General features: G+C 43.8%; 2 protein-coding genes across 2 annotated transcripts; one reads left to right on the plus strand and one right to left on the minus strand.

The window, feature by feature from the left end:
* Positions 1-8,147: 8,147 nt before the first annotated feature.
* On the plus strand, positions 8,148-28,396 carry vwc2l (von Willebrand factor C domain containing 2 like; the record flags this gene model as incomplete). The annotated part of the gene is made up of 4 exons (XM_080838507.1): positions 8,148-8,531; positions 15,310-15,396; positions 21,320-21,449; positions 28,254-28,396. The coding sequence occupies 4 exons, from the start codon at positions 8,148-8,150 to the stop codon at positions 28,394-28,396; spliced, it is 744 nt and encodes a 247-aa protein (XP_080694633.1).
* Positions 28,397-33,979: 5,583 nt separating this feature from the next.
* bard1 (BRCA1 associated RING domain 1) lies at positions 33,980-49,822 on the minus strand. The gene is made up of 11 exons (XM_080838496.1): positions 49,683-49,822; positions 49,323-49,379; positions 48,961-49,109; positions 47,369-48,405; positions 46,778-46,858; positions 45,841-46,013; positions 43,017-43,143; positions 42,122-42,254; positions 39,974-40,066; positions 36,923-37,020; positions 33,980-34,681 (listed from the first exon to the last, which is right to left on the minus strand). Exons 1-11 carry the CDS (start codon positions 49,754-49,756, stop codon positions 34,328-34,330), a joined length of 2,376 nt encoding a protein of 791 aa, XP_080694622.1. The 5' UTR covers positions 49,757-49,822; the 3' UTR covers positions 33,980-34,327.
* Positions 49,823-72,089: the final 22,267 nt, after the last annotated feature.

The raw sequence follows: 72,089 nt of genomic DNA on the forward strand, positions 1-72,089 counted from the left end.
AAGGGGGAAAAAACAACCCTTTGGCACAGAACTAAGAGATCAAGCTAAGAGCTGTATTATACAATATTACAATGTTAGCCTACTTCATGTCTTCCTGCATTTCTCAACTATCCTATGTTAATATCGAATACAAGGCTAATGGATTTTGGTTGTGTCACAGCAGCTTATAGTTTGCAAAGGGCCTTAATGTACCACAAGACATCCCACAGCTAAAACCTGCAGCTACAGAATCACCCTAGCAGCATTCTAAATGATTAATGTCCTTTTGTTCCGACTTCATGCCCTCCATCCTCCAAGTCTTGTATCGTATAAAACAGGAGGGATGTGTGGGGTTTCACAAGACATTTCTTCGGACAATTGGGTCAGGAGCAGACCTTAGGAGGTAGAAGGCCATCATGACACCTCCCCCCCAGCATCATGGGTCACTGGAGGAACGTATGTCTCACGGCTGTGCTGCATAAGATATCATTCAGACCTCACACTAGCGCACTCAGTGTTAGCACTGTTTCATGCTAGCATCCTCATCGACCTTTAAAGTGAAGCACTGCATTGCTCCTCCTGGAAGAAAGACTAATCCTGAACTGTGCTGGCCTACAATGCAACCTTTCCTTTTCCTTCAAAGAATGCGAAAACATCTCATCTTCACACTTTAATCGTAACACAAATACAAATATGGTGCACATCAAATAAATACAAATATTTTATTAAGACATACATAAGAAATACCTTTTCTTCTTTTCTTAAAAGGAATGATTTATGTATGGGGAGAAAGAGATGCACGTCCACATTCCCTTCTGATTGTTGCCATGATTGTTATTGCATGCATCTTGGCAATCTGTCACCGTGAGAAATTGCCAGACAAACACGAGCATGGCTGACAGGCTGATCAGCATAACCACATGTTCTGGTGTTGTGATTCATGTAATGAGAAATGTGACCCGTGCGTTGCTATGTTGTGGCCGCTGCGTGTGAACCCCGTTGGAGGGTGGAGGAATTGAGGCCAATTAGAGTGGCACTGGCCAGGGGGAGACTCTGACAGTCTGTGATTGAGAGAGCGAGAGAAAAACACGCTGCTCGTTATGGGGCGGGACTGTCATCAAGCGGAGCCTGTGCGAGGCTGACGCTGACGGGGTCTGACAGGTGTGATGAGACCTTGAGGGTGTTCTTCAGTATCTATAGAACAGGAATCAACTTGGATTCGTCATAAGCTTGCAGTCCCATTGCAAAGCACCTGCAGGGTCATTTGACAACGTCACACTATTAGCCAATCCTAATCGATCGAGGGACATAGTGGAGACTTTAGGTCTTTTGGTCACAATGCTAGCAAGACATTCAAGTCAGCAGAGAAAAAAGGAGAGCTAGGGTGAGTCCAACTAGATACTCTCTGTGTGTGTGTGTATGTGTGTGTATGTGTGTGTGTGTCTGTGTGTCTGTGTGTGTGTGTGTGTGTGTGTGTGTGGCTGTGTGTGTGTGTGTGTGTGTGTGTGTGTGTACGTGTGTGTGTGTCTGTGTGTGTGTGTGTGTGTGTGTGTGTGTGTGTGTGTCTGTGTGTGTGTGTGTTTGTGTGTGTGTGTGTCTGTGTGTGTGTGTGTGTGTGTGTGTGTGGCTGTGTGTGTGTGTGTGTGTGTGTGTGCGTGTGTGTGTGTCTGTGTGTGTGTGTGTGTGAGTTTGTGTCTTGAGTGTGTAAGTGCATTTGTCTTCCTGTGAGATGTTCTCAGCTAAAGCGTATACAAACTGGTTTGCAGGCAAGAGGTGGTGAAACCATTTCTTTCACCTTCCCTGTGTCCTAATGTGTCTTCAGGGACAGGAAGCCCAATACTGAGAATTCTCATTTGTGAGCGCAGCTCTCTCAGATGGCTTTTATTGATTCACTTTCCTACGTGAGAGGCATTAGTACAAGAAGCTGTTACCATTTTAAGTAAATTTCCACCTTGATATCAGCACTGTGTAGGCACACAGCCATAAAGGATCATTTACACCTGTTGATTTGTACTGCTCCCAGTTTATGAGGTCACAAATCCTGTTCCTACTGCTTTATCAATAACTATAGAAAAAATTGAAGATTTCACCGAGGCAGAAAACGAGCTTAAGGTAATAAAAGCTTAAGGTAATTAAACAGGCCCTAAGCAAATTAAAGCAGCAATATTTTCAATTTCCAATGACAAGGCCATACAGATTAAAGGTGTGTATTACAGTGGTCATGATCTAAGGTCCCCTCCATACCCATACAACACTTCCCTTTGTGAAGGTGATGCTGTATAATACATTTACATTTAATTTATATAATCACATTGTGTACAGACAAAGCCAACAAGCCAACAAGTCATTGTTACTTTGTTATCATTATAGGAAATACACCTAGATGAGACAAATATACTGTATTCATATCAAATCATCTCATGGAAATGTTTCATATAGATGATAACAGGTATCTGATGGCATGCCCATAAACAAATGTGTAAAGGAGTATCTCAGGAGTATCACAGGAGTATCACATGAGTATCACAGGAGTATCACAGGAGTATCACATGAGTATCACAGGAATATCACAGGAGAATCACAGGAGTATCACAGGAATATCACATGAGTATCACATGAGTATCACAGGAGTATCACAGGAGTATCACAGGAGTATCTCAGGAGTATCACATGAGTATCTCAGGAGTATCACAGGAGTATCACATGAGTATCACAGGAGTATCACAGGAGTATCACAGGAGTATCACATGAGTATCACAGGAGTATCACAGGAGTATCACAGGAGTATCACATGAGTATCACATGAGTATCACAGGAGTATCACAGGAGTATCACAGGAGTATCACAGGAGTATCACAGGAGTATCACAGGAGAATCACATAATCTGTTTCTTACTCCTTGGTTGCACCTCATTCGTCCTCGTCGTCTCATCTTGCATGAAAATACATGAAGGCAGTGGCCCCTATGGGCTGGGAACTGTACAACCATCTAGTGTCTGATTATCTCCCTGATTTTTTGGTTTTATCAGTAGTTGTTATACACTTATGTAATTTGTCATTATGTGAACACAACATGGTTCTTAACACAGAAATGCTTTCAGATATTCCGTCTCACAAACACCATTGAGGTAGGCGGGATGTTGCATTATTAATCCAGTTTCTCTGTGAAATGAAAATACACTTTTTGCCACACCGCAAAGCTAGAATTGTTTGCCGTCCAGAGGTTAAGTGCTTTCTCTCCTATCCAATGACTCGATATACAGTCGATGGTTCTATCTATCTACAGTAGGCCAGAGCCGGATTTCACAAAAGAATCGTAAGCCTAGATAGTTTGGAGAATCGGGCTTACGAATCATCTTCTTCGGAGCGTACCCCGAAAGTATCATAACTTAAGTAGTAGGCCTACGTCAAAAATGCTCATGCTCAGATTTGCGTGTGCTCCAGAGTAGTTGTTGACGGCTAACAGCTCCTTAACAGGGACTTCTCACTGGGGTCACCAGCAGGACATACAGAGAAATTACAACGAACAATACATTTGCGAATGTTACTGCAACGGTACATTTTCGTCCATAATATATTTCAATTTAATCAATGACTTTTTATCTTTATTTTAATTGAGGTATTTTAAGCTACAAGAAATCTGATTAAACTATGGACACATAATTGGCAAAGTAATTAAATGAGACATTGATTCCATTGGTCAATGCATATCTTTTTGCCTCTTTTTTTAAAGGGGCAGGGGCATACTGTAGCATAAGGGGCATGGGTAGGGCCTAGGCCTAGTTCATTAGTTGGTGGAAGTGTAACAATTAATGGAGTAGGCTAATGAACATATAGCCAACACTACTTGTGCTGTGTCAAACACAGCTACAGGCCTATTGTTAGGTTCCGTAGGGGGGAAAAGAGACCCAATAGCAGACCGAAATTACTGGCAAAAACTTGTGTTTATTTGTCCACAACAGGTTACCAAAAAGGGTTCAAAAATCAAAACACAAAAGATCCAAAAATGCAAATTCATAAAAATCCAAAAATACCGAGCAGGCAGGGCAGAGGGAACAAACACAAAAAGCAAAAGACTTATCTTCCAACAGGCAGAACGGTTACACTCCAGATAACAGGTAACAGGCAGAGTCTTTCTGACAGACATAGGCGACGATCCGACATGAAACAATGGGGAGACTGAACTTAAATACAGGAGAGGAGACATGTAATTGGTGGGGAGCAAACAAGTGGCAGGAGAAACTAATCAAGACAATGAATACTGAACTGATTAACGGACAGGTGTGGTAATTGGTGACAGGGGAATCCAGGAAGTGACAGAGGGCAGGTGGGGGCGGAGTCTTAGGACAAAACAGACAACACATGGCATAACAAAAACACAAAAAGCACATGTAAGAACAAACACAGGGAAACACAAGGCAAACAACACACACAAGAAACACGAGACAAAACAGGCAAACATAAAATAGACCGAGCAGGATCCTGACACCTATATTGATCTAGAAAACGTATCTTCTCACTATCTTTCCCAACCTCTTCCTCAATCAAATTCCTTCTTCAAGGACACCCCAAAGCTTTCTTGCTCAGGCAGCATGCCTTTCACTGTAGAAAATTGCAAGTGGCAGTTGAACAGGCTTATGTTGGATGTCTTAGGTATGCCTAATATGCCTAATATGTTGATGTCATGCAACAAACAAATATGAATGCAGTGTAATATTATAATGTTTTAATAATTATCATTGTGTGTGTGTGTGTGGGTGTGTGTATGTGTGTGTGTGTGTGTGTGTGTGAAGGTTTAGTTTAGTTTTTGTTAGAATAGTTAGATGTGCAGTTTATCTGCCTCTAAGTTAGTTAGCATGTAAGTCCTATTAGGTTCAAAAGGCAGCTGTGGCATCACCCGACATTCCCAAATTGATGTTATCTTAGCAGCACTGTTTACATGGACAGCGTTGGTTAAGTAGCTAGGGTACTACTCTAGAGCAGAACAAGTGCGTTAAGGTTTCATAGCCTTGGTTATACCTTAACTGTACCTTAAAGTGTAAGTGCACTCTAAAAATGTTTTTGAGCTGTAAACTAAATAATACGACTGAATGGCATTTTATGAGTTTAAAATGGCCAAATATGCCATTCACTGTGTATTTACGACTATTTGGTACGTATCCACGTCAATAAATAGTGGCCCACCTCCCTTAAGAGGCTGAATCCATGGATGTTTCTCAAAGTCAAGGAGGGATCCTTGACAGCTGCGTTTCAAGGATGCTATGTCATCGAATCCTGCTAAAGGAATGTTCTGCTATCTAGGATCCTTCAAATTCTACCAAGGACTGAGGCCTTTGTTAAGACAATTAAGAAAGGAATTTGAAGGCGGGACCTTTTCAATGATGCACACTAGCTAGACTGTTTCAACTGTTTGTTCTACGAATGCAAGAAAGGAGTCTTGCCTACCCTCTGAAGCACCCCTTGTTTCTGGCATCGATTATTGTCATTCACGTAGGTATGAGCATGCGTGAGATGAGTTTGATGGACATGACTCAGATTGGAGCGCAGGTGATCATCATTTAAAAAGAACATCAACAAAAAATAGTAAAGACTAAAAGTCAACATTTAATAGTTCCCAGATAAAGACTGCTGTATATTATCCTACTCATAGATTCATTATAGGCTCAAGGAATTTTTTTCTTTAATGAAGCACAAAATGCAGCACAACACATTGCAGTCAGACACTTAAACCACATTTGTAAGCTTGAAAACGTTTGTTATAACTGGAAACTGTTTCTGGAAAGAGTGGTCCAGACAAACGTTCTGGGAAAAACAGCGTTAGGAAGACCCTGGACCACTCTTAGGTAAAAAAAAATATTGGCCGTTAATTCTGAATCCTTTGTGAATAAAAATCTATGAGAAACATCTATCTGACAGTTGTTTTATTTGGGAACTTTTTCTTTATTTTGACATAATATTTATTGTTGATGTTCTGATAATGCTCATCTGCGTTCCAGAATGAATCATGCCCATCATACACATCTCACGCATGCTCAAACCTACGTGAATGGCAATATCACAACATGGATTGAGCCTCTAAAGCTGAACTATAGGAAGGTTTCTCTTCGGGGAACTCTTAAGAGATGGTTTTAAAAACACGTGTAGAAAAGTAGACAACTTTAGTAAGGTATACCGTATATCGTAAAACGTTAAGAGACACCGTTATCGGGAAACCCACCCATTAGTACGAATAGGATTGATTGCTCCCCTGAACAGCCATTGTGCACAGCATAGCGCTGTCCAAGGTTCTGAACTTGGGGAGTTCGGATGTGGATGTGTGTGCACATAAGAAACGCTGCTGTGTTTCCTGCAGGATCGTCTGATGTCGCAACCAGGGATTCCTATTTCTCCAGTACACTCGTGTTCTTGTATGTTGGATGGTGATTTTTCTTTATCTAGATAGGAGCATGAGAGAATTTGAAAGGTACCATATTTTCAGCACAAGCTAAACTTATGGTTGTGCAACGGAATCGGGATGCTTTGGTATCATGTCGAACACATACCAGTCGGCTTAAAGTTGGCAGCTTGGAAAATCGTGTTTTTATCGGTCGTGGATGGATGTATGCTACGGAATCGAAAGGCGTTTGCCCATACACCTGCAGTATTTGGAAGTTGACTGAAATGCCACTCAACACGGCGAATGACTTGTGAACAGTCCAGACAAAAGAGGAAGTACAGTCACTGAAAGCTAATGTCTTGTCCTTTCTCAGCTATATGAAAGATCTGTGACGATTTATCTTTGTATGCTATCTAAAGGATCAAAATGACTCATGTAAATATGTACATGGGGGACATCTCGTATGTGCTGCCTTCTAAACATCGAGGGAGAAAAAGGCTTGCTGTTTAGTTTTTCTTTGCACAAAACTAGGAAAGGATCGTTTCTGAATCGAGTGAAAAAAGCCTTAATCGGGAAATGGTGGCATAAAGAGTTTTTAATCGTTATTGTGCGAGGTGGGTTTGCTTGAAATCGACTCAACAAAGTGGAACCAGATATTTCAACGCGGTAAGTCCGAAGTCACTTTAATCTCACATTTTCTTGTAATATAATAAGACACGTAGGGTATTCCACAGTTCAAATTAATTGCGATTGTTTATATACTCAAGTGGACAAACCCCTTGTAGTAGGAAGAAACGTTTAGTGTATCACCTTCATAGTGTCTGGGACAGAGGGTGACTGACATATGCACACTTATTATACGGCGTCAATGCTGCACAAACGCCTCTCAAATAGCTCCCTCGGATAGTGGGGTGAAGGAAATGTTGGGTTTTTTTTTTGCCAGTAAATCGTTCTGATGGTACATTTCTGAACCTTCCCGAGAGGCAATGCATTTGGATTAAAGCCCATTGCGCAGTTCTTAATGAGTCGGAAAAGATGTCATAAGCCGAAGGCTGTCCGTGTTTGTTGGGTTAGAAGCACAGAGAGCTGCGGATTTGTTCACGGAGCCCCTGGTCTACCGTTCGTTCTAAAAAAGAAAATGAAACACAAACTATGAAACGAGCTACCTGTTGGTCCCGTTATTCGTGTTGGTTGAACTTGTGCTCATCCACAAGAAGAACAAATACAGTCTTTTAGTAATCTTAATTAACCATAAAACCTTGCCCCATAAACGGATAGCCTATAATTGTCTTTACCTATTACTATAATTGGTGGGTTAGTCTCGAAGCGAAGGTAGACTGCTGCATAATCAAGAGGGCAATTCCACCTTTGCTTGAGGATATCAGGGAAATCTGACTGTGCAGTGCTTATTTTCGTCATGAAAAATAAAGGCAATACCTGAAGTTAGAGTCAGAGGCTTAAACCCCAATGTGTACATTTTCCTAGAGTAAGTGTAGCTGTAGCCTATATTGTTTCCATGCATTTTCACTAACCCTTAACTAAACTGACCGTATTAGGCGTACACTGTTTTATCTTTAGATAGTCCTTATATGGATGTCAGTCATCCCAGATCTCAAAGAGACTCGTCCACAAATGTTATTTTTAAGATATCGAACACCAATGGTTGCATTACTCTGGCCTGTTGATTGTACTATCACCCTTATTCGAAGGATTTCCGCTGCCCGCGCCCGAAGGGGCACAGTAAAAGTCCTTAACACTTATCTTTGAATGTGACAGGACTGCCGCGGCGAAGGATGGGCCCTCTTTTTCCCACGACTTGCGTCGTCCTCCTCGCCCTAAACGCCGCCGCCATCCCAGCCTCCATCAGTCCCGAGGACTACGCCGCGGACGAGGCCGAGCAAACGATCAACAACGAGATCTTTGATGACTACAGAGGGAAAGGCTGCGTGGATGACAGTGGCTTTGTGTACAAACTCGGGGAGCGTTTCTTCCCAGGACACTCGAACTGTCCGTGCATGTGTACAGAGGATGGGCCAGTTTGCGATCAACCCGAATGTCCCAAGATACACCCAAAGTGCACTAAGGTGATGCACAACGGATGTTGCCCCGAGTGCAAGGAGGTCAAAAACTTTTGTGAATACCGTGGGAAGACTTACAAAATCCTTGAGGAGTTTAAGGTAGGATTCGATCATTTTAGTACTATTCGGTGTTTCCTAAAGCTTTTTCCAGTCCTAATTGCAGGAAGTTCACGCAGTTGAACTTGAATTACTTCTACACATCACGTCAATGTATTCTATAGAACACTATGTTTATGATATGAAAAACCCTGCTGTCTAGTAGCAGAGTAGGCCTGTATAATGCTGACGGATATAAATGAATATAAAGCTTAAAGGTCTGTAGTGCCGCAGATGTACTCTATGAGATCATTTTCATCAGCTACAATCTCCTCCCACCTTTAAGACAACTGGCCTTGTCATCACCATTCATCCAAGCAATGTGTCTGGTTTAGAAGAAATCTGTAGATGTAAAATAAAAAAAAAATACTGGAACATACTTACATATACGGATGGCTCTCACTGTTGTTTCATACTACACATTTTCAGGTTTACGTTTGATCAATCTCTTGGGCACAAGCCTCACAGAACTAGTTGTGTTTTGCTTGTGTACAGTGCATAAGGCACCTACAGTCATGTTCTCAGCATGAGTAATGTTGTTTACATGGCACAGTTCGGTTGCCAACGGAGACTGATGGAGCAACCATCTGATCAACAACTCATGCAGTACCAGCCATGCACCTGCTTATCACATGAGACCATCACAACATTACCCAATGTGTTAAACTGCCAGTAGTATCACTGGTTAAGGTGTGAATTTGGAGTGGAGCGTGATAAATAATGAATCACCAATAATGTAACTCTTTTTTTATCAAAGATGGTTTAGTTACAAGATCTGTATGAACTTTTCTTGTGAAGATTGAACAGAACCAAGTGACTATTTCACAAAAACCTGATCAAATATGGAAGTGTTTTTATAGCCAGATGCTTCACAAATATGACCAGGTTGTGGCGATATGCAGCGTCTCAGTTTAGTTAGCTCAGTGGTTAAAGAACTGCATAGATGCAATACAATGCAAAGAAATGCATGTCAATGCATGTCAAATGCAGAATTAAACTAGAAAATGCATTTCCTGAAGGAAATACCAGTGCATGAAATGCAAAAGTTAAGAAAGGAAGAAGAAAAGAAAGAAGAGTGAAAGAAGGAAATAAGAAAGGAAAGAAGAGTGGAAGATGGAAAGAAGAAAAGAAAGAAGAGTGAAGAAAGGAGAGAAGGGTGGAAGAAGGAAAGAAGAAAGGAAAGAAGAAAAGAGAGAAGAGTGAAGAAAGGAAAGAAGAGAGGAAGAAGGAAAGCAGAAAAGAAAGAAGAGTGAAATAATTAAAGAAGAAAGGAAAGAAGAGTGGAAGAAGGAAAGAAGAAAAGAAAGAAGAGTGAAAGAAGGAAAGAAGAGTGAAAGAAGGAAAGAAGAGTGGAAGAAGGAAAGAAGAAAGGAAAGAAGAGTGAAGAAAGGAAAGAAAAGTGGAAGAAGGAAAGAAGAGTGGAAGAATGAAAGAGTGAACAAGAGTGGCTCTGGATAAAGAGATACAGAGAGAGTGAAAATATTGAAAAAAGGAGATAAAAATGGAGTGAAGAAGAGAGATTGAGTGTGAGAGAAAGTAGACTGAGAGGGATAGAGAGAAAGATGGAGAGATGGAGAGAAAAAAAGTAGAGAATGGAAGGTGTCTTAATGTTCCTAGTTACAGTTGAATTGAGAGGGACAGAGTGAAGAGGCTCCTTGGATTTGGTGCAGGTGTCAGTGAAGCACAGGTGCAAGCCAGTTTAAAGACCCTATTATTATGTCATAATGGCCCAATGTAAGTCAATGGGAGAAATTTATATTCGTTTTTCTTTAATATCTTAAAAAGTACAAGTTTAGAAAAGTGAAAAATACATAGCATAAGTGTCCTTTACAAGACCAACTTGACAAAGTTTGAACGAAGTTTCTAAGTTAAGCGGTTTGAGCTGAATTAATCGCAGAAGTCGGTACAAAGAATAATAAGAAGTATAAGAAGCCTAGGAATAACAATACAGGGCATTTCATGCACTGTAACAAGAGAACTGTCTGTTAAGATTTAGAAAAGGCATCAGAGTCAGCATATTTTTCATGCATTGCATGGTGTTAGGGTTTAGATGCCAAAGGCAAGGTTGTTGTATACAACACTTGTACATGAGACATTGATATCCTTTCATGCATTGAAACATATGCCTGTATGTTTCATATGTCTGTTTAAAAAATGTCTGTGATGTGACACAAAGTCTTTGCAGAAAGTTTGCAGAAATGCTGTGGTTTTGGCACAATTATTCAGAACCTTTTGGAATAAGGTTTTAGGATACAGGAACATATGAACAGATATCCCAGCCTACACATTTCATTCATTATGATATGAATGGGATATGAACAGGTTACTAGTTATTAATTGGAATGTCCTGTTTGTTCTAGGCTGAGCCACCTTAATATCCATATAATGCTGAATAGATATACAGTGCTGTACGTGATAGGACCAAGTATAATTGGTTAGGTAGGCCAACATGTAGTACTTTGCATAGAAAGTCCCATCACAATGTCCCTGACCAGTCAAGCGCACCATATAAGCAGCTGATGAAATGCACTAAATCCACCAGAGAAATAGACTGCTTTATAGCAGCCTTGCAACTGGTAGCTGTAGTAACTCAACTTATTTCACCCATAGCCAGCCTAATGGCAAATTAACAACTAAATAATATTAATTAACCATCTTAATTACATTATTTGCCAGCAGTTTATCACATAGTAACAGCATTCATTTTGTATTAGATTTGGTGACAAAGCCACCGCTGTAAGAATAAAATAAAAAACGAGAAAAGAGGCAAGAAATAAAATATCTCAAAGACCACGTGGAAGGGCCACATCCCCACTTTAGCCATAACATTTAGCTGTGCAATTTGAAAGGACAATTTATACAACTGTAAGGTTTCTCAAGATGTTAGAGTGAGAGAGAGTTATCGTTGGGCTCGTAAATTCCTCTCAGTTACTTTTAGGGATGTGGAGTTCTAGTGCTGCACTTTATCCACCATCAATCAACATCAAGCAGAATTTGATTAGAGTCAACCTAGAGGAGACATTCCACCTGACAAAGCAATCCATTTGATTTCTCTGTGCATCAGCTTGCATTTTCATTTCGGTTTAGATTTGGGTTATTCATATTGATTTCATGAGGAAGGCAAGCCAATCAATCATGCGCCAGAGAAAGAACAAAAAGACTACAGCTGTTTCAGAGGAGGCTGTCGGCTTCAGACAGATAACGTTGTATTGTGTGCGTACATCCTTGACATTTAATTGCATCTAGCCAACAAGAGGTGCCACAGATTACAGAAGAGGCCTGACAATGAGCATCAATCAGCAGAATGTCTGCAATCACCCTATGGGAATGACAGGCCATGTTTTTAATCAGTTCATCTGATTTTTGAAATGGGTTATAACTCTTTAACAGTGGCTATCAACAGACACTCATATTCAAGCAGTATATAGTGTTTGTTAGAGACCATGATTGGGTTTCAGTGCAACACCTGTCTTGGTCTTAGATGGCAGTGCATGTGCAGTACAGTGTAGTCAGTGGATACGTCCACTTACACTTACCCAGACACTAACACTAACACTTACAGTAACCCTTACAGTAACACTAACACTAACACTAACACTTACACTAACATTCACACTTACAGCAACACTAAAATTAACACTTACACTTACACTTACACTAAAACTAAAATGTGTACAGTTTTAGTTGCCCCAGACCAACCTTAAGGACGTATCTACTAGGATAATTAAGGATGTTCTGGGGAAAAAACCTGAAACATGAAGATATAGCTGAAGGTATAACTTATGAATGACATAGTGTTAAGAACGCTTTGGGAAACCCACCCCAGTTCAATGATTTCAGGATTTGACATTTCAGTCTTTGAGTTGAAATGTTTGACCTCATTGAATTTCTGGTCATTCGTGCATTTTTGAATTTAAGTATTATTAGATCAGCCTTAATGCTGGATGTGACATTTTATTTAAAGGTCTGTCTATTTGATGTTCGCATTCTAATTGAATGGCAGATGCCTGTCACCTCATAATGTGAAGATACCTCAGAAATTTGTACTGTCCTGAGGATATAAACAAAGACCTCTCATCATCCAAAAGTCAAATGTTATCCATCTAATTTCATATGCATATTATAAACGTGGAGCCTCTGTGAATCTTTTGAATAATAATATGTAGGTATGATAGTATCCATTGCTCATCGTTTTAATCCCATTTTGGTTATGGCATGCAGAATGAAGTGCATCAGGATTCAGGAAAGAAAGATGGATTATCTCAAGCTTGTGTGAGTGCTGCTCTGTTGTAGTTTTGGTGGTCCATGTTCATCCATGCATCTTCTGGATTATTCTGACATTATTATGGATTATTCTGGAATAACTGGATTATTCTTTTTCACCTTAATATATACAATCACACCAAGACAGAACCACAGCTCTTGCGTTCCTGCCAGTTGCCATGTGGTGTGCATCGTGGACTAAAGGTCTCTGAGGCTTATTTCGGCTATGCTGCCAAAGACTCCGTTATACTATTATGGGCTCTGTAATCATGTATGCTATTTATCCATCCGGGCGGTGCAGCCGACACCTCAGCAGGTAGCAATTCATTAGTCGTGAATGTTATGATTATTCTGATTGGACATAGGATGAAATCCAGAAATCCACAGAGCCAGTTCAGAATCGCTGAGTCGAAGTGGCAATGCTTATGGTTGGTTGTGCCTGGCTTAGTTAACCCCCATTTGACCATTTAAAAAATTTATGGTTAGAATTTATGATATATTAAATATCAATACAGCAAGCCTATGTAATATTCACTACGCAACAGACAGGCATTGCATTTTGAGAGTATGATTTTTCGTTACATCTTCGGTGAACTGAATGGATGAGAAGCGTGCAATTAAAAACCAACCAACCTCAAATCTAAAGTTAAAGAATGAAGTTATGCCAACTGAGTGCTAATGTACATCATTCAGTGAAATCCACGGTGGTGTTCACAGCAGTCATAATGGCTGACTCAGTGGTGTGCAGATGGGATTTTTGAACTGGGGGGGACACTAACATTTTAAACGTTATTTACTGATAATCGTCGCCTTACGTAGGGAGAGTGGTGGGGACGGATCAGGGTCACTATGAATCTGGGGGGGGACATGTCCCTCCCCTCCCCAGTGCTATCTGCGCCCTGGGCTGACCACATAAAGTCAGGTTAATCAGATGTTCAAGACCGAAAATTTCCACCAGAAGTGTAAACACCTTGTCAATCATTAGCAGTGGCAAAAGCTGGTAAAATACAAGCAAGGCGTAGCAATTGCATGTTGGTCAATATTACACAGGACCATGATGAGACAGCTATAAACAACCAAAGTTGGTTTCACACATTGAAGTGGACAGAAACGCTGTGAACTCAGTATGAGTGTGTGTGTGCCCTGAATCCTGTACAGAAAAATACCACATTCATTTTTTTCATATGACATGTTATTAATTTATTCCTGCTAAGTAAGTCATCACCACAGTGGCCTGCAAACAATCGGACCAGTAATCATTCCAGTAATAACTAGATGTCACAATGTGATGCTGTCAAAATTCATAATAAGAAAAATCCAATCAGGAAACTTGATTTGGAGACTTGTGTTGTTAATTACTAACAGAAACTCTCATGTGGCTTGATGGTTATATTCAATGGCTTATGATTATGCTGGAACTGGATTTCCTAATGAACACAATGCCCCGATGAATTAAAGACCAGAATATTTCTTTACACTGACAGTGTGTGTGTTGGATATGACAGGTGACAAACTGTGTGCACTTGGGCTTGAAGGAAGCTGTATGTACTGTATGTAGCCTTTGTAAGGTTGGTCAGCAGTGTTGACCATTGCCGTCATGATGATAGATCAATCATGCCTGCCACTCTCACATCCTACTGCAAACCTAAATGATGGCCCTGTAAGGACCGTTAGCTTGAAAGGGCAGTCACACAATTTCCAGCACAGCGAGATGCAATTAAAAATGGTGTTTATCCATTTTTGACCACTTTCCCCCTGCATTAATGAAAGACACATTTATTATTGAGGCATTAGTCATCAGTTGTGTGTAGTGAATGCTGGATTTGAGCTGTTTGATGTTTTTTTTTTTTTTTACCTTTTTGAGGCAGAAAGAGTGAGAAATGGTGACCAGCTGTGTACATGGAAATCAAAGGGCATCAAGGCTCTTGATAGCAAGTCCAATTAAGAGAAGCCGACAGGGTAACCTTTTGTGTGGGCTGTGCTGGCATTTCCTCAGCTGTCACTGTGGCAGTTCCTGCCGAGGTCTACGTTTCCTTGGCTCTGCAGGCAAGGGAGGAGCCCCACAGAGATCAGAATCTTCGCATCCTATGAGACGGTATACAGCTGCATTGCTTAGCTCACAAAGGCATCAGGGCATTTCATTATATTTGTAAATAACTAGACGTGTGTGTGGACCAAGTGTCTTTGAAATAATAAGTTAACAATGGCACAGATACAGCCAGCACCCCAAAGAGAGGGGTTGGTGGTTGGTTGGTTGGTTTGGTTGGTTTCCTTTTACTTATTTGGAATAAGTCTAACAACCACCTCATAAAGATGCCGTAGTAGTAGGTTTTGTTCAGTTCCCAGGACCTCTGCTTTGATGTCTGTGGTAATGAGTGAAGAAAAGTAAGCTCTCTGTTGTTAACCCCAAACTAGCCTCTCCACTCTAGACAAAACAATCAGTCTCAGGGGGACATTGTTGTGTTCTGACAGCTCTGAGAGCTTTGCCACTCACCCTTGGTAGGTGTTTCACCTACAGGGTTCCCCACCTGCTGAGGAAGGGACCGCTGCTGCCACCACGCCTCCAGCCTCTGGGCAGATGCAATCAAGGAGTCGGAGCTATAGGGTGAGTTCAGAACCCAGGTGGACAGGCTAAGGCTTAGGTGCAAGCTCCATGCAGTCCCATCCGCAGGAGCATCGCTAGTGGGGGGGAGGGGGGAGGGCAAGGCGGTAAAGCAGTAGAGGGATCTCAGAAATATGCACAATCTGTCAATTATTTAGGGGCTATAAGGATTATTCACAGGGAACATTATCTCACAGGAGCCAGAATTCCGTAGCATGTGCCTTCCTGTCTGACTCTTCTGTTATCACCAAAGTGTGAAAAGGACAGGCACGAGAAGACAGGAAGAGAGAATGCAGAAGATAGAATCTTCTAAGACAGATTTAGTAATGACTTGAATATTACAGTTGAACTGTATTGGCAGTTCTATAACTATATAACTATGTGAAGAACAGCTCTTTAGATATTACCAACTGTGGATGGTGGATCACATGCTGTTTGCCCAGCTGTTTGTTGTAACCAAGCCGTTTCCTGTCAACAGGACGCATGACAATAGATAATCTCAAATGAAGTGGAAATGAGTCATGCAATTCATGGCCTCATGAATATTCATGATGATTTATTTGTAGATTTTATTGATGTAGATTATTTAATGAACAAGGCAGGTCAGTTGTACCAGGAAATGTATACAGTCATTTGTTCGACAACGTTTTGTGAACCACAGAATCACTTCTCAGTCTTACCCAAGATATAAGACACTCCCCCCAAAAGACTTATGCTACTTGCAAAGTATTGATAGATGTAGTATTGAACAATTTAAATGATGAATGTAAACTATTTTTGTTTCATACAATTATGAGGTATTGTATCCCCAAAGCAGTTCTGTCCTAGGATAGAAAAAAGAGCAAAGGTGATTATGAATGAAAGACTATGTAGGTCGTAATTCTCCACTATACTCTCTCACACACTATCAAACTCTCTCACACACACTATCAAACCTTTCTCGCTCAGAGACAAACTAAGCTGATTTTCAGCTAGAATGGAAGAAAAACACATTAATATTCTCTCCGGCGTTTTTTTTCACAGTCCCTTCTTCCTGGATCCTGGCAGTTTGAAATAATTGAAAAGAAAAAAAATAGTCCTTGTGTGTTCTTCAAGTTCCCCGTAAACTCTTCTCCAAAGCCATGCAGTCTGATCTCATTCTATCTGTCTGCCTCTGCGTATCTGTAAGACATTGTGAGGCATTGTGAAATAAACATGCCTTCATTTCCCTTAACCTGAACAACACAGCTGACCTGCAAAACAAAAACAAACAAATAAACGGATGAAGCATTCTTTTTTCCACAAAAAATCTAATAGTTTAGAAAAAAAAAGTTCCCCAACGCTAGGTTAGGACATTCAACATCTGAACTGTCCCTACATACTCTGTGAGTAAGCCAATATGAAATAGAAAAATGTTAGGACATTCAACATCTGAACTGTCCCTGCATACTCTGTGAGTAAGCCAATATGAAATAGAAAAATGTTAGGACATTCAACATCTGAACTGTCCCTACATACTCTGTGAGTAAGCCAATATGAAATAGAAAAATGTTAGGACATTCAACATCTGAACTGTCCCTGCATACTCTGTGAGTAAGCCAATATGAAATAGAAAAATGTTAGGACATTCAACATCTGAACTGTCCCTACATACTCTGTGAGTAAGCCAATATGAAATAGAAAAATGTACTGACAGTATTTCCAGCCAATGAAATACTGCAAAGATCAAACTCTCTCACACACTATCAAACTCTCTCACACACTGCCAAACTGTGATGCTACCAAACTGTCTCACACAACACCAAACTGTCTCACACACCACCAAACTTTGAAATAGTTTGATAGTGTGTTAGAGAGAGACTCATAGTGAGTAAGAGAGAGAGTTTCATAGTGAGTGAGAGAGAGTATAGCTGAGAATAATGTCTTATATGGCCTCCCATAATTATGCTCTCCACATATGTATAGCTAGTTATCTGCCAATATCACACTTCAGATCTTTAAGCCATAAAAGACCTAGCACTGGCAACAATACTATCAGGAATAACAACCCGTGTTAATCAATAGAAATATCATTTTTATTGTTTCTCTCTCTCTATTTCTTGATTTCTGCCTGTACCTTGTAGATCATTCTGTAATTAGCAACTGTTATCCACCACCGACAGCTATGTGAGGAAATTGCTCTAAATGGCTTTTAAAATGAGTGGCTTAAATAGATTTTTTTCCAATCCAATTTATGGGAGGGAAAAGCACGATATTAATTTGAAAAACTGATTAAAAGCAAACAAGTAGGCCAAAGAGATCTTGTAAACTGGAGCTGTGATGTTGCTGCTCTGAGCAGGTTTTCTCAGTGTGCTCAGGTGAATTTGAACTAAATGGACAAATTGCTTTGTTGTTCTGATTCACACCCAGCTGCCCCGTCCTGCCCCCACCCCTGACTGGCCTGGTCTACCCTTGCACTTGCAATCCTCAGTGGGTCTTCGCCTCTAGTCTTTATTTTGCTGTGCCTGCCACAGAATGGAACAGACTCTCCCACCCACAATATTTGCAGAGTTCGAGTAGTTTCATTGAACACTGGCGTTTGTTGACAATAGTGGAGAGGCACTCAAATAAAAGAAAGTGGAATACAATTAATTCAATTGAATTGTACAGTTGAAGTATTATAATGTGGATGTGATTTTGACAGCATTATGCTGTGCATGCTTTTACCAACACATTTTGATTAGACAGACAGAGATCCTTTAGTTTTAATGCTGTTAAATTGTCATGCATTTATCTTGAGAATTTAAGAAAAATGTGAGGTTGATCAAAAGTGATGTTGCTGATATTTTTGTGAAGCTGATCATGTTGAGTAGTCTATATGGCGTAGTATCAGTTCTGAATGCAATAAATGGGAGTCAGTTGGCGTTATTGTCAAGCTAAATGTATTACAACAGCAACAGTAAGACAAGAGTGAGTTATTCAGATATGTATGCACTCTAAAGCAGCTTTCAGATGTCGGCCATATTGGGCTGGTATGTCAGACCTCCTTGTTGATGTATATGGCAGCTGCTTCTTCCACCACTGTGTGCATCCTTCCTGCCTCTGTGGAGCCAAAAGCATCATGCCAGGACCCAGAGTGCAGCCCTGGTACCCTGCCAGAGCAGCACCTGACTCCAGCCTGTCTAGGTGCTAAACCTTCTCCTGGGTACTGGATATTTACTCCAGGGGTTATAGGAGGTTTTTGAATAATTAAATCTACTGTTAGGTGTCATATAGAACCAATTTGACCCCTAATGTCTCATTTGAAAATAGTTTTTTGTTTACCGCCATTGCATACAGGAAAATTAAAACTTCTAGTTATCGTTACGTGTATCACTAATCTTATGCTTTGCTGCATTTGTGTGTTCTATATAAGATATGCATTATCATGCAGTGATTGCATATAATTGTCTTGCCATAGAATTTCAAGACATTCACTTTGAAAAAGCTTACCTATCGATTCACCTTACAGAGATAGCTGTGCTGAACAAAAAAGTACAGAATGGAAACATGACCTTGAATAACTATCAGGTTTGATCAGTTACCTCGGGCAAGCTTGTAGTGTCTGGAGAAAACTGCACTCTGTGTAGGAGGCCAAGTAGAAGACGCTCTTAAAAGCCATCACTCAATCAGGGGAGGTTTATATTTGCATGTTTAATGGTATTAGTCTTAAAGATGACCACAGAAACAGAACTGCATTATGAACCTGTCCTCAAAGAACCCAACAGACTAGAAACGGCTGTGTATTTAGCATTATTACAAGGCATCACTTCTCCAGACATTTGGCAATGGATCAACACTTGTCATCCGAAGTACTCAAGTAAGCAAGACACCATATTCATTTACATGTTGATAATATGTTTTGTATTTGACTGAGCATGGAATGAAGGGTGCATGAGCAGAGGATTCCATAACGGGCATGCAGGGTGTTCGTTAACCATGTTGTTTGGTTCAACTCAACTTTGGATGTAACTCGTAGAATGTTCTAGGTTATTAGAAGTTGTAGGTTATCTAGTGTGTTAAGTAAAATCAAAGTTTGTGATGCATTCTTAAGGTTGTCAAGGCTCAGAAACACTACCAAAAAATCTGAAGAAAAAAAAAACTCTCAGTATATCGTCTCAGTATACTCTCCGTATCTTCTGTTCTCTGTTTATTCCAAACTGGATACCGAGGGCCATTTTTGATGGATTTCATTCTTTTTCTCTCTGAAGCAGAGATTAGACATAGCTGGTATATCTAAGTGTACATGGTGCCCAGCTATTATTTAACAGAGACTAGAAAAGGCAGGACTATGGTATACTCTGTCTTTGACTTGCATACAAGCAAGCTCATTTCCACTAAGATGCTCTGGGCACATTCTTCATGTTTGCTTTCACTTCTGCATTCTATATCAGATTACATTATTTCTCAAGCTTCAGACCAAGTCTGTTCTATAATTTAGTGTATGGTCTAACTGATCTGAATTGCTTATTATAGCAAAAGATTCTATTTAAATCCGAAGCAAAATCCCACATTTACCCACGGCTGCATTTATCGCCCAGTTTTACCCAAAAAAATCTCTTGTTTTGCTTCGCCAACGAACCCAGTGCAATTAAAGATGATTTTCATGGGCAAGTTCACAATCCCCAACCCCACTGGGGCGAGATGCTCTTATCGACAGTGAACAGAGAGGATCATTAGTGTTCAGTGTGCCAATTACACTGTATTCAGAGTTTAAATGCCGTGGCCAATTCCTTGCCTGTCTGGAGCCTGCCCTATGCCCACCACCGCCCTGATGCCCAAAACCCGTGACCTTCATCCTCAGGAATCATGCTCCCCAGCGCCAGCGTGAGCCACCATGCATATGCATGAGTCAACAGCTCTTCAAATAAGTTGAGCTTAAGCCACCCAGATCCATAAAGGTTACAGGACTGTAGGACAGGGTGGCTTTTCAATGGCCAAATGCCACAGGACAAAGAAACTCATATTGGATTTGCATCATTCATCTTTGAACGGATCATCTGTGTGTTTTCACTCCTTAGTATGTAGGCCGGTTCATCATGTGTGCCATTTCAGCAGATACTATGAGCCCCAGTGGACTGTGTCTGCATGCGACTTTCCCTTCATCTCACGTTCACATTGGCTGGCTGAATGGAACAGCGCTCTCACTCTGCATTGTACTGATATCACATAAAGAATAATGTCCAAATGTCAGACCATACGATAAAGCCGCAGGACATCCAGGATGAGTTATGGTGGTTGCTTGACATCTCATGTAAAAATGTCTGCACGGACCTCTATGGCATGACTCTATATCGGACCTAACCATGCTCCAGCAGCCTGAGTGAGGTGGCTGAGGCAGCTTCGGTGTGAGGCATCACCATATATATGCTGCAAATGCCCCCATTGTTGTGCAAATACAGTAGGCAATTACACAGATAACAGGAATGTGATGTGTGTTATCATCTTAGAATATTATAGGGTGCACTATCCACACAAAGATTGCTTTGACTCAAAAATGATCTTCCTGAAGTGGTAAACATTTGTTTCTATAGACATAGGAAGGGCTCCAGTTACGTGTTGTTAGGCAGCCAATGACAGAATATATAATTTGTGTGGTTAGTTGAACATTTCTTCAGATGAAGTCCAACTGAGTCATTCGAAAATCTGTTCTCACTTGAATACAGATCAAAACTGGATTCATGTCCAAATATCAAGAGATGTCAATACGCCAAACTATCATAAAGACTACTCATGATGTACTGACTTGTGCTTGCCATTTTCCCTGTAATAAAAAAAAATGACTCAATACTAATCATCCACTGATGAGCAAGGTGAACAACATGAGCAGAGCACACACTTACTGCAAAGCTGTAGTGTTTCAGAGCTGTTCCCTGACTCTCCAGTAACATTCCTTCCTTCCCTCTCTTCTCTCTCCCCTTCTTTCCAGCCCTCGCCGTGTGAGTGGTGTCGCTGTGAACCAAATAATGAGGTGCACTGTGTGGTGGCTGATTGTGCCGTGCCTGAGTGTGTCAATCCTGTCTATGAGCCGGAGCAGTGCTGCCCTATCTGTAAAAACGGTAAGATGACTCACCGAGATGTACACATAATGGCGTTGTGTGAGAGTGTCTTCTGTTGAAGGTCAATTGGGTTTTTATGAATGGTAGTGCACTCGAGAAATGCCAAATGAAGAACCACCCCGCATAGGAAACTGAATGGAAGTATTACCTCTTTGTGCCTGTGCCACATAACATCACGTAGACCCAACTGAACATCTGCTGGTTTTTGACAGAGGCTGAATCATAAAGCACAACACTTGTGAATCACTGAAATTGTCTTACCTAGCTTTGATTAACAGTTCTATGCTCCCTGGTGGGTGCACTGTTAAGTCAACATTGGCCCATTGATTAAGATTGATTGATTAACATCCTGATTAGGATTAATTACCCCACAGGGAATCCTTTACCTCAACATGCCCTGAAGTCCTTGTCAGCAGTGCCCCATTCCAAAGTGAGAGGTATAGGATTACGATTGCTTCCGCTTATGCGTCACAGCGTCAGGGCATGGCGTATGACACAGTCAGCTGGATTTGGGGAGAGAATGTCCCCCTGCTTTCACTGCTAGACAAGGGCTCTGTAATTGAGCAAGACGTGAGCGGGGATAGTGACTGGAAGGCCGTAACAAAGCAATCATTGTGGGAGTGTGACTTTAACCAGGCATGCTTAAATCAATACATTTGGCATTGGGCAGACCTTGTTGTATGTGGGGTATAGTTTGAATAAGAGGCCTCTTTATGGGTGTTAGATATTAGATTGATAGATCTGTGATGGTGAAATTGGAGGACTCCAATGAACTGAAGTGTTACTTTCAGCTGGGGGCCCATCAGGGGTGATCATGGTTGATGATCATGTTATGATACACCCCCACAAGATTGACATATCTGTGTCATGTTTGTGATGTAACAAATGTCAAAGGCAGTCATTATCAAATTATACCATGTTGACCTAACCTTCACACATCACGTTATCTTGCTTATGGAAACCCTCATAATAGCACATGACAGCTCAAGCCACTGGCTTAGCCCACTGAAAGCAGATATACTGACATCAGCCAATTTTGCCTCTGGCATTTACCAACGTATTTAGAGTAAGTGACGTTACCCAATAAATGTTACAGTACTGGTTATATAAACATTATCACCCCCTTCTTTAGTATATTTTATGTATAATACGGTTGTGGCCACCTCATAAACTAAAGTGCTACTCATATGTTGGCTGGTTGTTGTAGTAGCTGCCATAATATACAACCTGCCTCATAAATTGGGCCTTGAAAGTGACATGACTTAATTGTTTTTGTTATGATCCTGGAAAGTGTTATACATAAAGTCAATACAAAACTCTGCTAGATGTACTTAGGGTACCAGTCATTTGAAATCTTGTCAGACTGTTTCATTATCAGATTCGCAAGACAGATTCGCTTGCAAATACAAGGTTTAACAAGCAGAACAAAATCCTTTGTCTACTAAAGTGAAGACAAAAGCCCAACAACTATTAAAGCAACGGTAAGCAGGAATGTAACACTTTTGAAGTATGTTATGATAGGCTACAAGTTCTGGTATCATCATGGTATCAATTGATGTTGATGGTATTACGGTATATGTGGTCATGTGAAGGACAGATAAACACACCTGTCTCTTCCACGAGTTGTCAGGTTACAAGTATGTAGCTCGGTGGGCCGTACAGCAGCACAATGGCAGTTAATATGCTAGCAAGTTTTTAACCAGTGCCAAACTTGTGTTGGTGCTTTGCAAGGTTTATTTGACGTTTATTTGAGGTGCCGTATTCCCTCAAATTGTGGCCGAGACCTTTATTTACCACAGCTGAGGAAGGTAATAGGCTTGTATTAGAGGCAGGCCTCTGCCTTATGCTGTAAATACAAAATCAACACTTCCTGAAACCATGCACTCTCTTTTTTGCTTGCACCACCGCTAGTTAAGTTAGAGCGTGGTAAGTAGGGGGTATTTGGGTGTCGACCTTTATTTGTTTGGGTCAATCTTGCCCTCCAGCCATTATCTGAGTCCGGGCTTTTAATTTAATACTGTTTTTTATTGGAGGAAATACGGTAATTAGCTTGCCAGTTTCAGATGAAAACTCCTTAAAGCTGCTTTAAGCACCAAATACTTGTACAAGTGAAAACAAATATAATGAGTTATTACAACATTAAACATTCATGAACTAAAAAAGTCCTCATCTAAACTTATGTCATCCATTGCTGGAGTAAAGCCAAAACATATTTAAAAAGGTCTCACCACTGTTCTTTAATGAATGCTTATATGGTGGCCTTACGATGACTGCATGACAGCCTTGTGTGGGCAGCGCTGTTCCAAGCGCTCTAAAAGTGAAAATAAAAAAAAATGCAGAGTTCGCTCTGTGGAGTTTTGGCCTCTGGCTACAAACACAGAGTATTAATTATTCACCCGAAGAGAACATTTGAGAGCAACAAAAACAAATGTTCCTGCCTCACTGTGTCCTACTGAATTTGCTTGATATTCTATAAAAAAAAATGTCTGGATCCTGAAACAAATTTCACACAAAACATTTCATGAACACACTCCTGATTTTAAAGACATTCTCATATGACAACATGTCCTTGTGAGACACACACAGCAGAGGCAAATAAATAAATAAGTAAATACATTTATCTCAGTCACTTATTGTGGACTTCTGAATTTGTAAAAACCTTTCCCTTGATTGCCCTTGAGTCTTCTCCTGACCTACATTCTGTTATCCCCCATTAGAGGCCATAAAGGAGCTGTGAGGTGTAGCATGCAGAGCCCTGCAGGCCCTTATTCCCAACACACACACACACACACACACACACACACACACACACACACACACACACACACACACACACACACACACACACACACACACACACACACACAACCCACACACACAGGCACGCACGCACACACACACACCACACACACACACACACACACACACACACACACACACACACACACACACACATACACACACACACACCCAAACACACACACAAACACACACACCACACACACACACACACACGCCACACACACACACACACACACACACACACACACACCACTTACCCCTTGTGCTTGCCTACAGCTGGAGAGCACACTAATCCAGGCAGACAGGGCAGACTCACACCCTCGCGGTGGTGGCATTTTGGAGGGCCTGTTGACGTGCCCAACCCCCGGAGACCTGGTTGGGTCTGGCAGAAAGACCACTTGGTGCAAGGAGATTTTGGTGCAAGTGAAGGAGCTTTAAAAGCTTTTTTGTTTCCACGGCACACTGATAGCACATTGTGCCCAGCAGACTTGTTCAAGAGAATTCCATTATCGTTCCTGCAAGGCTTATTCAGGATAATTTCATCCGTGCTGGGTTAAAGACATATCCACCGGTAATGAGACTGTTTATGACCCAATTACCCCACCTACCAGACGGAAACTAACTGCTCTGTTGTCTAAATAAAGGAGGGTTTTGAGGACCCCGTGTGACCTGCACCATTGTCTGTTTTTTTTTTCTGTAAAGTTAGAGGTACTTGAGCTTGTGCAACCTTGGTAGCAGCTAAGTCGCTCAGAAATCAAAATCTGTTCCATCTTTCTCTTTTTAGAAATAGAGACTTGACAGTAGGCTATATGTCAAGTCAAAGTCAGTCATCACTGACACGCAAGCTGTCATGTTTTCCTCAAAGCATTGCAAGGGCAAATATCTCGGCTAAACTTCTGTCTAGCTCTGTTTACAAATGTCTGCCTTCTTGACAGACTCATCATTCAGGTCCCTTCAGATTGAACCATTTCAAAGGAATAAAGTCAAAAGTCAATAAGAGATAAAACATTTTTTTTTTTACAAAAATGTTTCAATCATTCTTTCTAAAAAATAATGAGCTAATTAAGGTGTCAGGTGGATTACTTAAAGGTGTCCAGTGTCCTAAAGTTGTTAGGAAAACAGTTTGCCCACGGCAAAGGGATAATGTTTCCTTGCTTTCATGTCAATCATGCAGCTACTGGCTTCCTTGTTAGTCTCCAAAAAGCCATGCCACCTGCCCCAAGCATCTATCCCTTGAATGTAAGCTTTGGCATCTCCTTGCAGTGTCCACAATGGTCACTGATTTAAGGCTCTCTCCAGCATGTCTTGTGCATATGGGATGCTGTCTGTCAGTAGTAATCATACAGCTTCAGGCTATAGACCACACCTAATGTTGTTATTTGTTATTTGGAGTCAACTGCATGTTCAATAGACATTTGGGGGGCTAATTATGTTTCAGTTTCAGCTCAATTCCCTCTTCGGGTGTGAGATTCAAAAACAACTATGAAAGCCCTCAGGATAACCAACATGTTGATATCTCCTTTTACAGGAGTTACTGTGTAAAATGGGAATATGTGAAAGCATTATGAATTGTATTGTCTGTGGAAATGCTATTTGTTCAATGTCATGGTATTATTACACCAAGTGAGCTCTCTCTTTTCCCCCAAACGAGTGAGTCAGAAATTGTACGTGTGGAACCTGTAAATATATGTATTTAATGGGCCAATAGAAGAGGCAGCTGCTTTTTAATGTCTGAATTCAGAACCCGGGACATCATGCCAGTGGGCAGATAGTTTAGTCTCTCCCCACACTGTGTCGAATGAAGCTGACTATCAAATGCTCTCAACATGATCTGGTGTCTTCACAAGCAGATTCACAGACTGTAAACTACAGAATGTTGAGCAATGGGCATTATCAACACGCAATGCAATGCAAAAGATACACAGATCAGTTAAAAGACCAGTACAGAACGTACTACAGCTTTCTTTGTTTTAACTGTAGGGAAGACATAATAGTGTCTGACTTGTTAGTCTTGTGACGGCTCATGCGGATTCACCTAAATGTTGTCCTGATTAGTCGACATCTATATCTGATTACATGTCTGGCGAATTAAAATGTCCACATCTGTTTCTTTTTAAAAAGTGAACCATAAATGGAAACAGTTGTGCATGATATGAAAGCCCATAATCATCTTTGTACGACATAAAAGAGAATCACACAGCATTGTAAACCATGTCTGGCAACAGTGAACCTGTTCCAAGGATCTGCTGAACATAAAACTCTACTCCTATCATCAACAACCCCTTTAAATGTTTAATGTAGCTCTGTTGGATACATGTGTAAACTATCTTCAGTTTGTTGTGAGACGCATACAGTCACACTACTGAGTGACAATATAACCTGGTGCAGAGAGTGGATGACACTGTTTGCAGGCTCTGTATCAGAGACCTTATAAATCATGCAAACACTGTACAGCATTTAAACAGCTTTCGCTTGAGCATCACAAATGGCTCGTTTAATTCACCATGAAGCATTATTAAAAGAGGAAGCATTCCACCGACACGTGTGAACACCAGCGTCCGAATGCAGTACACATCAGGGGTTCCAAGACCTCAGGATGGAAGACGAAGTGCTTGAATCATACAAACGAACCAATCACCAGATTCATCCGGGTAATTGGAAGCAATTTTGGAAGTAAATTACCGTTACCTGACTCCCTAGGGTCTCAGAAGAATGGCTAGATAAGAATGAGGCACTGTGGGACGAGACACGGAAGCAAAGGGTGGCATGTTGGCACCAGCAATTCTGATACACAAAGCTCACAATGGCCTCCTGGAAAACAGGACAGAGAGAAAGACGCAAGAAAATACATTTCAGATTTCTGTAGTTGTTGATGATGTTCATATCAGGGGAGCAATATCTCATTTCATCTCAAATCCTTTGTGTCCTTTCTAAGAAGTTTCTTCTTGGCATCATTCATTATTTGTATTCAAGACTAGCTAGTTAATAATGCAGATAGCATTGTCTCAAAGCAAGAACAACTAAACCCATGGAGTGGATTACTTAAGTAGAAGCACAATGCTCTTTGATAATCATACACTTTCATCAGGCTTTCACAATATAACAATAATAACAATGCAATTTTGAATGAATACAATGAATGATTGAATGAATGAATGAATGAACGAATGCATGCATGTACATAGCTGTCTTCTGGCTGCACTCATTAATACAAAATAAAATTGAATTGAATTGAATTGAACTCATTTGTGAAATGCTTATCTTTCTGGAGATTACATATGGATTGATGTAATGTTTTCAGATCCAGTTCATACTCTTTGTAGGGGTGCATGTCATGGGATGGATATGTTGTGATATCAAGATTCCCAGCAACGCAACACCCTCTCAGTCCTCACACTCCAGCTGTATTGATTTCATGACAAAACAACCAAAGAGAATTATTTGGAAACAATATTGAGAAGATCATCAAGAGAGTAAAGCAGTCTATTTTGATGCATAAACACAATTTAACTGTTTGGCTTTGAAAGTTGCCGAGATGACGGTTTAGGGGAGAGGGGTTTTAGTTTAATGGAGGTGCCCATGCAGACTAGTGTGAATAACACCAGCTCCCTCCTGCCTCGGCAAGCCGATTCAGAGCTCGGGCCCAGTGCACTTGCCAGCGCGGCTACTTGCCAGCGTCCTCGGCTTGCAGCGCATTAGAATGCAAAGTGTTCTGTGTCAGGGGAGAGAGGGAAGGGAGGGAAGGAGAAAGAGCTTTAGTGTTGCAAAAACAAGCCCATCGGTGCATGCCCATGAAAAGATCCCGCTCCTCTGCTCCCACTCCCCCGGGTCCCTCTTCCTGTCGCTCCCATGCCATCTCCTCCAAGAGGAGCCTCCCGAGAGCACCTTTGTCTTTTTTTTTGTTGGTCTTTCTTTTCTTCTCTCTCTTTCTCCCTTCCTCTGTCAGTTTTCCGTTCTCCGTTTCTCAGTCTCCTTCTTCCTTTTTTCTCCCCTGTGTGACAGGTCCAAATTGCTTTGCTGGAACAACGATCATCCCGGCCGGCATTGAAGTGAAGGTGGACGACTGCACCATCTGCCGCTGCCACAGCGGGGACTGGTGGAAGCCTGCGCAGTGCCTGCGCCGGGAGTGCCTCAACGGCCAGTAACAGACAATAGCCCAGGACCACAGGGGAGAGGACGGAGGGAGAGAAGGAGGGAGGAAGGGAGAGAGGGAGGAAGGGAGGGAAGGAGGGAATGGATCGTGAGGCAGCTCCATCACAACACGGGAAACTCTCCTTGCAAAGACTTGATTGACTGACTGACTGGCAGGTGCACAAATTCTTGTCTACACACAGATTGCTGAATGAGCTGAAAGAGACGCGCACACACATGCACACAAACAACACTACCCATCATTTGAAAGCGTGGATGAATCCAAGTGGTGTGCTTCACTAAAGACTTAATTTTTTGCTGTTATACTTACTGGCATATTTTTATGACTTGCTTATGCTGCTTAATACACACAATGTTTGTATATTTCACTCAAACATCTGTCTCCTTATCACAGCTGCCGTATTGATGCTCATTCGTTCTCTGTAGTTCATTTGCTTGTTCTCAGTGTCAAAACTGTGCTGAAAGGTGAGGTGAAAGTACTACATCTCCCAGAGTTCAAATCTGACTGTTGTTCAACAAGATTGAGCTACACTGTTTGGGTAGGGAAAACATGTGAGGTGTCCTGGTTTCTTAGTTGCACATTCCCATCGTTAGGAAGCACACATTTCACTCTAGACTGTGTCACTGTACCCACTCGTGCCCCTTGATTTGGAGGAGGCTCTGAATATGTAGCACTTATTGAAAATAGTAGTCATGTGTCAACATTTTCATTATCGATACACTTTTTTTTTTGAGAGTCAAATTAATGTCTATGCCCATATGAACTTCATGGTTGATTTAAGATGTTGGTTCTCCTGTGGGAGGTTGGAGGAGAGTGCTTGTTAAGAACAAATCAGAGAACAAAGGCGGTCTGAAGCACTTAATGCAGGGGATGAGGGGATTAGGTGAGGCAGGGCGGGTAGGGAGGGGAGCATTGAGGGGTGATAGTGTAAATAAGACAGTTAAAGGAAGAGCTTACAGCTATTGTAAACCTCAGCAGTTTTTGCTAATTTCTATCAGACCGAGCCAATTGTAGGAGTCCACCCCTCTTTACAATTTGGCGTGCCATGCACAAACAAAAACTTGGCTGGAAGGAATGCGCATCTCTTTTGGAAGTCTCCAAAATGGTTAGTAGCACTTGGAATGTGTTGAATTTTTCAGCTGTTCAATTATGGGACCCAGGAGAGATTTTCACAGAACATCTGTGTTAGCGATAGCTACCTGATGAAGGCCTTTATTAGTTAAGTATTGCTTTCAGGAGATTTAAGTTACACTACATAGAAAGACAACAGCTACAGGGTTGGGAAGGAAGAAAAAAGACAGACTGTGCCCAGAAGTAAGGGGATAAAATAAATTGAGCCGTAAAGTTGAGCAGTTATTATCGTGGCTATGCTGAGGCTCTGCACCAGAGAGCATAGGATCCCTCAGACATCGTTTGCTTGGTTTGTTGCTCAGATAAGCCGAAGCTCGCAAAGAGACGCCTCAAACATCTATCGTGCGACAGTGAAAATACCACGCCATTTGATAATCAGCAAGCATCAACAGCATTAACCTCTCTCAGTTCATTTAAAATGGCATTGTTTTTCTCCCCTAATTCCAAACAAACAAAAATATTCTTAAAGGGGTAACAGCTTGAACTTGTTATTCAAGCAATTATCGAGAGTGAAGATGGCAGCTTTAATTTCCCTTAATCAAGCAATATTCTGTGATGAATGAGCTGCCTGTGCTCTGAGCATAACAGTCCGGCCGACACGAGCAAGGATGAAGAAGTGTGGAGGAAGGCGGTGGGGAGCTCTGAAACAAAAGAAACGTCTCCACATGGAGGTTGCCTCAAAGCCGCATGTAAAAATCCTCCCTTTCATCCTGCGAGCCTAAATCCACAACCCACAGCACATTTCAGATTCAAACTTACAAGGCACTCGTGTCGTTGCACATCACCTGAAGATGCTCAGATCTGCTCCTCTCTCCTGTTCCTTCAGCAATGGATTTCCTTTATTCCTTTTCTTCTGGTGTTTGTTCAGGCAAAGCTGTATTATTGCATTGCAGCACAGATCAGTGGACAGAGTCATTAGTTAGGATAGGCAGAGGCGTTACTATAGATCTACAGGTTCTTACTGTGCAGGAAGGGAGACCACCTCTAACCAAACCGGGGCCCTCATCTCTGGCTTTCTCCATCATGATAAATACCAGTCATTAATTCAAAGGCAAATTGTGCTAAGCCCATGTGATTTATCACACCTTTTTCTCAGCAGCTGAGAATTCATTCCTGTTAACCCTAGACCCTTTCCCCAACGTTGATGGATAAACGATTCAATAACAGATTTAGGGCTTTTGGTAATGAGACGAAAATGTGTGCAAAAATCTGATTCCTTAAGAGGCTGAATTTTTGTGTACAAGGCTCTACAGGTAGCCTAGGTCTCCTCTCTCTCTCTCTCTCTCTCTCTCTCTGTCTCTCTCTTTGTCTGTCTGTCTCTCTCTCTCTCTGTCTCTCTCTCTGTCTGTCTCTCTCTCCTTCTCTCTGTCTCTCTCTCCCTCCCTCTCTGTCCCTCTCTCTGTCTCTGTCTCTCTCCAAGGTTCCGTTGCCCTTCAGGCCCCCTGCATATCTTCTTCATATCCTCCCAACCAAGATTCGATCTCAGGCAGGAAATATCTTTGACTATCTAGAATGACACAAGGAAAGAGGTGGAAAAAAAAAACTGAATTCTGTGTGGTGACTAATAGGTTCACTAAAGTTTTAATCAAACTCACTATACTTTAGAAAAGTCTTTCATTGTAGCTCGACATCATACGTACGTTACAGTGAAAAGAATGAGAGATAGAGATGGAGCCAGGGGGATTCCAAATCAGATGGCTGGATTTGAGGCAGAAACACAGCGGCCATCTCAGAGCAGCTCAGTCTGAAGCCCTTCATACAAAAGCAGAACCCACAGCTGCAAGCAGGATCCACAGCTGAGGCTTGAAAACATGCTATATTTATCCCATTTTACTGCCAGTCACTCTCTCTCTCACTTTGATCGCCTCCCCAGGGACACACTACCCAGTGCAGGGACAGAAGAGGCTATCAGCGGGTGGACAACATGCTAACCACTGCTCTCTTCTGCTTCGATAGCCAGGCTATACCAAACCCCATGTAGTACCACAGAGAGACTCACTCTCACTCTAGTGAAAAGAGGCAATTCTGCACTGTGAACTATATCTCTCAGTAAAACACAAGTACTGTCCCTTTAGCAGTGTTATAACATTGACTCTCAGGCTTAAAATATAATTTTGTGGTAAAACAGCTGTTTTGTTTTTAGAGTTCTATCTGCATTTTTTTTTCACATTCTTAATTTGGTTTCAGTTCAATTTTCGTTTCAGATCATCCAGTCCAAGAAACCATTCTTTACATTTTCCTCAGAATATATTACAAATCTCACTAAAAGAAATCTACGCCATTCTTTTTTTTTTTTTTTTTTTTATACCATTGAGAATCATTCAGGGAGCAGCAGGATGTCTAGACTCTTTGACAACTGACACATTGTCACCCAGCAAAATATTTGGTTCATTCTCAGTTCCATGCAGTGCTTTTGCTCCTGGGCAAATTTGAAGATGATCTATTGAAGCAGTCGGTCTCTAGTATGTCTTTTCATTTAGTTTTTTAGTGGCAGTCTAGTCTTTTGTGCATAGGAAGACGAACACGAGCACTCCCCTCCCCTTTGCCTAAAGTGAACCTTTGCTTCTCTGCTGTCCATTTTGTAGATGTGAAGCTTTTCTTTTCTCTTGAGACACCGAACTACTGTAGCTGAGGCTATGAAAGATTGTTCTCTTTTTCTTTTCTTTTTTAAACATGAAACTGTTACATGAAGTGTGCCTGAAAACCAACTATACATTGTATAAAAGATGAGAAGGAAAAATACTGTTAACAATCAGATTTTATTATTAATGGCAACTAAATGTTATTATTAAGGTTGAACTGTTATCATTTAATAATATATCATTTCAAATATACACATAAGATGAAAGGCTATATATCTACTATTTTTCAGATGATTTAAAAAAGAAAGATTAAAGGTTTGGTCATACATATTAAGAACATACATAAGAAAATATATTTGTGTTCTGAAACTGATCAAATACTTTGGCATTCTTGGTTCCTAATTAAATTAACCCTTTGGTGCCCTTCACTCTATGTACAAAACTGTAAATATCTTAAAACATTCAATATGTATTCTGCATTGAGCGGTGGAGACAAAAATGAAATGTGTATTATTTATGAAGACAAAAACTATTTTGTTAAATAGACTGGATAGGTGTTATTCAACCGAAAAAAAAAATACAACTTCTGTGTGTGTGTGTGTTCATTTATTTCACTGACTCTCCCACTTTTTTAAACACAGAACACCAGCGACCCCCCACCCCCCCGACACCAGCACTGGCTGTGTCTGAGAGCACACAGATCAGATACTGCAAACACGCACAATTTTTCACCGCTGACACGGGCACTATTTCACATCAAGACATTCATTTACACAGGAAAGTATCATGTCCCTGTGCAGCTCGGCTGCGGTGGAGAGAGGGAGAGTGGGGCATCGCTCTTCATGAATTCCGCCAACACCAGCCAAAAGAGCTCTGCTAGGGTCAGCGTGGTGGACCCCCCCCCCCCCCGCCCCCCAGCACCTGCACCTGCACCTGCACTGCCACACCATTAGTTTAACCTGACCCAGTCTCCTCATCTATCCTTGTTCCAGCCTGGCGGAGAGAAGCCTGAACCATCAGTGAAACAGAAGTGAATATGTGAAGCAATTCCATGGGTGTTGCTATGGTTAAAAAAAAAAAAAAAAAAAAGAATCCAGAGCCAGGTGGAAAGAGCTTGGCCTCCTGTTCCCCGTCCTGTGCACCGAGGTCCTTCGCTACCCTTCCAATTCATCACCCGTCTCAAATCCTGTCCTCACCACTAATTGCCTCCCGCCACCTCCTTCCAGAATGAGGGCAAAGCAATTTAATGCAGCTCACGGCAATCAATAGCAATTAGGAGCATCCCTGACTAATCCCAATGAAAGCAGCATCCTGGGAGATGGCCTCCAGGAGTGGGGCCAGAAATCTGCCCACTTTTTTTCCACCCCACCTTCATAACTTCCCCCCCCCCCCCCAACCGAAACAATTGGGAGAGAAAAGTTGTTTGTTTCTTTTGAAGAAAGTAAGTGCCAACTCGGTGGCTGGAGGATTAATTGCGGAGGCTTTTCCCTCACGGATCTCTACGACGGGTTATAATCGATCTTCCAACCACAGACCTTTCTGAAGGTTGTTAAAGACCTAGCAGTCCGCCTCAGATTTGAGTCCATCCTTCGTCGTTAACTTGACCTGCTTTTTCGATTGCAAGTAAACAAAGCTTGTGTTTTGATGGACAGGGAAGATAAACTTTATCTAAAAGAATTTTCAAGACTATGATCAAGACTATGAAAGAAAAACTCTTTATTTTGACATTGGATTTTCCAACAAAGACTCTCTTTGATTTACAAAATACTTTAGTGTTACAAATGACACATGCAGAAAGAGAGGCTTTTTTTTATAAACTTATTTTATATTTCTTTACAGTTTATATATTTTCCCAGAAAACGTAGAAAGAGAACACAATAGGGTTTGAGAGGTTTCCTGCTTAGATTTTTTACAGAGAGAATAATCTTGGCGGGAGAAAGAAGGACTTCGATTTTCCACTTATTCAACCCTGAAAGTGCCAGAATGATTCCTAATCACTCTTATTATATTGAACCAATCCCTAAGCTGCAGCATCTTTATGAACATCACTTTCACTACAGACTCATGATTCAAAACGCTGTGCACAGTTACTTTGGAAGACAGGAGGAGACACAAAGAGAACAGACAAGCTCACTCAAAAGCCCCCAGAAAAGACAAGTTCCCTCAAGCCCTGGTTCTTGACTGTGGAAGGGGCCTCCTTGCTTGCAGCATCAGGGAGCCTGCGGTGGCTCTAGCCCTGGAACAGGCAGAAGCTGGAAGGCGGAGATGCAGTCCAGCAGCCAGCTGGTGGGGGCCGACCACACCTTGCCCAGGCGCACCCTGGAGGGCTTGTAGGCGCTCTGGGGCTCGTAGATGATGTACTGCGTGCAGAGGGCCTGGTCGGAGCCCTGCCAGGCGTGGTAGGCGGCGGCGCTCAGGGTCTGGGTGACGTCGCTGTCCGGCTTGGGCTGACGGCTCAGGACCTGACCCCCTCCCTCCCGGATGAGCTTCAGCAGGTCGCCCTTGTCCGGTCGCTTGAAGGAGCCCAGCAGGAAGAAGAAGCAGCCGTCGAAGAGCGGGGGAAGCTGCCAGGGATGAAGAACTGAATGAGCACGTCACCAAACTGAGTACTTACAGCAGATGATGTGTGGTTGGCCCTGGTTTGAGAGGTTATCATCAAGAGCATTCTCAAAACATATCTGACATTTCCCCTTTGGAGTCAGGCTTCTCAAAAGACATGGTGTTGCACTAGCCTACATAATGTCGACATCATTGCTGTTATCAGAAGCATAACATCTCATAATATTAAATAAGTATCATTCTTAGTAGCAGTAGAGCAGGGGTCCCCAACCTTTTTTGCACCACGGACCGGTTTAATGTAGGAAATTTTTTCACGGACCGGCTTCAAGGTGTAATTTTCCACCACTTGTTAGTCATGTCATCCATTCATATATTCATACCCGTGAGGCAAGCGCGAGTTCGATAGAATGGAGTCTACTCATATACAAAAGCTAACAGTAACGTGAAGTGGCGTTAACTTGCGACCAACACCATTGTATTACGAATGTTAATGCTTGACAAATACAACTCACCATAACGCTGAATCAGTGTTTGGTCTCCATGTGCTGAAGCAGTTTTGAAGGCTTCATTAGCTTATTTGCTATCTTGTCGCCACAAATTATACAGAGCGGACTTGGTGCGTGAGAATCAACTGTTGCTATAAACCAGTAATTTAAGTATGACTCCTGGTATTGTCTGTTAAAATAAGCTTTCTTTTTTGGAGGTCGTAGGTTCCTCTTCTGGCTCCTTAGTGGGCCTTTTCACCTTTGCAAAGAAGCTCTCCAAAGATTTTAGTTTTGTACTCATTTTCGCTAGTTTCGCTATATTTTGAGTGATGTATCACATGAACGAGACAAGCGTCTTGACGTGACAAGAGGCACAGGCGAATATTACGTCCTAGAAAATCCAGTCGCTTTTCAAAATAAAACACCTTTCAGACGCTAATAATGAATACAGCGGACATTATATAAATTATTTATTCTTTCTGCGCGGCCCGGTAACAGATGCCTCACGGACCGGTACTGGGCCGCGGCCCGGTGGTTGGGGACCACTGCAGTAGAGTATAGAGTAATAATAGAGATTGAAGTAAATTAGTCTAATTGTATACATTATGTATTTATATGGATATTAACATCTGCTAAATAATAAACTCGAACTTATATAGCCCACACTGCTGTATTTGGTTCTCATATGTACTGGGGAGAGAGTTCCACAGGACGTGGCTATTAGGCCGTTGGCTAAAAGGGAACTCTAACCTCTGCACCAGCGCACTGCACAGGCCCTGAGGAGTGGGTCAGGATCTTTCAGGGTCACTGGTGCTCATTCACTGGGCCACCTACTGAAGGGCAAAGACCTTCTCAAATCACCGCCGGCCTAAAGCTCTGTGAGAGCGGAGGAAGTCATACAAGCCAGCTGCTGCCACTGGTGGACTGGATTCACATTGCTTTTATTTTGCCCTTAAAAAGGTTCATTTAGATGATCAAATGACTGCAGCGCAGATGGCTTTAAGGGTTAAGAAGTGAGGGAAAGACAAAACGGTATTCTCCCGCCGTCGACTGAGCGCCAGACTAGTATTCAACACAGAGGGGCAGGCAACATAGTTTTTACCCTCTCCACTGACAAACCCCATGTTCCCTAAAGCTTCAGAATGGCACCCTCTCCACTGTCAAACATCACTATCAAACAGCACTGACAAACACCATGTTTCTTAGTGCAACATGATGGGAATAGCTGTACTACTGTACCGGACGGATAATATCCAAACTATTGGTACGGACTCTAACAATCTCATAACTGCGATCACCCCACACAGCAGATGACAAATTAGGAGAGCAGAGATCTTTTGAATGCAGCTTGTTATGGACTATATATTTGAGAAGGCTGAGCCTGCTTGGCAAGCGCATCAATGCTTCCCATCGTTTTATATGGCCCAGTCTATTCTCTGGAGCTCTGCAATAACAGGGCCGTTCCCTCTGCTTAGCTGGCCTGCCCTCAGGGCTGTATGTCAGTCTTATGTGCAAGTCTCAGAGCACGCCACTATGGCAATGAAATGTGAGTAATATTATTATTATTTTTATTTTTTAACTCAGCAAGAGCCTGGGGACACGCGCAAATCAGGCCTCAGCGGACGTCACCTCTGCCCAGCCACTGGTTTACTCTCAGAGGAGGGAGGGAGACTCACTCGCTCACTCACTCACTCACCTCACCCACCCAACCACCCACTCACTCAGTCACTCAGTCACTCAGTCACTCAGTCACTCACTCACCAGGTTGTCTCGGTTAAGGCGGCTGCGCTGCGGTCCTTCTCCCACCTCATGCTCAGCCTCGGGCGCCCGGCCACCTGCCTGCAGACAAGCGCCCAGCCCTGGAATGGAAAGAGGAATACTAGAAGGAAATCCAAAGATGTAGCGGATAAACACCAGGTCATTACATCTCCAGTGACATGGGAAGATATGTAATCAAACAACAGATTACCAAGCAAAGACATAAAAAGAAGAAGAACAAAGGTTGTATATGCAAATGTGATGATGCAATACAGGATTATCTGTGAGCTCCTGCACAACTAGGCTATATTTACTCAAACCTTCAAAAATAAAAAGGCTTGAGAGCGGAAGAAGCACTACTGGATGCTGGTGTGTTTTTAAATGGAGGAGCCCCCCCCCCCCCCCCCCCCCCCGCCCCTCTCCACACACATAAGTGTTTCACATATTCTCCTTAGAGGAAGGTGGCTTAACGGACAGGGGAAAAAAGGATATAAATAAATTCGCATATCTGCGAGGCGAATCCATTACACAGAACTCCAAGGCCACCACACAAAAGACACACAGCAGCACACACTGAAAGTGGCCATTACATGCTGTTTTCCTTCAGCTACACTCATTTTCCACAGACAATTTTTGTGTGCAGTTTACCTCTGGCTGTTCATCGCTCCTTCAAAATAGCACAGGCCCCCCTCCTACCCCACCCCCACCCTATCCACACCACCCCCTGACCCCTCCCCGTCTAGGGAGAAGTGTGAGGCAGGCTATATTGCACTGATGTGTTGTCAGCAAAGGGGAGCAGATTGGCCCATGAAGCCATTGTCTATTGTTCTGCTGTCAGGCACAGGCATGGGAAATGTTCATCTTGTGTTAGACGAGGAGAGGAAAAAGGGGTGGATGAGAATGACTTCTCCCGTGGGCTGAGGGGAACAAGGCTTTTAATTCCACGTGGGTCTCCAAAGACTTCTTACCAGGGCCCGTGGAAATCACTGAGAGCCAATGAGCCCGAGATGAAAATCATATTGGAAAGGTAACCAACCATTTCTGCCCGCGCCCTCCCCCTGCAATCTCAGAGAGTAATGGAAAACACACTTTAGTTGAAAAAAAAAGTTGAAAATGTTGCAGGCCATTGCAGCTGTGTGACGCAGAGCCATTAGCAAGATTACACGTGCTGTGTGCTCGCGGTCACAACAGAGCTGCCTCTTTCTCCACCAGGGCTCCATGGGGAGATCACAGCTCTATCTGGCACTCAACCCCTGACGCGACTCATCACTCACTCAACCAGACACACACACACACACACACACACACACACACACACACACACACACACACACACACACACACACACACACACACACACACACCAAACACCTGCACTTAAACAGTCCCGCACAACGTCACACATATAACACACGCAGAGACACACACGAAAGGCGTAGACAAAAAAAATAAAACCTGCGCGCCTCGGCAGAAGTCATCAGGCCTGTAATTGCATTTCCTCTTCCTCCTTAATTACAGCTTTCATTTCCAGAGACCCCAGCGGGCGGCCCAGGCAGACAGAGATACCGGGGTTAATCCGGCTCCCACTCCGGACGATAGGGCTGGCTCGTTAGCCCGGGCTGCCAGGGCCCCATTAGCATATCTGCTAATTAGATTCCGAAAGATGATGGGGGGGCTGTGGTGGGGGGTGTTAGAGAGAGCTGGCCTGGTGGCATCTCACAATCACACCGGCGCGTCCCTGGGTGCTGGAGCAGGGAGCCGTGACGACAAGAGAGTGGCGGCTGAGAGAGGCCGAAGCCGGGCCTCTAGTGCTCAGCCAGCGTGGAGGGTAAAGAGGTGCTGCATGGAATTACACTGCCTAAGCCTAAATACGTGTGCGCTCATACACACACCACACACACACACACACACACACACACACCACACACACACACACACACACACTAAGTAGGACAAGTGGACACTCCATAGTCATGTGCACGTTGTAGCTTGTATTGACTCTGAACACCATGCATATGGTCCAACTGGATTACTAGAATAGGAAATGTGGACTTTGCCCAAGGTCACCACACACACTTCACTACAGACCCTCCCTTGAATACAAGAACACAAATAAATATAATATGCAAACGAAACTCACACACAGAGAAAAAAAATCTAAGAAAAACAGGCAGCAGCTTCACCTCCAGAGAAGTGCTTCATGAATTCCAGGATGTGAATGAGGTGCAGGAGGATCTGATGTGTATGCCCGCGCACGTACACAAAACAATATCTGTGGTTGCCGCGAGAAATCCTCTCCATTATTTGAGAGGGGGAAGGAAAGCCAGACAGGACACAGAAAAGATTCTCGGAAGAATTCGAGGAAAGGAAAAAAATAAAATCAATCCATGGAGGGCTGCTGAGATCAGAGAGGGGGAATAACAGGGGACGAGAAGGCGTGCACTTCTCTCATCAGGTCACCTACTGCTTCACTGGGCCTGGAGGACATGCCTCAGCTCTCTTAGTTAGAGAGGAAGAGAAGGAGAGAGAGAGAGAGAGAGAGAGAGAGAGAGAAAGAGAGAGACCGAGGAAAAGGGCAGGGAGAGAAAGAGAGTGAAGGAGAGAGAGAGGGAAAAGAAAATGAGTGAAAGGGGGAGAAAGGGAAGAGGGACAGAGAGAGAGAGATACAGCTCTATTAGAGTGAAGTCAAAAACATATTAGAACTAGACTCCCTGCACGGCTGACAACCTCTGACCAGCTTGTCTCTCTGAACGGAAGCGCGCCTCCCAACAGAACTGCATTCATGTTTCCCAATGTATCCCGATTCATCTAGCAGATGTTGCTATTCAGGGCAGCTCACACAGAGAGCATATATTCAACATGGAGCCAGTCCAGGTGGTCGGTGGAAACAAACCCGCTCTGATGGGCCACGCTGGAGATACCAAGTGCCAGTTTCCACCCTGTAATCAAGTGGAATTCATGGGGCGCCATCAGTGGGCAACACACACCATCTCCATCTCCATCTCCCAGTGAGCTGATGAGGGGAGGGAGAGGGGGCAGTGCAGGTGGACTTACAGCTGAAGCGGAGGATCCAGCAGCCGTTGAGGATGCCCTGCAGGGTGGACAGGGTGGTGGGCATGGCGCCCTCCTTCACAACCACATGGGTCACTGGTGGGGAAGAGATAAACAGTACTGGTGTCAATAGGAGCACATGTATGTCTGCACCCACAAACTCAGAGCTTAAAGTTCAGAAGAAAAAAAACACCCTAAGGTCTTAGAAGCTGATGTACATTTCTGCCAATACAATGTGCTGCAGGCTGTGCAGAGTAACATTATGCAATAATTTGCAAGTTTTTGAGGTAAGAAGAAACTACTTTTTCATATCGTCTTCAAATCATTTTAAAGGTGCAGTGTGTAGGCTTTAGGGGGATCAATTAGCAGAAATGGAATAACGTACTTATAATTATGTTTCTATTAGTGTATAATCACCTGTAATAACCTGTGTTTTCATTAGCTTAGAATGAACCCTTCATATCTACATAGGAGCAGGCCATTTTCCATTGAGGCCGCCATATTGCGCTGCCATGTTTTCTACAGTGGCCCAGAAGGTAACAACACTGGCTCTAGAGAGGGCCTTTCCCATTTTTACGTTGAAGCGGCAGCTTGAATTTGGTGGAAGAAGAATGAAGACGAATCAGTGGCTGCTGGTGCTGGCTGATCATTTCGTATTGTGAGAAGTTTGATAACCCAAATTTTGACAAATGAAGAATCATACTTATCATTTAGCACAATAAAAAGCAAGGGAGTGTGATCCCTGTTGTCAAAGAAGCAAAAACGACATCAGAACATGCAACGGCAAGGATAAGCATGGGTGAGGCCTTGTTGGTGGTGTTTTGCAAAGTTTTTAGGTAGGTAGCTCACTAGTTCTAAACCAAAACTTTATAATCCAGGAAAAATCGAAATAGGTTTCTTGAGCGTAAATAAAACTCGATGGTAGGCTCTGTTCAGTTACAGTAATCACACGAGACGCACTCAACTTTCCGATTTGAGACTGCAATGCGCACACATCTATTTAGGCAACCCCCTGAGAAAACGCTGCAAGAAATTATTTATAAAGTCTCACAGTTGTCAGGCATTCTAAAAGCTTTTTTTTTACGTTAAACCAAACACAAAACTGCCACAACCTTTATTTAGAAATTCTTGCCTCTACATAATAATGACTTCTTTGTGGGGGGTTTTGCACAACACGGCGTGTTATTTTTAATTCAGGGGCTCGAAAAACAAAAAGCTCGCTCTATCGACTGCAGGGGGAGGAAAACAAACACAACTCAAGACTCTCGCCTACAGTGACGCGACGTGACGGCTCTTAATTAAAAATGAAATAAATGCTCACGGACTGCATGCTCGCTGCAGTGCTCCGCCTGACAATTGCAAAATGATCATCTCTCAAAGCACATTTCTTACACTGGGTGCACATGGTTTAAAACGGGAGAGATTCTCTAAAAGCTGTTTTTTTTTTCTAAAGCCCTCAAGTCCTGTGCTATGAATAAGATGCCTCCATTTTGTGAACTACTGAGTATTGCATTTTATTCTATGCAACCATAGTGCTGCATTGTTGTGTGAGAAATTGCTTCAATTAACTTTCATTTCACATCGCTATCCAACTGTGATAGCCATGATTGAGAGGCACTCTGCTGGATGATTATGCAGTTGTCGCTCTATTTTACACTCTCCTCTCGGGCTAGCTCCATGATGTTTCATTAGCATTTGCAGGTTATCCACAGAACTAAAAGAAAAGATGAAGAACGCTAGTCGACAAGTTAGCCCACTCTACTGCGTTGGAAATATACTGGAGAGCTACTGGAGGTTCAGAATGTAAACATTCTTCTCAGTATTTATTACATTTTGATTAATCTGGTCTGGACCAACCTTGAACTAAGAAGTAGATCTGATAAGTGAAATCTGCAGACTTATTGTAAGGGTAGCACAAAGAACATGGTGGCATTCTTACTTCCTGAAGGTGACCTTTATCCACATCTAACTAACCAATATGAACACACAGGACCAGATGAGACCTGATGATGCAGCAAGGTCTCCCTCCAGCCTGTCGGAGCCTGGCCAAAGCCCAGACATACTTGCTGTTGACACGGTGAAATGTGCGATCAGTGCTGGGCTCTGGGGCCGGGAGCTCCATGGACCTGCCGTTATGAGCTCATTAATCACCTGTGCTGGAGAAGGCGTCGGCCAGTCTCGCTCCCAGAAGCCGCGCCGCCTGGGCCAGCTGTCGCCGTTGCGGCTGGGTCAGCTTGCTCCCGAGTAGGGTGAGGCGGCCGTCCTTCTGCCCGCAGCCCCCGATCTGAAGCAGCACAGAGCAGAGGCACGTCAAAGCCAGCCCGACTTCAATTACTCTCCATATTTAATTGTAGGCCGCAGGCAATGAGCCAGCTGCCATCTTAGTCCACAAATCAAACAGCAGCGCACAGCACAGTCTGAGAATGCTGTGCTGGAGAGTCCATATAAAAATAGTTGCATCTCAATAAAACGGCCTATTAGTACGGCAATAAAATGCAACTAATACAATCAGCTAAAGTAAATGCAATCAATCAAGAAATTGTATAAACTTTCAGTGAGGTAAAATATACATGCTTTTGGTGATACTCAGGATTACTTTAAGACAAATTCTTGTTGTTTCTTAAATGTAATCATATGACTTTAAAATAACTGTTTTAAAGTGTGTTGTTAAGTAATTGTCACCATATCAGTTTGAAAAGTCACATTTTGTGGTGCGTATCAGACAGGGGAGTCAATTCCTCATTGCTTCAGATAAGCAATGGGCTTCAAAATATCCCATTTTAGAACAACACACTGTCCAAAATCTACTGTCATGGTCAAAACAAAGCCTAAAAAGGTTAAAAAAACAAACAAACAATACAACAAGTCTATTACATGAACCCAATTAATTTACTGAGCATCACCATTGGAAATGGGTAGATAGATGTCAACAGCCCATCATTAGTATGTTTTTCCTCCACAGGTTCATCCACGCAATAACTGATAAAGCTTTGTATTGTATGACAATAACATGAGTGATAAGGGGGTGGCTGGTCATTCTCCTTACCTTGCTGAGGCTGGCTGGGGGGGTGAGGGGGGAGCTCAAGGGACGACCTCCCTCAGAAGCCTTCTGCAAGATCTCTCGCATCTCTGGCGTCTCGGCGCAGTCCACCGCTCGCAGGCCAAACATGTTCCTGAAACAGAGCAGGCCTCATTCCCGTTAGAAGGTGCACTGCACACTGGAGCGATCCATGCACTTCATCAGGCCAGCAGCACTACAAAGCTGCATAATGATAAGCTTTCAAGCCTCTCTCACATCCAAGGTTGAGACACTTGCTTTCTTGGGCATTATTTTTTAACGTATAACAAGCACAATTTAGAAACAGTAGAGCCTGAGGCGCAATGCTTTTAGAGAACCAAACACCGTTCTCAACAGTGGCACAAAACCTTGAGGTTCTGAATTGTTTTTGAATAGCTCAAGGGTGAACATGCTTGTTAAAGTTGTGTTTACACCATCCATTATGGCGCAATATCTTTGCATGGGCCATTTGAAGTCAGAGTGCCTTGGCGAGGAGCAGAGAAGTCATAAATCATTGATCTCCAGCCTACTCAGAGCACTAGTACAACGCTCCGTTTGTTCCATCACATGAAAGCAGGGAACCACAGACAGGCTGGATTCTCCATCAAACCTCACATGGTGGTGCGTGAGATCCAGAACAGTGGGAGCGTGAGTAGGATATCAACTTCACACTTTGACATCTTTCTTACTCGGGGACAGACACTGACCTTACCAAGTGTCCTTTGCTAGTCAGTTTGTTTTAACTTTTTGTCTGTAAGGAGGAACTTTGACAGCCTTAATACACATGCAGACCAAGCCATCTGATCTGATCATCTTTCGAAGGCAACCTAAATGAGTCCTTTTTACCATAGATCACAATCAGTTTGCATGGAGACAGATGATCTGATGGCACTGTTTGTGACGAGCCCTGGGTCTTCACCGGAGAACCGTATTGAAAGGTAGCCACGACATGAGATGCATGACGGGGGCCACGCAAAACAACTTGTCCCCACAGGACAGTAGAAAATGAGAGGAGGAGGCGGAAAAAAAGGTTTTGTGTAGAGATTAAGCCACAGCAAGGAGATAACACCTGGGGAACAATTAATAGGTCCACTGGTCCATAAAATATTTCATTTGGATTCATGAGCCCAACATCCCCCCAACCACACTCACACACAGTATGGCAAACATGGTTGCTGTGATTACACACACACACACAGACACACACAGACACACACACAAACAACCTCTGCAGATATGAATGTCTTTGGTGAAGACTGAAGCATAGACAGCAATCTCAACGAGGCAAGAACTATCAGTGAAATGCTTCCAGCACAGCCAGGGTTCCGTATGTTTCTGTCTAGGTATTTGCTAGTGTGTGTATGTGTGTGTGCGATCACAGACACCATGTTTCCCATACTGATAAGGGGAAATTAATGTGTTGATGTGCGCAGACTGGAATACTAACGAAGCGCACATTCTGGTGTTTTCACAACACCGTCAGTGAGCCACAGCGAACTTGGCAGATGGATCCCTCGCCATGGCGTGTAACACTTAACGGAGAGTCAGAATGGATCTTAACGCATCAGCATTCAGCAGGGAGTAAGAAAATTAGCGCTTTGTCAAGGTTGCGCTCGCCACTTTATTTATGCGGCAGAACAAGAAACGCACGAGACCGGCGGGAGCATCGGTGATGTGTGATGGAGCAGCTTAGAGCAACACACATCTAAATGACTGGCAGGAGGAACGCTCCTCTTTCCCAGTCCTTCATGCTCAAAGACACACACAGACACACACACACACACACACACACACACACACACACACACACACACACACACACACACACACACACACACACACACACACACACACACAGACACACACAGGCAGACTATCGGAGCAGGTCACCGATGCATGACGGTGGGTGTCACAATGCTGAACGCATTCAAAATGCGGAATTCAAAGAGCCTCTCCACCTCACGTCCCCCAGGCGTCAGTCAGCCAGCAGGGCCATGTCTGTCTGGCCACAGCGCCTCTGGCATCAGCAAGCGCTGCCGCTGTTATTCAAAGCTACAGAAAAGGAGGAGAAGAAACAAGTTGGCGGCAATCAATTCCATACAGATATATTACTGATAGAGCACTGGCCCCTATCGCCGGGCTGCCAGGCGCCGCAGTGGCTCTCTATACGGCCATATTTGACGGAGAGAGAGGCGCGTAATTGATTGCGGATGACGGAAGAAGATTGCATTTGTCTGTTACTGCTGTTGTGTGCAGGTTCCCCCTAGCCCTGCCCCCCACTTTCTCCACTTTCTCCGTCTCACACAAAAGAGAGGACGAGGGGGGGGGGGGGGGGGGGAATTGCTGATGGCCCCGTCATTGAGGTGGAGTTGGTGAGAGGTAGTGAGGGGTGGGAGGGTGGCAGGACAGCATCGAAGAGACGGAGGAGGGGAGACAGACAAAGGGAGAGGCTGAGAGATGAGACGAGGGAGTTGGCCTGCCACGTCTGCAAGGCTGCAGAACTACTCCATCCATCTGCCATCTGTCCATCTGCAAAAGCAGCGCGCACACACACACACACACACACACACACACACACACACACACACACACACACACACACACACACACACACACACAGCGGCCTTGTTGGCCAAGACACTGTTGTTGCAGGAGGTCTTGTTGGATTAATGTATCAGGATTCAGACGCTGTGTTGAGATCAGAGAGGTCAGGGACTCTGCATGCATGCATGCGTGCGTGTGTGTGTGTGTGTGTGTGTGTGTGTTCATGTCTTCAGGTGTGTGTGTGTGTAACAGACACTGCAGTACTCACAGTACACTCTGGGAGGCGCCGTGTTCCAACAGCAGCTTGGCGATGGCCGCGTGGCCGTTCCTCACCGCGTCGTGAAGCGGTGAGTCGTTCTGGTAACCGGGTGTGTTCAGCAGCGCCCCGGCCAGGATTAGAGCCTCCACCACAGCCAAGTGGCCGTGGTTGCACGCCTCGTGCTGCCAAAAAAACAGATCACGCTAAGCCTACACAAAACTAAAGGCAGTGAATGACACAGTAATTACGGTCATGCTCATTAAGACAGCCATCATCCAGCCACGCTGAGAACAAAAGCCGTCCCACGCCGGCCCTCGAACACGCCATGAAAATGCATGAGCGCTGCACTGTTTTTCTTAAAGGCACATGGAGTTGCACATGTGCATGAAATGCACTATAGAAATAAAATTGCCTTGCCTTGATAAAAAAAAAAAAAACTTTATGGCCACGGGTATAGAGTGGGGAGTGAGGGGGGGAGGGGAGATAGAGTCTGATTTGAAACGTTTACACCTTTTGGTCTGGGCTTCGCATGTGTGAAAAGCTCCCTTACTCAGCGCCTGCCCTTGAGCAGCGTGTAACCCTGGCTCTCGACATGCTCTCAAGCTGTGCCGGCAGGCCTAATGCATATTCACATGCTATTACATCAATCAATTTAATACTGCGCCATTTAATTTGCCCTCAAGTCAGGAACTAAATACTTTTCGGCTTTGGCATCAATTATTGTACTGTGAATATTTCATCCTTTTTTCTGGTGTGTATTTCGGAAAGTGGAGTGATGAAATCTATCTGCATTTTTCATAAGACTTGCGCAGACGCCAGTCTTGTATAAGACTGAGGCGAAATGGGCGAGACGGGTGTCTAGGTGCTGGGGGGCATTTCAATTAAGGATTCCGTTTGTGTTGCTTGGTTTGTATGTTTGGAGAGGAAGAAGAATGTCAGGACTCACCAGCGGTGTCCAACCAGCATTATCCTTCAAGTTAGGATCAGCGCCCTCCTCCAAAAGCCTCCTCACAGCTTCTACATCCCCCTATTGAGAGAGGAGGGAGGAAGGAGGGAGGGAAGGAGAGAGAGGGAGGGAGAGAGAGAAACAGACAGCACACTCAGGTCAGGGCAGAAATTAAACCCTGTGACAACATTCTCACACACACACACACACACACACACACACACACACACACACACACACACACACACACACACACACACACACACACACACACACACACACACACACACACACACACACACACACACACACACACACACCAGTCCTCCAAGCAGCATGCGCTCGTGCCCTGATTGACCGGGGGCTAATGATCGCTCTAGACAGAGGACTAAAGGGGCTTTGCAAGGCTTACTCAGAAACTCCGTTTACAACACGAGCATGTCAATGACACAACCATGAAAGCGCACTAGGCCCTTCAATATGGAGGAGGGTCATGCACTCTCAGGGTCCACACCTCCACAAATATGACGCAAACTGACAAGCCGTGCATTAAACATGGCCACCACCAGAACAGAGCAGGCTAAAGGTTACCTTGATGGCTGCCAGGTGGAGTGGCGACTCCCCTTTGTGGTTTCTCTTCATGAAGGCTGGGCTGCACGGGCTCTGCCTTCCCTGAGGCCTTCTCCCACTGGTGGGTGAAGGTCCGAGGCACACGACCAGCTCTCGCCTGGCTCCTCCAGGGGAGCTGCAACGGGGGGAGGAGAGGGTGTGCGGGGACAGCGGAGGGGTGGACAGGGCCGAGAGCTCGTCCACCGCGGCCAGACGTCTCCCTCCTCCGCCCGGTGATGTGCGCGGCCTCTTCGGCGTGCTCTGCTGATCAGCGCCCGTCTCTGTCGGCAAGGCTCTTTTGGGCAGTCTGCAGGGAGACGAACGCTGAGCCGGGCTGGCCACGTCTTTAATGGATTCTGGAGGCACGGTGGACGGTCCACTGAGCAGACCCGTGTCCGAGGTCGCAGGCCGGGGTGTTGTGACACGATTCTCTGAGGGGGGTGCGTTTTCTTTTGGATGATCCTCAGGGAGGGGAGCATCGAGGCTTTGAAAAGACACTCTCTTCCTGGACCTCCTGCATTCTTCCTCCCTGCCACTCCCTTCCCCCTCATCGTCCTCTTGTGTCTCCACAGCGGCACCAGCGTTGACGCCGAAGCCCCACTGCTGGTTAATCACCTCGAGCTGCTGCCTCCTCTTCTGCGTTCTTTTGACGGCCGCTTGAGCGCGCTCGACAGCTTTGCGGGCATAGTCAATTTTCGTTTTTCTTTTTTTCTTGCTGCCACCGCCTCTCTTCTTCGTCCTTGGGGGCGAGGAGGAGCCGGAGTCCTGGGAGGATGCGGGGAAGTTGTACACGGACGCGTCCGGCTGTTTGACCAAGGCCTTCTGAGGCCCGGGTTGAGTCTGGACCTTTGAGTCTGCAGGGAGGAGGCTGGTCTCCCCGGGGCTCTCCACCCGGCAGCGGATCTGGTGGCTTCTGGGGCTGGTCCAGATCCGGTACTTCTTCTTGGGTTTGACAATGGGGCTCGTCTCCGACAGCTCACAGGGGTTATCTGGAGGCGTAGCTGACAAGAGAGACACATCTGTATAATAGGGAGGTAAGGGATCGTGACATTGACATTTCAGCTGATGGCAGGTTCCCTTTTCAGGGTCAGGCATTGAGACATCAGTTCAACCTCGCACGACTGCATGCCAATTTATGCTGTCTGAGGCAATGAACTAAAGGTTTAATGTGCACAGGGGGAACGTTTATTCAGCTAGACAGCAGGCAAGAAGCTTAGCTACTTGTACAGGAGTAAACAGGGGCGTGTGGCACCTTACTGAGCCCAGTCTCCTCTCTGCCATGTAATTCGATGACCTCATGGGCATGTGCCCCTGTCTGTCACGGGTGGGCACCGCTGCCTGCCACATCACCCTGCTGCTGTTTCAAAACAGCACTAGGAGTGCCTCCGTGGATAATTGCATTCTTATAATTACAGTAATTCGTTGGCTCAGAGTTCAGTTACAGATTTCTATTTTTTTTGCGAGAATATTCATTTAACAAGTTAACATCACTCAGTGCATAATGCAGGGGCCAATGGAAAATATGTGAAATAATTATTTGGGTTAACGTTATGATGTGATTGATGGGCCATTACCTGAGACTTCGGGAGGATTAAGAAGTGCCTCTAGATTGCGAAAGAGATCTGTAATGTTGTTGAGCTGCCTGTTCACCTGAATGTCTTTTACCCACGCAGGGCTGAAACACACGCTGCATTCACCTCCAGCGCAGGAGCCCGCACAAGACCTGAATTGTATTCAGTTATGGAAGATTGTTTAGAGGTAACTTAACTTGTCTTGACAGACAGAAAGGTTGCCATCATTTTAATGCTTTAATATGATATGTTGACAGTGCCGTGTGAAAAACACATAGATACGGTTAGTGACGTTTCCTATGATCGCTGGCTGTAAGACAGTTAGCAGTTTACAGTGTCGTAAATAGCACATGAGTAAAAGTTACCTGCAAAACATATGTTCACAGGCTCCAAGGCACAACGGCTCACTCATCAGTTCTGAGCTACGAGGAAGAATGGACAGAAGTCATGTCAATAATATCTTGACTGTAACATCATTCGTTTTGTAATTAAACTTTGCCTTGTGACGTTAAATAAGCCATTGATAAAACTATAGTCTAGATGAAACTTTAGATGAAACTACGATTGCAAGCTCGGAAAATCGCAGAACAAATATTTAAGAAAACCAAGTAGAAGCATTTGAACTAGGTACGAACAGCTGGTTAGCTACCTACCTACCTAATGTTAGCTAAAAAGCTAACTAACTTTTATATAGCCCTAGTTGAGGAAACTCAACAACATATTACCATTTCGAGCACAGTAGAAGCTTTCGAAAATCTGCAACTGCTTCCTTCGTTTTCTGCCAAACATTTGGAGACATAATTGTATCGCGATCTTTCTGAATAACTATTCTATCTATCTATGTTCAATGTTAGCTACAGCCTTGTGACACCCTCCTTCAACACTGTTTTGGATTTACAATTGACCTGTCGCTAAGCGCCGCCCTTAGAACGCAGATGAACCAATGACATTCCAGCCTGAACTGGACTCGGACATCGGCAACGATAACTCCATTGAAAACAACAGGGAGGAGACCTTTTTCAATAATTTAATGATCGATTGATGTTGCTTATGAAAAAAAAAAAAAACATGGTCAAACGATGTGCTTGGGGTACACGTAACACCGACAGTAGGTATCCCGATAGGCTGCAGAATGGGGTATATTTCATCCCTTTCCCCAAGCCACAACGGGACAAAAACAAGTGTGTACTGTAGGCTAATTGTGGTAATGTAGTTTCAACATAAATGGCCAAACGATGTGCATGGGATAGATACAACACTGATACGAGTTATCGTGAGAAGATAGGCAATGGGGTATATTGTATCTCATTTCCTAAACGAAAACAAGACCGGTCCAAAATATCTCCGGTGGGTGGATTAAGCTGTGTGACAGACCGCACAGTGAACGCTACGCTACGTTCATTAGCTGCCATACTCTTGTTAGAATTTCCCATTGCTAAAGCAATCAACTAAGCCTACATGATAAAAGGCATAGGCCTACTCATTATTCACAGTACCTGCTTACTTTCACCACTGATGTTATGCTAGGCTTAGGCAAGTTATCTCTGGTTCAAATTAGCTAACGTTAATGATTAAATAGCTGCGCTAGCGTAACTTTGTCAGTTATGGGACAGTTTATTAAACAAACGATAGGTTTAATAATGGATTAACATGACAACGTGAACGAAACACACGCATGCCGGTAATTAAAAAGGTTACATTAACAAGCTAAACAGTTAGGACCATAGCCATGGTTTGGACACTGTCCTGTCAGGGGCAGGTTCCTGCTAGTTAATAAACGTAGGTGTACATCTCGGTGCCTTCCAGATTAGTTAAATTAACTGACTGTGAATTTATTGTATCTTTCCCATGCGGTGCATGAACAATGCTGGTATTGGATGTATTTATCTGCAATCGCGATGACCGTGAGTTAGGCTTCTCCCTCTTGCATTGAGCTCTGTAAATTCTCGCCTCAAATTTAAGCTTGTTATCCACCATATCGAGTTTTAAATTGTATACATATCCCTCCATTGCATAATTAAGTCCCTTTTGAAGCCTTCTAGGCGAAATCAGGTCCTTTTGTCTCCAAAAGTTGTCTAGAGCCTCTTAGGATATAGTTTTGTCACTGATAGCTGCCATTGTAAACTCTAGTCAGCTCTGATAAAGTGTCCGATTTAGCAGCTGTCACAATGGGGGGCGGGGCTTAGCGATAGGTCAATTGCCGCCAACCCAAGAAAGAACGTCCGCCTTGTCATCCAATCATGTGGTACATTCTGCTAAACCCCACCCTTTAAGGAAGTGTTCAGTCCATAGACATGATTTAATTTCTTTTTTACGTCTATGCCTTTATGCTATGGTTCAGTCACCCCCTCTCTGTAAATGCCTGTCTGGATTAAATGTAAACTATGATATAATCAGAGAAAAAGTCTTGCTGAGCTCACCGTAGGCTATCATATCCCTGCATGTGTGAAGGTTTCTGTTCTGTCTGAATCTTTGCTGCTCATTTCACATTTGCTATTAACTGCACAGCCAATACAAACGTTATATATAAAACAAATTGAGAGGAAGATATTTTAATGACATAAGGTGGTGTGGTAGGCCTACCCAGTGGGTTGGAATAAACAAATGCAGTGTGTCTGACTAAGTCTTTCAAAGAATAAGGCACTCAGAGGCTGCGCTTGAAAAATATGTTTAATGTAGAAAAAGCTCATAAAGTTTTATTCTGCCTTTATCCATAAAATAAAAAGCCGAAGAAATATTTAGCACATTCCTACATGGGATATGTGCCATTAGAGATATTAATGAGAGGGATAGCAGAGACACGAACATGGGGGAATCATTTGTATCTGTGAGCCCAAAGTCTTAGTGATTTATATGTACTCTGTGAAAAGGTGCTTAATTAATTTTGCCAATAAGTTTAGGGAAAGGCTCTGGATTCACAGATGCAGACACAATCTGTGCTCTATTAAGCCAATAAGGGTCACCTGTGCATTTCGATTTTTATTCTGGTTTGCCTTCATGAATAAAAAAAAGTAAACAAAGATTCTTTATTTAGGGTAACAAGAAGAAAAAGCAAAGATGTTACAGTCAACTATAACATTGCTTAGTGGTGAATAAAATAAATATAAGAAAATACCATCAAATTACCATCTTTTACCTCAGATAATAAAACGTGTTTTCTGATACAACTGTGATGACTTCCTAGGCATATACGTGATTTAAGTGGTAGTAAGAGCCCAATCAGGATAAAGTGCCATTTAAAATAGGGATTGAATAGAAAAAAATGACAGTATAACAATTAAAGTTACCAAAAGAAAAAAACCCTCATTTAAAATATTAATTGTATATTAATATCGTACATTCCATAGAATTTATATGCTCAGCTCAGCCGAGACTGTTGTGCTTTGTAAGAGAACCGGATCCTTCATGTGTCGACAGCTTCAAAGGAGTCAAGGCTGTCGGCGTCAGAGCCCTCGCTGTGCTCCATCTCCATGCCAACCTTCCCCATGGCAAAGTTGATGAAGACCTGGAGGGGATATTCATGGTGGTCAGAAATTGTTCTACCACTTTTCTGTCTTTCCATCTCTCACTCCCCATTTTTTTCTCTCTCTATCTCTCTCTTACACTCACACTCACACACACACACACTGACACATACACACAATTCCCAAGATATCCCCCCACACACACACTTCATTCAGTACTCACCTCATCCAAAGTAGTCTGGCTGACAGAAAAGTGCTTGATCTGCAGTGCAGTCTTATTAGACTCCAGCTGGTCAAAGATGTCAGCTACACCACCAGGGGCGATGGGAACATGATATTCCACCATTGTAGAGTGGTGGTCCTGTGGATAGTGAAAAACACATCCACTGAGTGCCATGAGTCATGTTGATACTTGATCCTCACATAGATACCAGATTGAACTACGTTTCAGAACACCATGACAAGTCAATCACTAATAACACTGGAATGGTCGTTAATAATAATGTCAGCAGTCATATTTCATTGTTTCATTGAGTAACTACGTGTTATTGTTCCATTCCTTCACCTTGAGGTATGTGCTGGGGAAATGTTCCTGCATGAAGTCGGTGATGATGTCGACACCGCAAGAGGCCTCCATCAGGTACATCTTCACTGTGAATCCACTACCAAACCTGTCGGATGAACACAAAGGATTTTTAATGCTATGGTCGGGGGTGACTATCGGTCAGAGTTGGATAGAAAAAGGTTAGAGCCATTATAAGATAGAAGGAGATATCTGCAGGGAAGAAAAGGCCAATTTGCAGGACAGTAAAAGAATAAATAAAAGGTGCCAGATAGCCCTCATGAAAGCAGCAAAGGCTCTAACCTGTTCTTGATGTGCTGCAGGGAGCCCAGGCACCTGAACTGTCCCTGCACCATGATGGCCAGACGAGTGCAAAGGGCTTCGCACTCCTCCATGCTGTGAGACACAAAGATACCATTAGCCAAGGGCCAATCGAAGATGATGAATAATGTATTATGTATAATGTAACTGTAAGAGTATGAACGTGTGGGTTAGATGGTCTACCTATGTGAGGTTAGCACCACTGCACATTTTCCCATCACTTCTTCTGAGATGATCTTCCAGAGGTGACGTTTGGAGCGGGGGTCCATGCCAGAGCTAGGCTCATCCTATACATTAGAAGGGGAAAGGGATAGTTGGTGAAAATATCCATGACGCCTCTCTGTTTTATAGTAGTAATATTTCGGATTTCTTCTAGAAACACGCACGTGAGACCTTAAAGAGCAACCCTACCAGAAGCAGAATCTGTGGGTGTCCAATCAGTGCCAAGGCAGTGGAGAGCTTGCGCCGGGTTCCACAGCTGTAGTCCTCAGAGGTGGTGTGTCTGTAGTAGCCAAGCTCCAGCTTTCTCAGCAGATAGTTCACCACCTAAGACAGTTATGAAATACATTAATTTACATGGAAACTTAAGGAAATTTCAAATGTGATAAACGTTGCCGCACTGTGGTAACATTATATCACGACCATTCAATAGGTTAACTAGTAGTTAAATTCATGAAAAGTCATGCCGTAAAACTTCTTTGCAGGTGGACCTGCCTCCTATAAATGCTACCTCAGAATCCTGTAATAATTGTAATAGTTAACATAATACAGTATTCCCATTTTGTCCTCAAGTGCAGTAATGGACACAAAGCCAAAAATGGTTGGCTCCTAATTGGTTAAGAAGCAGCTGAGTGATATCACACATCATGCTTACTATTTTGGGTCTTAACAGAACAGACATTTAAATGCATCTGGACACGGAGATTTACAATGTTGAATGAGTTTGGGGTATGCAATAGAGGTGCACTTCTCTGTGACTGAGAGCAAACAATTGCCAAAGTTCCCTTTTGTTAAAGTGGCAACAGCATTACAATGACAGCAGCAACAGCTGAGTCATGTACTCGTAGTCATGCAGTCAGACATGTTTGTCAAGATGTTTGAGGGTGGCGCGACATATTGTCTCTGATAATATCAATCTGATGGGATCTGGTACAGGACATCAAGCGTATCAGAGCAACACCCGAACGCAATGATAAGAACACATTTTAAGTGCTATGACTGAAAAAGTCCAGGATGAACCAGTTTCTCAAGCAACAGTAAATTGTTTAATTTGCTGATGTCCTTCTTTCCAGATGGCACACAGTTGTCTGAAGCTTTTACCTCAAATTGGCTTGTATTAAAAGCATTTTCAAATCCTAATGAATATTCAAAGGCTCCATTATTTGGATTGTTTAGATCTTACAAAGTCTTTTCATCATATTACTGTACGTGAAAGCACTCCCGATGGATTCAAATGTAAATTCAAAAAAGATTCAATAAAATCATCACTTTGAATTGCTTATGCCTTGTAAAGATTTAACTCTCCGTGCCAGCAGGAATCCTAGAGGAAAAAACCTCCCATAATCCTGTGAGAATGTAAAATTAATTAGCTTAGCCATTAATCAATGTGGAGCAGAAGCAGCGGTTACCTGTCAGATGTAACACACTGACCATCCTAAGCCCCCCTGTACAGAAACCTATCCAGAAGTCAGTCCCCTAATGATTCCTAGTGCACACTCCCTACCACGCACAGTGATCTGAAAGAGGAAGCAGCTGAACCTTAGGAGACACTTGCCTGTGCAAATTAAAGCAAGGAAAAAAAAACCTCCCAGCCATTCTTCAAGATGTCTCCAAGCTAACGAAGAAAGCGGTAGGGGATAATAAGTGATGCCTACAGAGATGGCAAATAAATACAGAAGCCAGTATTGGCACTTCCCATCATTAGAATTCTGAGACCCTATTTAGTCAGTGCTGGCAAGCCTGTGTATTGGAAATAGCAAGTGGTTCAAGGAAAGGACACAGCTTCTCCTTACTCTGTCTATTTCCCTCTTGGATATTCCTCGAATTCTGGCATAGAAGTACAAGTGCTCCTCTCCGGTCAGGAGGTCATCCAGGGCATCCACCTGAGGGCAATAGCCGATGTTAATGCCCTCCGTCCTGCAGTCCAAGATGTCAACCATACGCCTGCAGGGACACGAGAGTGACAGTTGTAAATTCACATACATTAGACTTCACCCAGCACCTGTATATAATTTCTTAAACTTCATAGACCATTGCACAGTTTGTTTTGTATTTTGTTTGTTTTTATATTGTGTTGTTATGTATATTTTGTGTAAGCACATTGAGAGCCAGTTCACCAGGTCAAATTACTTGTTTGTGCAAACTTACTTGGTCGATAAAATCTGATTCTGATTCTGATTTACAGTGCTTACATGGTAGGTTACAGGTACACATGGTAGCAAAGTTATTTCGCATGTAGCAGAAACCATCACATAGATTCTTAATTTACCCATCCCAGTCCTGGATTTGGGCAGTTCCATCAGAAGGGCTGATGTCTCCGGTTAGCATTTTGAAGGTGGTCGTCTTTCCAGCTCCATTGACACCAAGAAGTCCAAAGCACTGAAAAGTAGTCCCATTTATACATGGTAAATGCATTCATTTGTACATAGGAAGATCATAAAGCACATGATTCTAATGGTGCTACTAATACATACCTCGCCAGCTGGTATGCCCACAGACAGCCTCTTGACAGCCTGCACTTTCTTGTTGAGATGCTGATAGATCTTAGTGAGCTGGTTCAGTTGAAGCACGTCGGCATTAGCCGCCCCGCTGTCCACGCGTTGACGCTCTGCAACCACATCTTCATCCTCATCCAAGGTACTCTTCTGGGGAACGGCTTTGCTGCGGCAGATAAACCTCCTTTAAAGAGAGAAGGTAAATGAGTGAAAATGAATGATACTGTAAACACAGTGTTTGCTTGTGTACACATCACTTTACCACTTACATCTTGCTACAGTAACATCAAAATTAATGATCATGGGGGGGAGCTGTGGCGCAAGCGGCAGCAGCCCTATACCATAAATGGGTTGGAATACCCATGGGGACCCGGTTCGAGTCCGACTCACGGTCATTTCCCGATCCCTCTCCCGAATCTTTCTCTAGCTCATTTCCTCTCTCTCTACTATCCTGTCCGATCAAAGGCATAAAAGCCCAAAAATAAATCTTAAAAAAAAAATGAATGATCATGTTCTGAAAGAAAAAATCTGCTTATCCCGTGGGTGAACTCACTAGAACTGAAACCCTGTGCTACAACCTCTAACACTGTTTCTCAAGCCAAGTGACTCCAGCTAACCTGAGTTTACGCATGAGCCACTTGTTGACCAGCAGGCGCAGAATGAAGCCCAGAATCCCTTGCAGGACGAGGGAAACAAACATCCAGCCAAGCATATCTGTTCCAAATGGATCTTTGTAGGCATCCACTCCATAGGCCTTCAGGATCTGAATCTGCATGTCTACCCGAGCCAATTCCATCAGCCCGTTGCCAAAGCTGAACTGGGGGAAGATGAGGAACACGTGGCTCAAGGTGTGGTACACCGCTTGGATGCTCTGTGGGGAGAAGAATCAGACACGGAAAAAACAAAGGGAAGCGTGAAAAAAAGACCACCGTCTTTGAAGCCGCATCATTATTTTATGAGAGTGTTTGATCTATTTATGTGTGTTGCATCAGCTTTGTTCCTTTGTTATTAGTTCAAATAATTCATCTTTGGGACGTGGTTAAACCCAGGGACCAACTCATGTTTGATCTACCCTCACCTCATCGTTTAGGTTGAGTTGCCCCAGGAAGTACACTATAGAGGTGGAGATGATGGTATTGACACTGATGAAGAGGTTAATGCACACGTAGCTGATGAAGGCCATCTCTGCGTCTTTAAACATCGCCGTCAGGAGATACATCCAGGGAAAGGAGGCGAACCTGAAATAGCAGAATTCAATGCATAGAGTTCTTAAACCTGCTGAAACTACAAAGCCCACCACCACAACTGGGTCGAATGAAACTCATAACATCTACGTACATGGTGAGAATCCCAAGAGGTTCCTTGCAAAAGTTATTGAGAGGAACTCTCTGGGACTAGAAACAATACAGAATATGAGCAGTAAAACTCCAGGAGCCAAGCACAGAGGCTAAAAGATAAATGACTTCATCTATTTCCTCATGGTGAGGCATTTGCTTTCCCACTCCTTTTCCTCCACCAAATGATCTGCTTTTTTATTCATTACTCTTGGTGATTGGGGTGGAGGGGTCAAGGGAGAGGATGTGCTTCAGCCAGAGTGGTGGAGGGGGGTGGCGGAGGGTGGGTGAGGGTGCTGGGGCGGGGGCTGCTGAGGCGGCGCCAAGACAGGGCCAAGTGAGCGAAAGCTATTAAGCATGCTCAGGTGAGAGCCGACAGCCGTTCGCGTGACGCACCGTTCTTTATGGTCTAAGAATGAGGAGCCTGTTCTGATGAATGGATGCAACAGTGCTGGGCTCCCCTGGGTGGCTCGGTTCCTCCTCCCAGCCATGGAGGCCCTAGGGTGTCAACGCAGAGCACAACAGCAGGAAGCCCTGCACTCACTGAGTCACCTGGTGCGTGACAGTGAGATGGGACTGTGTAAGTCTCCAGTCGGCGAAGCTCTGCCTTGCAGGCGACTCGCAGGACTTTTAATTTTAGCCCACACAGGCATGGAGTGAACCAATCAGCAGCCTCGTCCAGTATTTGCAGGCAGCTTAATCTGATCTGACTTACAGTGGCTATATCCAGGGATGCTCATTCAAGAAGGACACAAACTCATTAGCATTCCCACTGAGAATGCTAACTGTCTGCTATTTTTTTTGCAGTATTAGCATCTCTGTTTTGCCTCTTGGCCAGAGAGAAGCAACACACGACGCCAGCAATGAATTCAAGCGGCCAGTCAGCATAAAGTATTATCTATTAACTTCAGAAAAAAAGCCCTGCTCCTTCACAACAATGAAGTCATTTCACAGACTAGATGAAGACTGACAAGTCGGAGAGAGCTTTAAAAAGAAACGGGGGCCCACGAGCGGAACTGAAGTGAACAACGGAACAGCTGATGTGGTTGTCCAAGCACCGATGAAGCAATGGCACTGACCCGAACAACACCAGCAGCAGTGTCACCGCCCCCAGGTTCTGGCGCTCGGTGAAGGCCGGCAGCTGGAAGGCAGCGATCACGGCTACGGAGAGAGCCACTGGCACCATGTACAGCGCCTGCAGAGAAAGGGCAAAGCTCTCCATTACACAGATCACAATCCTCCAGCTATAATCTACTGGAAGTCATAAAGGGCTCACATTTCATATTTACTGCAAAAATATAAGCACACACATAATTAAACCATATATCACCAGTTCATGCCATCGGTATAAATCAGCCTTTAGTCACAGGGTGAAAAGCTCAATGGAGTTGCGTGGCTTTCTTGATTAATGCTGTACTCAGCTATTCAGTTAGGAAATAGAATTCAGCTTTTCTTTTATGAAGAGGAGAACAGAAAAAAGGGAGAAGATGTGGAATATGAAAACTCTCATCTTAGATTAATGGCTTGGTGTTTACATACCATGTCGTAGAGGAAGTTAATGGTCCAGTAGAAAGGTTCACCGATCCCAGAGATGTGCTGCAGTCGCTTCGAGCCGGTGTGGTGCTCCTGGACCTCGTAGACCACAAAGCTGGCAGTCATGATGGAGTAGCCGGTCAGCACACAAATTGCCACCAGGGTGTTGACCAGACCTTTCACCCTGACATCCAAACACATGACATGGAAAACAAATCAGGCACGCATCGAAGGCCAAGAAAATGTTTTTGTATCATAGAGTATGGTTGTTTTACATGGGCTAATGCACCTAAGAAAGTCATAGAAAACAGAGGAAACTGATGGGAATCTGTTGAATTATAATGTGTTTCCAATAATTGATGGTAATTTGATAAGGATAAAGATAATTTAGTAAGTGGGTTACTGCTGAATTGTCTTTGGCTAAACACTTCTGACCAAGTATTTCCTGCTGGTCATGTCTTTTCATCCATCCTTGCTACATTAAAGCCCACCTCACTTTTAACCTGAGGTCCCTATTCACCTCTCTTACTCTTATCAGTACGGTGCCCCTTCTATCGGAGCAGGCATGTGTGAGCAAAAACCCCAAACTGTGAAACCCAGACCCAGACGGTGGGCATGGCAGGCAGGTGTGATATTATCTGACTCCAGGCTGCTTCCAGCCCTGCTCAGGTGCGAGGCCGTTCAAAGATCAGGGCCGAAATCTGTTCACAGATCAGCTACTATCAGATAAGGACTACAAGGCAGATCTTTTAAAGCAAAAGACAACATGCTACACACGTTCGGCACGATAAAGCATGCAAAGCACATACAAACCTGAAAATTGTCCTCAGAATTGAAAATGCATAGCTCCCGTGGTTACCTATTACTTCTATTCTTCTCTCTGGTTATAACCATCTGTCTCCCTTTCCTTTCGTCTCCTGCTTCCTCCCATTTCTGTTTTTATTTATGCAGCGAGGCTTTTCCTAACATTATCACACTTGGCTCGACTCCAAGCTCATCCAAACTGTTTGGGAAAAACAATGGTGCTCGTATCGAGAGCCTTTATATTAAGCGGCGCTAAAACAGCCTACGGTGATTTAAAACGCGGTATGGAGGCTGGTGTTGAATCAATGAACCTCGAAACCACCTTGACAGTAAACAGACAGTATGTAGGGTCAGTAATCAATACTCCTAGCTCAGGAAAATCCATTCAATAAAAAATCAAATCAGACTAAATACACAAGTCGGATCGCATTATCTTAACAGGCCTATCAGCCCATCAGGACATGACTTGGATACCTCGGAAGACATAAGTGTTTAATTCTTGCAGTTCTCATCGGACTCTTCTATAGCACCTAGCACCTCAACTGTAGCACCTGGCACATCTACTATAACACCTAGCACCTTTACTGTAGCACTAAGCACCTCTACCGTAACTTCGGAGTACCATGAATTGCATTTGTTAGATTTTCATGAGATGTGAGGCAGTGAGAAGGTTCTTACAAGGCATCTTCCTCCTCCACCTGGCCTGGGTAAGGATGACTGGAGACTGAGATTGCTGTAGAGAAGTACAAGAAACAGACACAATTGTTATGTCACCTCGGTCCCCAATACAACCTGTCTGCAAAAGACACGTCACCAGCACACAATCTGCTCCCCTCCTGCAGCTCCCTTGGATTTATGCTCGCTTTCGGCCTGAATGAGTTTACCGGCTACATTTGAATGATTGCATTCCACCCTCTATTCCTTTATTGACTGCTGGGATTGTATTAATCTTGCCGGCAGGCAGACAGTGAATCTCAGGCCTTGGCGAGGGGCTGGCAGCGTTGAAATAAGGGGCTGCAGAGCCACTCCGGCTCCATCCCTCAATGCAGCGCTCAGCACCACTAATTAGCATTCCCTCTACCCAGAGCCGTGATGTGATGGCTGGGAGAGGAGGAAGAGACACACTGCCCCCTGCCAGCCAGTAGCAGACAGCCAGCGAGCGCGGAGCCACCGAGGCTCCGGGGCTCTGCGACGGCTTCTGTCTATTCTCGGCTCAGAGCCACAGTCGTTAACGTCCCGGACTCAGGCAACACAGACAGATCATTTGGATGCAGCCTGCCTCCCAGACATGACCAGAGGTCCACACCTCCCCCTGGTCACTGACGGCTTTATTAATGCAAACAAGGGGGAGGACAGCGGCATTGACTCACAGTACTGCTGGTGGTCCTTGTCAGCTGGAAGGCTGGAACGCAGGATGAAATTGTTCAGGCTGTTTAGGTAGGCTGGCATGGTGTGGTGGCCCTCTGGGTTGTACCAGATCTGACAACGGAAAAAAACAGGCAGGTGAATACAGAGAGACATGCACATGATCTCACACCATGCATGCACAAACACAGACATGCACACACACACCACGCATGCACACACACGCATGCACACACACACATGCACACACACACATGCACACATACATGCACACAACACACATGCTTACACATGCATGCACACACACACGCATGCACACACCACACATACACACACACAGACATGCACACACACACCATGCATGCACACACAAGGATGCACACACACACAGACATGCACACACACGGATGCACACACACACATGCACACATACATGCACACAACACACATGCACACACACACTCGCACGCACACAGATCAGTCATAAAATATCATGCGACTGCCTCCCCATCTCAATCTGAACAGGGGTTTTACAGGGGAATTGCATTATTGATTGCATGACTTTAATGGCAATATAACAAATGAGGGAGCCAGAGTCATGCACAGAAAGAATCAAATTTAATGGGTGTTCCCAACAGACCCAGAACTATAGCAACGGCTTAATGACTCTGGATACGCAACATTTTTCAACTGACAGTCATGGATTTAATGGCTAAATTCATTCATCACACAGAATAAACATGAGAGCACATGGTAGTTAGAATGGGTTACCTTGGCTAGAGTCCTGTTCTTTGGTACATCATACAGATCCATCTTTAGGTCAGGAGGCAGAGGCTTTCCAAAAGACCAGCCTCCATACCTGTGGAGAAAAATCATGTTATTGAGAGCAGCATCTTGATACCTGATGATCTTGCAGAGAGCACATTGAGTTAATTTAAGCATATCGGTAAGATATTTCCTGTCATGCTTAAGGCAACTCTAATTTCGAAGTAAACAAAACCCTAGTGGATGATGGACAGGTGCACTCACACAGACAGCCCTCTCCCATGCTTAAGAACAAATGAGTGCAATAAACCGGTCTCATTTCACCACAAATCAGGTGCAGATACAGACAGAAGGATTTTTTTTTGCCACACAGGGACGTGTGGTTCAGGTGCACTTAGGTTTGATATATTCAATACTTAACTGTAATAATAAGAACAATCCATCTAAAATATCTCCACATGTAGTAACACTACTTGGAGTTAAGGTTTGTAACTTAATGTACAAAGTATTACTGATTACTTACATAAGTACAAACTTTATTAGAAGACTTAATGTGAAGTGGACTTAATTTCTTCATACTGATGCTATAGGACTCACACACAATACAACTGGAAATGAGCCCTAGTGACTAGTGACTATGTTTATGGCAGAGATAGTGACACACACACACTCTCTGAATTCTATCTCTGCATTATACCCATCCAGGGTAGTGATACACACAGTGATACACACAGTGAAGCACACTAACCCGGAGCAGTAAGCAGTGAACTGTAGACCTTACCTGTTTCTGATGAACTCGTTAGCAGTGGCCAAGAGATAGTCCTCCACATTTATTCCAGTCAGATTGTACACGACCTGAGAGGAGGGGTTCCGGATGTGAGGCGGGTCGTAGTTGTCACGCTGGCAGACCTGGTGAAGAACATTAAAACGGTTCACTTGCAATTCTTTGCCCACCCAAAAGAACCCTCCTTACTTTCACACACACTTCAGTACTTGAGTAAAGCAGTGCCTTTTCTGCCTTATTCCCCTTGAGCACCCACCTGCTCGGATTTGGAGCACTTGCAGGTTTCAAACGGCTTGGAGCTGTTCCCCCTGGAGGTCCAACTGTGAGGGCCAGCCTTGGAGTCTCTGACACAGGCCCTGTGTGTGTGTGGGGGGGGGGGGGGGGGGAACATTGTCAGTCACAGTCAACCACACAGTAAGCTGCTTTTCCACCTCAGGGAGCTGGGCATCAGTCACGCCCAGGAACATCTGTATGCAGCAGGCGCTAGGATGCTCAGCGCCGCGCCGCGATGATCCACAGGGCATCAGATGGAGAGGTTAGATGGCTCTTGTTCTGTTATTTTTTTTTTTTAGCTGAAAATTTTATGGTGCCTCTAAGGTCTCGCTGATGAGTGCCAACACTGATTTGAGTGCCTGTAAGGGGAAATCTATCCAATAAACAGGATGTGTTTATGGAATACAAATGATCCTCTCCGATAGCGGCGTTATGGGCTTTTTATGTGCAGATGGCATGGATAGAGATGTTCAAAATGGAGTGGCGCTCTTGGGAAAAGTAAGCAGACAGATTGGGAGAAAGACAACGATAGACAGATACAGCGATGGAGAGAGAAGGGGGAGATGGTCTGTAACTACTAATTGAGAGAACTAGATTGCTAGGTGTTGCCTGCTACTGGACTGGCGTAGTTACTCACGTGTCATGCAGGTCGTCTGAACACATATTATCAATGCCAGGGAAGGTCATCATGGTATCCACCAGGCGGCTGGAGTTAGGGTTCTGGTTGCTGTAGACAAAAGATGAATACATCATGTGTGTCTGTCTTCCAACCATGACAAATGAGGATAACATTTGTATTACTGTGTCAAATGCCGTATATGCAAATGCTCAGTAACATACAGTCATTTCAACTTCACATTTTAACACAGACCAGTGCTTGAATATAAGCATATCATTTACTTTTTGTAGACAAGATTCATTTCAAAGATTCAATTCAATTCAATTCAATTTTATTTGTATAGCGCCATAACAATACAATTGCCTCTCGGCGCTTAACAGAGCCCAGAGCCTGAAAAGATGACCTTATGCTTTTTCAATTTTCCCTTTCCTTTAGAGTGTAAGATAACAAACATTGAAAATAAGCATATTAGGTCCTCTTTAAAACGTTTTCAGTGATATCCATTCAAATTTAAACATGACTTTTTTCCAGAGGGACGGTGCTTTCCCGCCTACTGACCTGAAGAAGGAGTACTGCTCGCCCTTGTCGTACATACCGGGCGAGAGCTCCATCTCAGGGAAGCTCTGCAGGTCATTCTTGATGGAGCCCAGGCCCATGGCGGCGATGACGAAGAACACGGGCAGGATGATCTGCGCGAACATGCCCTTCCAGTCGCGCCTGGAGTGGTGCAGGCGCTTCAGCAGCATGGCCATCACCTGCTGCACGAACAGGGCCAGCCCACGCACTGTGGAGGTTCCTGTCAGACCTGAGGGTCAAGAGGGGGGAGTTTGGAGTGGGTGAGGAGGTTCCACCGCATACAGTTTGATATCGAGTGTAAAACAGTGCTTGAAAGCTGTGGCTCGAGAGGCCTGGGTAAAGTGACTCTTGTCAATAAGAGATGCGAGAAACGCTACTTGAAGACGATGGAGAGGAGAGTGGAAATGATGCCTTACTGGCTTTGTCGCCGAAACTGTAGGAGCTCTCAGAGAGGTCGTCAGGCAAGCTGTCACTGGAGGCGGCCGTCTCAAGCACAGACTCGGAGACAGACCAGGGCCTCTCCTCCGCCTCGGTCTCGTCTTTAGTCAGCTGGAGGAACACCTGGGAAGATCGCAGTTCATCAGACATTAATCACAGATTATATGTGTGTGTGTGAGTTTGTGTGTGTGTGTGAGTGTGTGTGTGTGTGAGTGTGTGTGTGTGTGTGTGTGTTTTTTTGTGTGTCTCATTTCTGCGTGTCAGCATCTCTCACCTCCTCCAGAGTGGTATCAGAGATGCTGATGTGTGTGTGTGTGTGTGTGTGTGTGTGTGTGTCAGCATCTCTCACCTCCTCCAGGGTGGTATCAGAGATGCCGTAGCAGCCCAGCTGGAGGGAGTCCAGGTTCTGGTCCAGGCTGGTGAGCAGCGAGCGGTAGGCAGTGGCGTTTTGGGAGCTGTACGGAGGCAGGCAGTAGACCACATCGCCCACCTCGCCCTCCTTCATGCGCGCCTCAGGCAGGTAGGACTGGATGAAGGCCCTCAGCGCCTTGCTGTCAAACTTCTCCTCAGAATCAGTATTCTGCACCTGGAGGTGGGGTGTGGGGGTTTGATTAATAAAACACATTGTGCAACACTGCTGTATCAGTGCATGCCGGGTGGAAAGACAGAGCGACTTGTTTGTGAGAACAGCCTTTTTGGTTGCAGCTATGTGAGTGTCCATACATTCCAGTACCTTCTTTGTGAGAGTCAGGTTGTAGCCTTGGGCAAGCTTGTCCTTGAGGTAGTAGGGAGATCCACAGCACTTGAGACCCCCCCTCTCCATGAATGCGATGCGGTCGCTGAGAACTTCCGCCTCATCCAAATGATGTGTGGAAAGGATTATAGTTCGACCTGAAGGCAGAAGAAACAAGTAGATGGGAGATGAACAGTTAACTCAAATTAGCTCAAGATAGAGAAATAATAACTACAAGAGACACTTAGAAAACAGACACACAGAAAATCACAATTGGACCCCCCCCAGACCGTTTTTAAATATGTTCCGTGGCAATGACAATCTCACAAGATCCTAATTAAACACTGGAAAGGAGCGCTGTGAATGCAGATAACCATCGCCCGTTAGTACATCTGCTAAGGGGTTCCCCTCCCTGTCTTTTCCCTCCACAGACATGCACACCTTGAGAAAATCCATTTTCCCTTAATTAAATTCAAAATGGAAAGCCAGGAGCCCGATAAGAACAAAGCAAACACAAACCCCCCCACCCCCGAGTGCTGAGCACCCTGGAGTGCAGCTTTAAATGTCTTCCCCTTGTCTGACTCCCTGTTTAATACGAGTGGGAGTGGGGGGTTGTGGGCCTGGAGACTCACTGGTCTTGTGCTGCAGGATGATGTCCCAGATGCTGCGTCTGGAGCAGGGGTCCACGCCGGTGGTGGGCTCGTCAAGGACCACCAGGCGTGAGCCGCCGATGAAGGCGATGGAGATGGAGAGCTTGCGCTTCATGCCGCCCGACAGGGTGCCCACCCGCTTGTGCCGGTGGGCGTACATGCCCGTTTCCTTCAGGATCCTAGAGAAAACGGAAAGAGGAGCATTAAAACTAAGGAAGTTGACCTTTGGAAATGATTGGTGGAGTGTGTCGCACAGAGGAAATTACAAGTCTGTGTAGGCTCTACTTTAAATGAAGGATTAATTACTCGAATAATAATCACACTAATATATTTTAAACTGTTTTAAAACAGCAAATGGGGAAAGCATGTGTGTGTTATCTTGGATTTGACTGTACTCACTTTTGTACTTGTGTCTTCAGTTCTGCCTGTGACCAGAGGGGTGCCTTGATCTGCCCATACAAGAGCAGGTGCTCTTTGGCCGTCAGGTGATCAAAGTGAACATCATACTGCATACACACTCCCAGGTCCATGCGGATCTCATCAAAATTGGACTGCATGTCTCTCCCATAGACCTCAATGGAACCAGAGGTGGGGCCAAATAATCCAGTGAGCAGAGACCTACACGAACAGGACAAACGTATTATTATTGTTGTTCATTCTTTGTCAGGGTAGATAGATTAAAAAAGAAATGTGCCAAAATCTTGGCACAACATTTTTAGATGACCATACCGTCCTACAGTAGCAAGTGCTTTAGAGCTGGATTACAAAGTTGAGTTATTCACAGTATGCTTTCTAAAATGCTTGTGACCTTTATAACGTCCAAATTATGCGCGCTGGTCTGATCCAGTTTTGCCATGTTGGATCAAGACAGTGAAAGCTGAAAGTAAACCCTATGAGGTGAACATCTTAATGAAAAGGACTAGTGAGTTTACATGGTGGTGGTCTTTCCAGCTCCGTTGTGGCCCAGCAGTGTGGTGACGTGTCCCTCGTAGAAGGACAGATTGAGATTCTCGATGGCATTCCTCTTCCCATAGGTTTTGGTCAGGCCATGGAGGGCCACCCCTACTGGCATCCCAGTGAACTCGCTGTCCTCATGTGCGGGGAAGAGTCCGTTAACTAAAGGACACATAAAGAGTAACAATGAGCATGTGTGAGAGAGGGGCGGATAGAGGTATGTATCGACGGATGACAAATCACCACGGTAACAATTAAAATGACAAATCACCACGGTAACAATTAAAATTGTTATGCACCTTTGTTTTTGCCATTTGATGGATTATTCTGCATGATGTTGGAAAAGAACAGCCCTTTGGCAGATTTCTCAGAGCTTGCCTGACACCCAAACAAGTCGGACCAGAAAGATGGCATCACGGGAAAGTACCAGGGAGCTGGAATGCCATATTTACCTGAAAGAGAAATGAAAACAAACCCATCAACATATCTTCAGCCTCATCATACCCGCCATATCTTATATCAGTACATGCCACTCCTTTAACAAATAGTTTGAACTTAGTGAACTTAGGGTTGGGGTGAGGGTGAATAACTGTACATATAAAAACATACTGAATGTATAAAAGAATGATGTTTTGGAGGATGAGGATTTGTACGGAGAGTTGCAGAAAGTGTTCTTGTATCTCAACTAGAAGAGCAAGGCTATAAACAACCCCAAAGCTGCCAGGTCAACACCAAGGGAAGATGTCAAATCTTTAACGCTAAAGAATAGGTTTACCTGGGAAAACCATGCGAATGTATGCACCCAGAACGAAATACAATAAAGAGTCGATGAGGAGCAGCCAGCACAGCCACCCGAAGGAGGCGCTGTCTCCAGCCATGGGGGACACGTAGGCGTTGCTCCACTGGATCCCTGCAGGCGACAGCACAAAGAGCAACACAGAGTACGGAACACGTGAGAATTTTCCACTCTGTACCTGGTCTCGTGTTGTAAAACTAGACAGACCACATAGCAGTGTGTGATATGACCCCCGTACAGAGTGAGCGAAAGGGCCTGGAAGGATTATGACATCATGGGTGCGTGGGTACAAAAGCCACCTGGGGCCCTCAAACATCCTGGTACACCTAGTGCACAGATCCACCGCCCTGTGTTTACCTGTCATATTTAACACCTGTAGATTGCCTACAGGAGTCACACTAAATCGACACATGATGGAACACCGTTATATTCATATATTTGAAATGCCAACACAGTCCACAATAATTGAGGAAATAGAAAGACACCTGCATAGCCTGTCATACAGGATTTACGAGCCCACACACAAAGCCCACAACTGGGCCGGTATGCTTTACCACTAACCCAGCCTGATCTTACACAACTAAACTAATCAAACAAGGCATGCTTGCTTAACATATTTAATAATTTAAATCACATTAATTAGATTTAGTATTTCTTAAATGAAAACAATTATTCCAAAAGTTTGAAATTTTGAAGGGGGGGGGGGGGGGGGGGGGGGGGTTGGTTACTTGTAGGCCTAATAGGCCATTAGCGACCAAATTACATTTTAACTGAGTGATCAAATGTAGTATGAGCATACCAAATTAAAAGTTTTAGCTTAAGCGGTTCTTGAGATATTCCAGTGCCAGTTGCAGCATGTGGTAGTGATGCAGTGTGTCAAATTTTGTGAAACCGTTAAGTCAAAGGATTTTGGCAAGTGAAATGATAGCTTTTTGTATTGAACATAATTCACTAGTTGGCGCTACTCAAAAAAGTGAGTCGTAATGCGCTAGGGTCAAATGCCTTCTGGAGTCCAACTTGCCATAAGAATTCCATAATTTTTTGCGTAATGGTTGTCAAGCTATTGCCTAAAAAATCCTTTGAGCCTACCCACCTAGGTACACAAACCTTATTTGAAGTCTAAGTATTTGACCGATTATAGCTTTGACAAACACTATATGAGTCATAATTAGCTTTCACAGATGGGCTACCTTCTTCCTGGGCTTCATAGCGGGATATGTATTGACTTGCATAGCTGAAGCAGGTTGGTGAAAACAGACTCTGTGGGAGGAAAAGAAAAAGCTCAATCACACACTTAATCCAACATGCACATGTAAACAAGCTTTGGAAGATGTTCACAATATAAAGTCCTTATCAGCATATTATCTGACCAATCCGGAGCATAGTCTGACTGGCCCTTGAGAAGAGCGGTACTAACCAGTGCAGTCTTGCCGGCGAACGAGAGGTTGCTCTCCAGGGACATGACCACAATGAAGGGGAAGAAGCAGATGACGTAGATGAGGCTTCCACTCAGGCCGGCGATGTTTGTCTTGTTGAAGAAGGAGCTGACCAGGAAGCTGATGGCCAGGATGCTGAGGCCATAGTCGCACAGGTAGAGGAAGAGCAGGAAGGGGTCGCTGTGGGGCAGCACGTGGCCCCCCTTCAGGATGATGGTGAGGAAGATGATGGTCACCAGCAGGAAGCACGCACTCTCGATGAACCAGGCGAAGAAATGGCTAATGGGGTTGACGCCCATCATTTTCATGTACTGCAGCATATAAAGGCAGGCATGAGAGTTGGGAAAACATTCACTTGTCACCACTAAATCCAACTGAACTGATACCACACTATATGATATTATTATATTATCATTATATTTCAATTGCAGTAATGAGTCAAACCAAGTCACCTCTCAGTTGTTTTCTGATCATTTGATGTCAGTAAAGTAGTAAATTGAGGTGAAATAGAAAAATAACTACAGAGTGCCTGGTATGTTAGAAACAGGGCATGTGACGACAGGGCTTGTTATACAGTAGTTATTTCCAGTGCATGATCAAAGACTGTGTACCTCATGCAATCTCAGCTCCCGCTCGTGCACCAGCTTCTTGACGAAGTTGGCAATAAACAGGACCCAGGCAATCATGAGGACCAGAGGGAAGGCAAATGAAATGCTCTCCAGGTACCTGAGGAATGAGACATCACAAGCCTCAGTCCATGTCAGGCCACGCATATGCTACAGTATACGAATGCAATCAATAAGTCTCAATAGTGAATCATAAAGACAAGTGGAGGACAAATGGGACAGCCCTTCATTTTACACAGCAAGGGGTTCCAGATTACCGCAGATAGCGACCCAGCACTGTTTTTTAAAGTGCCACAGATATTTCAAAGGTATGGTATCGGCAGAAGGGGGCTATTACGTGATAAATCAGCGCAATGGTGATATGTGCACATCGCCGCATCACACAGCTGAAATACTAAGAGAGTTAGAACTGAGGAGATTCTTTCCAAAGATGACAGATCAATGCTGGCCTCTCAGCATGGCTTCCACTTGCTGTGATTTATTTCAAGGTTGGTGTGGTCTTTTTTCCCTGTTGTTATTTCTCAGAATACACACACCAAATGTAAATGACATGGTAAATCAAGGCTGCCTGTGCACAATATATTGTCCATGTCTGAGTATGAATACGTTAGCTTGGATGTGTGGATATACGTATGTATTTCTTTAGCATATGTGTGTGTGTGTGCGTGCGTGCGTGCGTGTGTGTGTGTGTGTGTGTGTGTGTGCGTGTGTATGTGTGATAATGACTGTTCATACACAACATAACTATCCCACTCACTCATCCTTAGCGAAGCAGGGGTAGGGGAAGGCCTGCATCTGGACCGCCGGTTCCTGGACTGGCTGACCCAACTGGGTCTCAATGATGGCTCGGTCGATGGCCTCTTGCAGGTAGACGAAGCCCCGGTTGTACCTCTGGGTCCTTGTCATGGAGACGTAGTTGTCCCTCACCCAGAATAGGTTGCGGGTCCGGTCGGTGCGCATGGAGTTGTCAATCTGCATGCGGATGGTGTAGTCTACTTTTGGAGGCAGGGTCGTGGATTTGTCTTCAGGCAGCTTGAACATGATGCCTGAGAGGAGGATAAATGTTAAATCAAGTGAAGTCATGCTCAGGCTGTGACAGTGGTGATTTGCTCGTCATGGCTGTCGTCCATAGTTCTGTGATACTGACATCCATTTTAAATTTGTCCTCAATGTTGAGTGGATGTCAGATGAGGAATAGTCTGACCTCTGCTCTGTGTTTGTGTGTATAGATGGTGTGTGCATATGCATGTGTGTGTGGAGAGGTGGGGCATCTGACAACAGACAAGGTCATGCATCCACAAGGATTTCAGGGCTCTCACTTCTCACTACAGCTGAATGAAACCCCTCTGATTGCTCTGACTAAGGAAGGCAGATTCAGTGTGAATTAAGGCATTATTTCAGTGTGCGCCTTACTTGCGTAAAGGTCTCGTGATTTAGCCAGGAGCTCAGCTTGCTCGTCCATCTCCTCCACGGAGCTCATGGCCTTGTAGCGGTCAAAGTTCACACAGGAGGAGAGGTTCATCATCAGACTGGACAGAGTGGTGATCTGCGTCACAATGAACTTGTTTTTCTCCAGGAGCTCGGTCATGTTAGCTGCGCGATCACGAATAGGAAATAAGATTGAGAGTGAATGGGAAGAATGTCATCCCTTGACCCATCAACATGCATAATGCATCCATGGATGAATTAAGGAGGCTGCAGAGGTTCTCTCTGAAACACCAGACTTGTGAATAATTCAGCATTTTAAAGAATCTCTCATTTTGAGAATAATGAACAGGAATTCACCCCTAAAGTCACTTACAGAAGTTCTGGAGAGTGTCTTTCATAAGTCCGATGTCGACGTTTACTTGTGACTCAATGAAGTTCTGAACAAATGGATTACTGAGGGAATTCTGTGGAGATTGCAGAATAAATCAATGACCAAAGCAAATATTCCAGGTCCATCCAAACAACCAGCAACAGATTTTCTAGACTGCTGTTAAACAGAATTTGACATACCTGAAGCAATGGCAATGTCTGAGTCAGAAGTTTAGCTGACTGCATTAAATATGATGAAGACTGAATCCACTCATCAGAGAACATCCTCAACTCTCCAAACTGGTGCAGTGTGCCATTTGACTGGTTTGGAAAGGAAAGAAATACATGCAGAGGCAATTATTTGGCTTTCGTTTAATGTATGATACTTGTTCATTTACCACTTGCTCAACCGGACACAAACTACTACTGCGCCAAAACAGCAACCACAAACAAAGTAAGTTGCCAGACTAACACTAAATGAAATCCTAATTGTGTGCATTAAATCCCATTAAAGGAAAACAATACCATGAATATTAGTTAAAAATATATACATAAATAATAAAAATGCCCCCCTAGCAACACTAGAAA

This window comes from Sprattus sprattus (genome assembly GCF_963457725.1).
Source record: "Sprattus sprattus genome assembly, chromosome: 5".
NCBI classification, from domain to species: Eukaryota; Metazoa; Chordata; class Actinopteri; order Clupeiformes; family Clupeidae; genus Sprattus; species Sprattus sprattus.

Bases quoted from the DNA above. Each gene is read 5' to 3' on its own strand.
- bard1 (XM_080838496.1), bottom strand. From the start codon at position 49,756: ATGTCTCCAAATGTTTGGCAGAAAACGAAGGAAGCAGTTGCAGATTTT. The intron at 48,406-48,960 runs GTAATGGCCCAT...CCTATTATACAG, and splicing joins TAATCCTCCCGAAGTCTCAG to ATGTGTCTCTCTTGTCAGCT. The intron at 40,067-42,121 runs GTGATTAATGAG...CTTCCCCACCAG, and splicing joins CGACGCCTTCTCCAGCACAG to TGACCCATGTGGTTGTGAAG.